Source organism: Vigna angularis, chromosome 2 (assembly GCF_016808095.1).
Source record: "Vigna angularis cultivar LongXiaoDou No.4 chromosome 2, ASM1680809v1, whole genome shotgun sequence".
Taxonomy (NCBI): Eukaryota; Viridiplantae; Streptophyta; class Magnoliopsida; order Fabales; family Fabaceae; genus Vigna; species Vigna angularis.
Window position 1 is genome coordinate 14,945,424 of NC_068971.1, and position 72,089 is coordinate 15,017,512.

The 72,089-nt window shown below is 32.0% G+C and overlaps 6 protein-coding genes across 12 annotated transcripts; 2 read left to right on the top strand and 4 right to left on the bottom strand.

Annotated features, from left to right (window-relative positions):
* Positions 1–9,324: 9,324 nt before the first annotated feature.
* Positions 9,325–10,301, bottom strand: LOC108328750 (uncharacterized). Its single transcript, XM_017562641.2, has 2 exons — positions 9,705–10,301; positions 9,325–9,561 (listed from the first exon to the last, which is right to left on the bottom strand). The coding sequence occupies exons 1-2, from the start codon at positions 10,132–10,134 to the stop codon at positions 9,500–9,502; spliced, it is 492 nt and encodes a 163-aa protein (XP_017418130.1). The 5' UTR covers positions 10,135–10,301; the 3' UTR covers positions 9,325–9,499.
* Positions 10,302–18,103: 7,802 nt separating this feature from the next.
* Positions 18,104–20,968, bottom strand: LOC108327971 (uncharacterized). 5 transcript variants are annotated; one of them, XR_001832075.2, is made up of 4 exons: positions 20,042–20,968; positions 19,555–19,664; positions 19,282–19,450; positions 18,104–18,617 (listed from the first exon to the last, which is right to left on the bottom strand). XR_001832075.2 is itself a non-coding variant. In XM_017561725.2 (3 exons), exons 1-3 carry the CDS (start codon positions 20,192–20,194, stop codon positions 18,503–18,505), a joined length of 378 nt encoding a protein of 125 aa, XP_017417214.1. In that variant the 5' UTR covers positions 20,195–20,967; the 3' UTR covers positions 18,104–18,502. The 5 variants fall into 5 exon arrangements, 1 of the variants encoding a protein (XP_017417214.1); XR_001832074.2 differs by having other exon boundaries at positions 19,306–19,460; positions 20,042–20,967; XR_001832073.2 differs by having other exon boundaries at positions 19,282–19,460; positions 20,042–20,967.
* Positions 20,969–35,574: 14,606 nt separating this feature from the next.
* LOC108328217 (protein DETOXIFICATION 51-like) lies at positions 35,575–38,047 on the bottom strand. Its single transcript, XM_017562045.2, has 2 exons — positions 37,476–38,047; positions 35,575–35,655 (listed from the first exon to the last, which is right to left on the bottom strand). The coding sequence occupies exons 1-2, from the start codon at positions 38,045–38,047 to the stop codon at positions 35,628–35,630; spliced, it is 600 nt and encodes a 199-aa protein (XP_017417534.1). The 3' UTR covers positions 35,575–35,627.
* A 106-nt stretch (positions 38,048–38,153) lies between these two features.
* Positions 38,154–41,311, top strand: LOC108328218 (uncharacterized). Of its 3 annotated transcripts, none has more exons than XM_017562047.2 (4): positions 38,154–38,982; positions 39,334–39,415; positions 40,006–40,049; positions 40,899–41,311. In XM_017562047.2, exons 1-3 carry the CDS (start codon positions 38,576–38,578, stop codon positions 40,012–40,014), a joined length of 498 nt encoding a protein of 165 aa, XP_017417536.1. In that variant the 5' UTR covers positions 38,154–38,575; the 3' UTR covers positions 40,015–40,049; positions 40,899–41,311. The 3 variants fall into 3 exon arrangements, with proteins under 3 accessions (XP_017417536.1, XP_052729952.1, XP_052729951.1); XM_052873992.1 differs by having other exon boundaries at positions 40,006–40,044; XM_052873991.1 differs by lacking the exons at positions 40,006–40,049; positions 40,899–41,311 and having other exon boundaries at positions 39,334–39,573.
* A 13,471-nt stretch (positions 41,312–54,782) lies between these two features.
* On the top strand, positions 54,783–56,938 carry LOC108328805 (gamma-interferon-responsive lysosomal thiol protein). The gene is made up of 5 exons (XM_017562694.2): positions 54,783–55,139; positions 55,725–55,790; positions 55,905–56,045; positions 56,490–56,570; positions 56,721–56,938. The coding sequence occupies exons 1-5, from the start codon at positions 54,825–54,827 to the stop codon at positions 56,808–56,810; spliced, it is 693 nt and encodes a 230-aa protein (XP_017418183.1). The 5' UTR covers positions 54,783–54,824; the 3' UTR covers positions 56,811–56,938.
* An 888-nt stretch (positions 56,939–57,826) lies between these two features.
* LOC108328495 (protein NODULATION SIGNALING PATHWAY 2) lies at positions 57,827–59,723 on the bottom strand. Its single transcript, XM_017562368.2, has one exon. It carries the CDS (start codon positions 59,649–59,651, stop codon positions 57,960–57,962), a length of 1,692 nt encoding a protein of 563 aa, XP_017417857.1. The 5' UTR covers positions 59,652–59,723; the 3' UTR covers positions 57,827–57,959.
* Positions 59,724–72,089: the final 12,366 nt, after the last annotated feature.

The window sequence follows — 72,089 nt, forward strand, 5'->3', positions numbered from 1 at the left end:
GAAATGTCATTTATTCAATGAAACCCAATTTTGACGAGGGTGGAGAGTGAAATTAGGGTTAAGGTTTTTTCCCAATCTTGGTGGTTGATGAGCCATGTCTCGTTCTCAATCTTCTTCTTCTTGTTGCAATAGTTTCGGCCACCGAAGTTGTAATTCCTCACATGGTAGTGGTTCAATGGGGGTAGGGATGATCCCTATTTGCAATTGTGGTGAGTTGACAGTAGTAAAAATGGCTAGAACATCAAAGAATCCTGGAAGAAATTTTTGGGGTTGTCGTAACTACAAGGTGATGTGAATAAAAGCATTTCTAATTAAAGCCTATTTTCTTTGTGTTTGTATTTAACAATGTGTTTGATGAATAATAGAGTGCAGCTGGTAATGTGATGTCTTGTAACTATTTCAAGTGGTGCAATGACGAAAAGGTTGATGAAAGGGATGTTATCATTGGTAGTCAAAGGAGGAAGATTTGTGATATGGAGAAGACAGTGATAGCTTTGAAGAGAAGGATCCAATTCTTAGTAGCAGTGGTGTGTGTTGTTAGTGTACTGATCATAGTTTTGTTGTGTGTGTTTTTACGTTGATGTGTTGAAAGTGTGTTTTTAGGTTGATGTGTTCTGTGTGTTTTTAAGTGGTCCCAATCTGGTTTACTTTTGTGTTTTGAAGGTTGAGGTTATTAGGTGGTCCCATTGTGAAGGTTGAACGACTGTGTTTTGTATTAAATGAATGAATGTATTGTTTTTTAGTACATAATTTGTTCAAATTAGTCCTCATTTCAGTTAAATATGTACGTATGTGGTCCTCATGATGATGAGTGATGTGTGCATAAAATGGAAGTGGTAAAAATGAATACGAAAACAGGGGTACATGAAAACATTAAGTTCATGGGTACATCAATATATTTTCACAATCAAAAGTCAGTTCATGATTACACCATCAAGCTACATAAGAACACATCATAACAGATCCAGTGCCAAATATATGAAAACATTATAAAGTATTTCAAAACATTACAAAGGACATAAGCTTTTATAATTATCAAAGTCTTTCAAAACAGATACTATGCCAAGTGCACCAAATTTTGAACATTATAAAAGAGATGGTCTCCTAATTGGTAACTTGTCCCTTCTAATTGGTTGAGTTGGTTGCTCCGTGGATTCCTGTGTTGGTTGGGGTGGTGCTACTTCAGATGGTTGTGGTAGGTCTGGTTGATCTTGAGGAAGTAAAGGGCACTGATTTCTATTATGCCCAACAAGACGGAAAATGCTACACTTCTTGCGGTGGCCACCTTTGGTCATCTGGGTTTCATCCTTCCTTAGCTCATGTAAAATTTGTGCTCTGTCCCATTCAGACAAAGCTGGCAGCAAACCCTGTGTGTAGGGACCAAATTGAACATTTTTAATATCAAATGGGTACATAAAATCACATAACTAATATAATAAGCAATCCTTCTAAATTGCCATGTTCTACATCCTTCTAAATATCCACAATAAGCCATCCATGGACATTTTTTTTTGTGCACCCAAGCATCTCACTCGTACCCTTCTATTGTCATTCTTAACAAACTTCAAATTCCTCCCCGCATGGACGACATAACTTCTAACAGCCTCCATAAACTCATTTTTATCACTAAACTTTGTTCCCACTTCCCACTTGTATTCTGACATATTTTTTTGCTTAACATATGTCCCAAATGGACCACAACTTTGTCTTTCATCAACTCCATCCTCACTTCCACTTTCTTCTGGACTGTCCAATAATTCTAAGTCCCACTCATCATCAGACAACCCCTTGTCATTTGGGTTTCTCTGCCTATGTGCACTGTCATGTGTGTCTAAATCACAGTTCATTTCATTTTCACTAACTTCTACTAAGACAGAGCCTTCTATGTTGTTATGTACTAGTCCTTCATCAATATTAACATCAACATCAACTAGTCCTTCATCCACTTGTCCTTCATCCACTTCTTCTTCATCAACTACTTCATGAGGAACTTCACCATGCACCACTCCTGCATCATCATCCTCACTTGAACTAAATTCTTCAATCACAACTTCTTCCTCCCCCTGACCGTGTTGTTCAATAACAACTTCCTCCTCCTCCACCCCAACGTTATGTTCAACAATATTCTCCCCCTGCATGTTCACTTCATCATCCCCCTACACGTTAACTTCATCTTCCACCTACACAACCACTTCATCCTCCTGCACAACCACTTGTTCATCCTCCACCTCCACATTCACTTCATCCTCCACCTGCAAAACCACTTCATCCTCCACCTGCACAGCCACTTCATCATCCTGCACAACCACTTCTTCATCCTGCCCCTCCACTTTATCATCCTCATTCCCACCTACATGGCTACATTCACTCTCTAAACTTGCAACACACAACAAATGAACTTCTTCATTTAATTGACTTTGAACAATAATCTATGGCTCGTCATCCACACCATGGACCACAAACAAGTGAACTTCCCCTAAATACTTGGCAAGGTGAACCATTTTCATTGCATCTCTGTCATCATTCAACTTATGCAGAATATCTTGAATGCAATAAAATAACTCAGACACTTTAATATATACCCCAACTCCTTAATGGAATCTACCACTTCGAAATAACTCCATTTGTCAAGGTCCACACTCCAATAAGTGACTTCTCCACCAACATATCCAAAAGGTATATCATTTATCAGGGTCCCACCATGGTGGACCACAACATTAAATCTCTCCTCAGACATTCCAAACGCAAGCCTACAAAATCAACTTTATGGGCATGGGACCACTATGGAAACGGAAAAAGTCACTGCTATTTATGCTAAAATAACTGCTATTTGCGCTAAAATAACTGCTAAACCGTATGGGAACAATAAACAATAAACCAACAATCAACTATCAACCACACACAACCAATTATAATATGTTACACAACAATGCCCTAAACAGTTCGCACAATTATTAAAAAAAAATTAACTTTGGAAAAAATGTAACACTCACATTTTGATGTGTGCTTAAAATGTTACAGAGGAATGTCACAACACATAGCTTAGTTACGAGATTACGAACACATACCTGACTTCCAAAGATCAATGCTTCCAATTTCAAGTGGACGTCACTGATGTTCTTCCTAATCTTCCTGATTTCGCTACCAAACCACGCAAGAACTTTCACTCTCACCACCCTTAATTTAATTTTGAAAACAAAAACCCTAATATCTGCAATTGCAATTTCAAAATGATTAAATCCACCTCACTGCCTGAAGGGAATCCATGTGGGCAGCTAAATGTCATCTTAACACTGTTTTGAACACCATGACTGTCTATCGTTAATGATTTAAAAGACGTTTCCAAAAAGGACCAAATTGAACGGATTTTACATTATTTAGGACCACATTAAACAAAAAAAATAAACAGGGACCAAAACGAACGCACTTGACCAAAATAGGGACCAAAAGAGGTATTAAGCCAAAAAATAATACATGTAATTCATTTTATTCTCCCTTTATTACCACCATTATAGAAGATAGAACAACACTTAATTCCTTTTTTGTACTGATACTTGTCATATCTCATTTGATTCTTTAAAATAAGTTTTTCTAACGTAATAATTACATCACTAATATAATGCTTCAGAATATTGGATAGGATATTGAATCATGTTGTTTTCATATTCATAATTCGCTTTTGTTTTATTCCTTAAAGAAAATCTATTCTTACTTGAAAAATATTGGATCTTTCAAGATGACGTAAAAATATCATATTATTAAGGGTTAAATATGTTTTTCATCCCTTAAGTATCACACGATTTTGGTTTTAGTCCCTACTCGAAACTTTGATGGTTTTTAGTCTTCATAGTATTGAAACTATTAGTATTAGTCCTTAAAATTGGACGGCGTTAACTTTTGCACAAACGTGGCAAACGGCGAGCCAGCTTCCCTTTTTACTCTCTGCCACGTTGCTTTTCTTTTTAAAAATTGATTGCCATGTTACCACTGACCATTCCAAGCTCGTGAACGTCCAACCCTTTGTCGCCGGTTACCGCTTCGACTTCGTCGTCGTCGCACACAATGGAAGTCCAGATAAAGAGCCAATTGCCCTGGGATGAAGTAGCTGATTGAGAAAATAGCAGAGCACCTTGCAGAGATGACATGGGAGGAAACTACAACCAAGGAACACCAATCTTACAGCATCAACCCAAACAAGCAATTATTGTATGGATGGCATAGATGTGTAGATAAAGGAAAGAAATCATAATTATTGATTTGATTTAAAGAAATCAATCAAAATCATATAAATTCGATTTGGTGTAATTAGGATCTTATTTAATTTCATTCTGCTTTTAGATTAGATACCACCCCAGAATCGGGAATCTCAATCACAACGGCAGAGGAGGACTTCCTCGACCTCTCTCACGCCTTTAGCGATTTCTCCGCATGTAGCAGCGACATCTCCGGCGAGCTGTACCGCCTTGCGACACTCCCATCACCGGAATGCGTGCAGAAGAACAATATATCTAGAGAAGTGGAGCCGGAGCCCTGCACAACTTTCCTACAGACGGAGAGCTTCTCTATGGAGATTATCGAGAGCATTTCGCCAGAGGATCTCCAGCCGATGGTGAAGATTTGCATCGACGGCCTCCAGTCGCAGTTGGTGGCAGTAAAGCACTCCACGACGGCGAAGCTCCGGCTGCTAGCGAAGAACTGCGCCGACAACTGGATTTTGATTGCGAAGTCCGGTGCGGTGCCTGTTCTTGTTCCTCTTCACCGTTGTAGTGATCCTTGGTGAGTTTTTTAGTACGCTTTACTTTTTCTGTTTTCATTGATTCATTATTTAAGGAGCTATTTTGAACCACACAGATTCATCCCCTCAACTATCACCATACATTCGTTCATCTTCCCCACGCTGAGTTTCGAACAAAGAACGGAGCGGCGACGTGGCTAGAGGAGAAACCAACTGGGGAACAAACCCTCACATAGGGATGAAGGCGGCGATGACATGGCCAGCTGACGGTGCTTCCGGTCTCATCGCGGAAGCGAGATGCAGCGTTGGAGGAGATGAGATCCGTGAAGACGGTCGCAGTGTGGAAGTAGAGGCAAAATGGGCCTTAGCGGCGGTGCCAGAGGGACTTTCGTAGCGGCCAATGTTGCCGAAGATGGACTTTCTAATCGGATTTCCGGGGCACGAAACTTGTCAATTTTGTTAATTTCAGGAAATAATTTTTCTGGGTCGATTCCTGAGGGGATCTGTGAATTGGTTAATCTGAGATGACGAAAAAGAAGAACTCAGCTTTGCCCCCAACTGAGATGACGAAGAAGCAACGTGGCAGATACTTAAGAAGAAGACGTGGGCTCGCCCTTTGCCAGATCAACTAAAAGTTGACGCCGTCCATTTTTAAGGACTAATACTAATAGTTTCAATACTATGAAGACTAAAAAGCATCAAAGTTTCGAGTAGGGACTAAAACCAAAATCGTGTGATACTTAAGGGACGAAAAACATATTTAACCCTATTATTAATATGTGAATAAATTCGAAGAAAGATTCACAAGTAGATAATTCTCTAATATTCAATTAATTAAGAGCATAAGAAAATATAAATATAAAAAAGTAGGTTAAACCACTTCCACAATCTCTATTTCTGTTAAGTTTGTTTCCTTAATTTTTTTTTTCAATTAGGTCTCTAAAAGTAAAAATTTTAATCAATTGGCTTCCTGCCATTAAATAGAGATTATGTGGCATTGGGAGAGCATGTTACGTGAAATATATAACTAAAAAATATATTCCATGATTTGTTGCCGCAGGACCATTGTTTCTCGCGTAGCACAACAATGTCACCAACACCGCAACCGCCGCGATGTGCAACCAAACTCTAGCCACCACCATTACAACAATTATTGCTTCCATCAAGACCTCTATGGAGTACACTACATCCTACAGAAAGGCTTGGTTGGCTAAACAACATGTAATTGAACATGTATTTGGGAATTGGAAAGAATCGTTCAACAAATTGTCATGCTTACTGCAAGCCATGCAAACTTTTCTTTCTGGCTTTGTGTACAAATTGAAAACAAAATAAATTATTGATGGCCAGGAGGCCTGCCAAAACCAACAATATTTCAAAAGACTTTTCTGGACCTTCAAACCTTATGTTAATGGATTCCCATATTGCAAATCGTTGGTGCAAGTGGACGGAACATTCCAGTACGGAAGATATAGGGGGATTCTTCTGGTGGTTGTGGCACAAGATGGGAGAAACAACATACTTCCTATATAGGGTGAAACAGCAGACGCTTTGTTATATTTTCTAAACGACCTTAGTAGACATGTCACGCCTCAACAAAACTTGTGCCTAATTTCAGATCGCCACAACTCCATTAGTGCAACATTCAATAGAACGACGAGTGGTGGACAGAAGGATAATGTGTGCATGTGTATTGCATTCGACACATTGCACAAAATTTCACCCGAAGATTCAGGGATACAAGTTTGAAGAAGGACCTTGTCAACATGGGTAATTACTTCATTTTTACAAATTTTAACCAATTAAATGTCGTCTTTATTATTCTTCGTTATTCGTAATCATTAATATTTTTTTTAATATTGTTGCAGCATACGCAATGATTAAGCCGCAATGTAACTATTACTACAATATCATCAGGGAGATCAATCCCGAAGCAACAACTTGAATTGACCAAATTCCAGGGCAATAATCCACACTTGATGAAGGAAAAATATGGGGTCGCTTAACAACAAATCTAGCTCAAGCAATTAACTCAATCTTGAAGAAGACAAGAAATTTACTAATTTCCTCTATAATATTGGTCACATACACCAGATGCAACGCCTATTTCACAGCAAGAGAGAAACAAATAACTACAATGATAAGTGTTGGTCATGTCTATTCTGAAAATGCCACGAAGGTCTTACAAGATACTGATTCAAAATCAAACACCCACAGGGTGGTTGAATTTGATAGAAATACAACAAGATTCAAAGTCAAGGAGATGGTAAACCCAAGATAAATACGACTTGCAGGAAAATTTAGTGTTAGATTGAATGATCGATGGTGTGCTTGTGGTAAGTTTCAAAAGACTCATGCACCGTGTTCACATGTCTTAGCAGCTTGCAAACATGCTCATCACAACTTTAACATTTACATCAGTCCCTACTATAGGTTGGATGTCATCATAAAAGTGTATAACAATATGTTTAGGGAGCTACAACATGAAGAATATTGGCCACCATACCAAGGCACATAAATTTTGCCTCATCTAGCCACAAAAAGGAATGCAAAGGGTCGGCCAAAATAATCCAGAATCAAGACTGAAATGGACTTCACGGAATGAGCATACCTACAAAATTGCTCATACTGTCAAACTCCAGGTCACACAAGAAATCATTGTCCTGACAATCTTGGCATTAGAGAGTCCACATGCTATCACTAAATTCATTGACCTTTTATTTCAACTATAATTCAATAAATAAAACTTATATTTGTCTTACAAAGAAAAATCCTTCTCCTTCTTCATTTCAATAAAATAAAAATTAAACAATAAATTAACTCCGAAATCAATTATGTATATCACTACTAATAAAAGTCAAAATTCGATTTCGTGATAACCAAATTCAAACTTACATCTTCACAAAATTCACTCAACAAATTTACCAAAAAAACGAATTACAATATACATTTTCACAAAAATATAACAAAAGTAAAGTTAAAATTCGATTTCCCGAAAACAGAATTCTAAAATACTTTTCAAATAATTCTTAGAAAATAGTTAGATTTTAGTTTTTCGAAAACCAAATTCAAACCTATGTTCATAAAAGACATTCCAAATATAAGTGAAAATTCGATTAACTGAAAACCAAATTTTCAATTTATTTTTTGTAAAAATCTTTAAAAAATAAAAGTCCGAAATCGGTTTTCATAAATCGAGTTCTATTCTAGTTTATAAAAAAAATTAATATAAGTCAGAATTTAATTTTTCAAAAATCAAATTTTAATTTAAACTTTTGTGAAAAATAATGTATAAGAAAGTTAGAATTCAATTTTTCGAAAAATGATAAACAAAGCCCTTTATGTAAATTCAAGGCACGATGAAACCTAATTAGGTTTCCATTCTTAAAAACTTTTTATTCTTTTTAATTATATATTCCATGTAATCCGAATATTATACACTGATACGCTGAAAGTTAACGTGTTAATCCAATTTAATGATAGAAAATCAATTATTTTAATTTCTCAAAACCCAACTGAAAAAAGAAAGAAAATTACTTGAGAATGTCTAACTGCAAAAATAGTTTAACCAAAAAAGTATATAAAATTGAAAGAAAATACTTTTAGTAAGAATACATCATATAAGAGTGAATGCTCTATATGGAAATAGATTATATTTATAGATCATTAAGATAATTAATTAATAATATCATTGAATAACATTATTTAATATATTATTTATATATATCTATATCAATTATTAGATTTAATCAAATTTTTAACATATTCATAGTTATATTTACTAGTGTAATATTTTGTAACATACTATAATTGTATTTATTACGAATAATTCTATTAATTTAATATAATTTTCTAGTTCGGATGAAAAAATATGCATATTGGACGGAAGGAAAGTACAATATACATTCTTTTATTGTTGATGAATATACCTATTTTTAAATATAAAATAAAAGAAATGAAATAAAATTAAAACTAAACAATAAATTATAAAAATATAACCAAGTGTTGAAAGACGTAACTAAAAAATATATATTTATAATAAATAGTTATAATCAATTAATAAATTTTCATTAATAAATTAAAATCTAAACTAATCACTACCATTATCCATTATGAATCAAATGATGTACTTCAATATTCAAACATATAGATGATAAAATAAAAAATCTAAAAAAATACAGAAAAAAAAGCTAAAAAGAAAATTAGAGAGATAATAATTCTTATATAATAAAACTCGACTAATAAAAAAAATTATTTATAGTTCCACTTTTTAAATAATAAAACCATTGAGTGTGAACCACAAGTAGTGATTTTTTGTTATTACTCTTTACAATGATTTATTCCAACCTTATTCTAATAAAATGTTCTGAACCATGGAAGATGCACCTTGTTGTACTAGGAAGAACTTTACTTTTTTTTTTTAAGCGATAACAAATGTCTAAACATGTCTATAACAAGTTTTTAATAAGGTTATGCTACTCCATGGTCATGTCTTTCTTTTGTTGTAATGCTAAGTTTTAATTTAACAATAGAAACTAAAATAGAATTACGTGTCCACTAAAATTATTTTTTAAGATTAAAAAGCGAAATTTATCCAAAGGTGAGTGATAAAAAAATACTGGTAAATAAAAGGACCAAATAGTGATTATTAATCATCCACATCTGCAATTTCGAATCATTCACACTAACAAGAACTACAAGTGGCACCATAAACCAACCAAAATAAAAATCCCAGAAAAAAAAAACACCGAAGAACTTCTCTGGTTAGTCACGAACAAGAGAGTTAATTAAGAAAGTGGCCTCATCTGCCGTGGGAACTGCATCATCTGCTTAAAACAAGGTGGTGTAAATAAAAAATATTCAGTTTTCGTTGCTTTTGCTTAATATATCTTGAAGATATTCATGGGAGGAAGAAAAAACATAAAAACTATTGAACACAAAACCTAGTACATAGTTTTTGTTTGTTTACCTGGTACTGGAGCAGGTAGACGAGAAGCAATGTTATGAATGATGCCTCCATTTTCTGTCTTGAAGCGTTTGACTTTTTCATCAGCCATGGTTTCTTCTTCGTCCTTCTCCTCTTCTCTTACCACCACCCCTTCTTCTCCTTCACTATGATGGAAGAAACTCGAAACCATTTTTCTGATAACCCCTCCCTTTTCTCCATCGTCATCAGCAGCAGCAGCAGGAGCAACACTTTCATCATTGTGAGAGGGTTTTGGACTCAATGGTGTGATGAAAGCAATGAAGTTGTTGATAATACCACCACTATCCTTCTCTTCTTTTCCAACATCATCTTCTTTCGCCTTCTCAACTTCTTCTTCTTCTCTTTCAGATCCATCTTCTGAGTTCAGACTTGGAGGAACCAAGCTCTCGACGTTTGTTCCACCTTCTTCCATTTGATACTTTGGTCAGTGAATTTTTCTCTTTATCTTCCTTCAAGTGTAAGGAAATAGAAATGAGGACCTTAAAAGCAGTGCCACATAAATGACACGTACTTTGCAGTTCTTAACTCTGCAAATGAAGTCGGTTGCATAAATGAGTCCTTGGATTTTGTAGCCACCCTCATCGTGTTCCTAGACACCTTTTATTTAACTCTGCAATATAAGAATAAATATGGGTGTGTTTATCAGAAAATAATAACTTAGTTCTTTTCGTTTATTTTATGTTTTAATTAATTAAATTCTTTTACTTATAATATGAAAACTTATAGATTCAATTAAAATTGTGGATTTTCTAATCCACGATAGATTAAAAAAAATAAGAAAATGAAAATCGTAGAAAATGAATTGGTTAAATAGTAAAAGTATAATTTAGCTTTGATTATGCGTTGTTTGTTGTAATCAAAATCAGATTTTGTTTAAAATAGCTTTCAGATAATTAATTTTATTCGGATGAAAAAATATTTTTTTACAAACTTAACGTTTTGAAATCCAGGTGGAAGACAGAGACGGTTTTACCCTGTGGGGGACTTTGGATTTGGAGACTCATTTTTTAATTTAAATTTTTTTCGATACGTTTCGCATTTTTAATTACTCGGTGGGGTTAGGGACTGTTATTATTTTTTAGGTTTTTAATAAAATAATATATAACTTTTACACCACATATATATATATATATATATTATGGTATATAATCAAGAATCGAACAGTTACATCTAAGACTATTCGGCTTATTTATTATAACAACATTCATCAATCAGGTTAAATCAGGTTAAAAGGTAGGTGTTGGACTACAATTGGGTCAGCACTTGAAGTTATTGGACTAATAATCTAGCAGAGGATAAAATAATCAAAAATATGTGATGGAATATATTCATAAAACTGTTTATGAGCAACTGACCGGATTTTAAGGTAAATATGTTTAAGGTAAGTTTGTTTATATTTTATTAGGCTTGTGATAACCTATAAATACAAGGTTAAGGCTAAAACCAGGTACGTTATACTGACACTCAAAAATACTCTATAGTGATAACAAAATCAATTTCTTGAGAGCAAAGACTTCATAACTTACTCCTAACTTAAGCGTCGGAGTACCTTTTGTAGGTACCTCCCCTCTGTCAAGAAGGAGACCGAGCGGTTCACGCCATTACCGAACGGCCAACAGCAGAAGACCGAGTGGTCATAAAGAAGTAAGCGGCCCAGACTGAAGGAAGATAGGCGATTCAGGTGTTCCAGGCACCCAAAGACAAGGAAGACACGTCAGAAAAGGTTAATCTCTTGGTCCTACAAATCCCTACCGAAACACACACACACACACATATATATATATATATATATATATATATATATATATATATATATATATATATATATATATATATATATATATATATATATATATATATATATATATAACTTGTGTATGCTCTTTTCTTCAATGTGTATTGGGTTTTAGTAGACAAAAATATCCTCATATTGTTTTAAGGTCAAGGGTATTTGAATAATTTTCATTCTCAAAACTAAAAAAAAAAACAAAAAACTCCCAAACCCTTACTCACCTCTCTCATTCCTTTCAACCCTTTCTCTTGATCTGCTTTGGAAACGTCTGATCTTTCTGCACTCAAAGGTGTTTTGTATGTGATCAGGAAAGCATTGGCAAACGCTTAGAATTGTTGGAGTTCCCTATGGTGTATACAGGAAGAAATATTCTTGACTTTGAGAGTGTCTCAAAAGGTTTGACAGCAAAAGAAGATGTTCTTGCTCCATGTCTTGTTGTTGTACTACCTATATTTAAATCAATGGGTTAGAGAGGTGTTTTACATTTTGACGTGAGGTCGTTGTAAAAACCTTGTTGTAAAAACCTAGATCTTTATAATGCATTGGCTTCCAACTCAGGTTGATTGGAAGAACATTGGATGTAGGCTTGGCCGAACCAGTATAAAAAGCAACGTTTGATTTCTGTGATCCCTATCTCTGCATATAATCGATTAATCTGTCATTGCATTCAATTAAGCTTACTGTTGCATTACTTACAAACTTGCTCGCATTTCAAGAAAAGTTCAAAGACATCCTTCTTTGTGAAAAAGATTTTGAAAGCAAACATTTTCACGCATCACCAATTCACCCTCCCTCTTAGTGTGAGAAGCTAAGCACTCCTTTTTTAATAATTGGCACCAGAGCTGGTTTTCAGAAGATATTTGAAAAACAAATTGATTTAGATTTTTGTCTAATCGATTCAATCCTAAAAAATGACTTTTGTTTCTCAAACCTTTGGTGAAGCTGCATCAACAAATAGACCACCTCTATTTGCTGGTGTGATAACGGTTGAAAAACCGTTATTTTTATACTTAATTTTGATATTAAAAACAACCTTTATGACTTAGAAACTAGCTTGAAATCATGCTTTTGCTTAAGTTTTGGAAATAAGAGAGTTGGATGGGTTTTATGCTTGGTTTTCCTTATTTTGGCAGGAATTAAGATGAATTAGATGAAAGAAGTTGAAGTACTAAGGAGCTGGACTCAGGAAAGGAAGTAAAAGTGCACAAAAGAATAGCCCCAGTCACCGCTGAGCGGAACTTTTATCGCTGAGCGGCATTCTGAAGCACCATAGTCATCGCTGAGGGCTAAAACTGTAGCTGAACGCCATTTAGAAGAACCACACTTACCGCTGAGCGCCAAAAGTGCTGTTAAGTGCCATTTAATTGGGCTTGGGCCTATTTTCTGTAATTTTTAATAAACTATATAAGGGTTTAGTCGACCTAGGGTTGGGATCTTTGGACATAAAGAGGCGAAATCACACTTTCTTCACCCTTGGAGGAGGATTTTGGATGCGGAAGCTCTTTTCTTCAACTTTTAGGGTTCTATCTTTCATTCTTTCATTGTTTTTCATCTAGTTTCACCATGTCCATGGTGAACTAAACCACCATTGTTGTTGGGAAACCGATGTAATCCTTTGAAACTCTCATGTATTGAATTGATTCTTGATTTTATATGCTTTACTTCATTAATTGTTAGGGTTTTTCCTTTTTACTCTATGCATGCTTTGTTTAACTCATTCAATTGCATGATCATTGATGTTATCTATATGGACACATATAGGTAAATCTAGAACTGGGAAAATTCTCCCGGAAGCAATATTACCTAGACATAGGAATAAGAGGATCGGTTGCCTTTAAGCTTCTGTACGAATGTAATGCATGAATAATTGTTAGGGAGACAAGACATTGTAAACTAGTGATTAGGAGTAGGCTTTCTTCACCGAGACATCGGGTTTAAGGTAAATTAGAAAGTGACATTAACATTAATGAAGAAAGATGAATTCTTGAATACATGAGAATGGATAGGATGAGTCGGAAACCCCAACAACATAATCATTCATATTTTACATCAATCTCTTTTGTTTCTTTTGATCCAATTGATCAAAACTTGCATTCATGTTTATTTTCCGCAATTCAAACACAATGATTTTGTTTACAAGCCTAATTCAATCAAGAAATCACATAATTGTTTAGGCCGTGAGCCTTTGGGAAACGATACTTGGTCTTACCATTTTATTATTACTTGATACGATTCAGTACACTTTCCGAGTGTTAATAGTCAAAATTATGCATTTTGGAAAATTAGGATGCAAATTTTTCTTGAATCCGTGGAAAAAGGTGTATGGGATGCTACACTCAATGGTCCATTTGAACCCACTCATGTTGTAAATGGAAAAACTGTTTTGAAATTTTTTTCTGAGTGGACTCAAAATGAGAACCGAAGAGCACAATATGATGTGAAAGCTAGAAATGTAATTGCCTTTGCTTTAACAATGGATGAATTTTTCAAGGTCTCTCAATTCAAAACAACAAAAGAAATGTGGGAGGTCCCTGAAGTTACACATGAAGGAACAGACGAGGTAAAGCGTGCCAGAAAGAATTCCTTGATGCTCCTCCATTTTTGCCCACATCCAAGCTCCAAAACCTCCCTTTTGGTCCTATTTTCACTTCTAATCACCACATTTTCATTCCTCTTCCATATCTCCACCACTTCCACCGATTGAAATTTCTTCAAAATGGCTAAATCTTCAAAGAGGCAAAGGGTTAGGGAGTCCTTTTCTTCTACTGTGGGACGTTAATGACGTGAACCCTCACCGATTGAAAGTTCACCCTCACTACCACCCTCACCAAATCAATCATACCCCAATCTTCTCTTTTCCACCCATGCACAATTAGATAGGTATTTTTCACACTTTTGTGACCGTGAAGTCATTGAGCCGAAACACCTAGACGAAGAATATTTTTGATGAGGAAAATTTTGAGTTTTACCATATGTTGACAAAAATGAATTTAGGTGATTTTGTTTGTCATTATTCATACTAGTACCCTGACTTAGTCGGAGTATTTTATAGTAACCTCTGTATTTCTGATAATGGCACAATTCATAGTGAGGTCAAAAATGTCAAAATGGTCATTAGACCAAACCTATTTTCTTCCATTACTAACCTCTCATCTGTAGGCTTGGATTTTGATGGTCATATACTTGAAGAATGGACAGATGAGTATAATATCCTAGAAGCTAGATAGATGATATCAAACCCTACTGCATCTCCTTCGGGTAGAATACTAACCGGGTCTATGCAAGTCGAGACTCGAATACTACATTATGTCATTTATTGTATTTTTCTTCCTCGTGTATCTAATGTTGCATAGGCTATCGAGAAAGGTCTCCTTCTAATGTGGATCATCTTGACAACAAAGTAGATCAACTGCGATCATCTCATCCGACATAGGATGAAGAATGCTTTGAGGGGCGACACTCCTCTACCATATCTATTTTTGGTCACCCTTTTCATGGAACATTTTGAAATTCCATTGGATGATGGGAAACTTGCCTTAGAGAAGAAGAAGTTCACAATTGAGGCTGACATAATCTTTTCCTTTGGATTTCATAAAAATAGAGATGGTCAGTGGGTTCACAAAGATGCTCCTACTCATCGCCAATGTCCTCTACCTCCTCAACACCAACCACCTACCCTTCAACAAGATACATACTCACTTGATGACATAATGAACGGGATATGTGATCTACGAGCATTTATTGATGGGCGAGATGGCTAGCTCGAGCTAAACATGGGTCACAGATTTGATACCATTGATGCTCGAGTTAGACATCTTGAGCAAGACATGGAGTATCTTCTTGTCATTTTGGCCCACTATAAGGATAATCTTAGATTTTTATTTTATTGTATTATCTTTTATTTTTATTTTTAAGTTCTTGTACTGAATTTATGACTTTGTTTTATGCTTTTAATTTATGGAGTTTCTATTTTCTTTATGTCCTTGTTTTATTCTTTTAATTTCTATGAACCCTGAAACAATGATTCATAGTCAACAAAACACATGTCAATGTCATCATTAATGTCTATATAATAAATTCAGAAAATATACATATGAATGTCATTAACAACCACAAACAACATACATGTCAACAATCACATTAAAATAATTAAAGAATGACAACATAGACATGGTCAATAAGTATGTCAAACATCATCAAGAACCATAAGTTACACAGATGATCAAGAAGCTAAAATGATCTTTCTTTTAACATTAAAAACCTCTGGTAATTGATTACCACATGCGTTTTGCTATTACTAAAGGCTTGTAAGCAATTACCAGAGAGTTTATCTTGATTTATACTTTTGGTAATCGATTACAACCCTACTATAATCAATTACCAGATAGTTTTTCCCCATTTACACTTCCTACAATCGATTACCGCAAGGGTGTAATTGATTACAAGTGAACTCGTGCTCCCCTACACAACTTTGGCACGTGTAATCCATTACAAGGTCTGATAATCGATTACAAGAGCCTAAAAACGTTTTGCGGATGCACGACTTCACCTTTGACTCGTGTGTCAAGGTGAAGTTGTACAAGGAAACACGACTTTTTCATATAAAGTCTAAGCCCTCCACGACTTGTCTATACGTAATAAAAAAAAATTTCCTATTTACGAAAATAACTAATCGTTTTTGCCTATATACTTAAGGAAAACCTAGAACTTCATACAAATTACTCAAACTCACCGCCCTTAAATCGACTTTAGAGGTACTTTTTGACACTGTTTTTCAATTAAAAGTAGTGTTTTAGCTCTTTAACACTAACAATTTATGTTAATACTTACTGCCCAGATGAAACTATAATTTTGATTTAAAAAGAACATCAGATGTATATAAAATATTTCATGTAAACAGAAAAATTGGGTGTAAATGGTTTTGAATGATATATATATTAATGCTTCATGTGAGAAAAAAAAAAGGTTTAGAACTCACTATCTGTGAGACTGTTCTGCAAATTTTGCCATCATTCTCCACGTACTCAGTGAGTGATGACTTGCTACCAATGGATTGTGGTGATGGTCCACCAGTAGTTGAATGCCTAATGGATGTTGATGGAGAGGAAAAGTTCAATGTTTCCTTTGTGTCAATGTTTTGTTTGGGAAGATGAGAAGAAGGGGTTAAATCGGTGGTAGTAGTTTTCAAGAAAGGAGCTTGAGAATTTGGTTTGAATCTCTTGTGGCCATGGTCATGGTGATCACCAAATTTAGCTTCGTGTGATTCAGGGTCGTCTTCCAATGGTGGAGAAAAAGGAAGAAACTTGGCGAAAGCATTGCTGTCACTGCTTCTTTTTCTTTCGTTGTGATGGCCACCACTTATGGAATCCTCTATCATTTCTCCCAAACTTCAGCCAAAAGAACAAATGGATTTTGAAAGTTCTTTGCTTGTTTATGAGGCAATAGAGTCCAATTACAATAAATAAATAAATAAAATATATATATATATATATATATATATATATATATATATATATATATATATATATATATATATATATATATATATATATATATATATATATATATATATATATATATATATATATTCTTTTAAGAAATGTGTAATAACTGTATCATCTCCTTCAGTAGTTTATAAACATGATATTTCTTTTATTAAAATTATATATTATTTCTTACTCTTATAAGTCTTATTATATATATATCATTATCTAATATTTTTTTATACAAAAGTTTTACGTTTTTTATATTGTTGTTTAGCATATGATTAAATCATAATTCATAATTGTAATTCTAATGATTATCATAAATTTAGTGAGACGAATCCAGTGAGAATATTTATAAACTTAATCACAATAATAATTAATAAATAAGATGTTTAATTGTTAGCTTAATAAATAATTAAAAAATATTAAAATCATGACGACAATTAAACGTGAAGACATTCGGCTTCAGATGGAATTTGTCGGTCATCTACATCTCCAAAGATCCATTGCCTCAAACTTTCGCAGCTCCACACAGCCTTTCATCAATGTATTATAAGTTACGACATTATGTTTCATCGCTATCATTTCCACGACACTAAAAGCATCATCCACCCGATCCTCCTTCTTCCTCAACATATGATCAAACAGTTCCCTCCCCCTCTAGACATCATCATTGCCACAAAAGAAACTTATTAGAGAACTATACAGAAACACATCAGATTTCAAACCCTCCTTCTCCATCTCCTTCAACAAAATCAACCCCTCACAAACTTCACCATTCTTACAGAATAAATCTTTTACTAAAATGATTCTTGAGATTATTATTTTCAAAAATAATACTTGTATTATATATAATAACTTATTATTGCATCATAATATTTTAATTTATTAATACATATATTATTTAGTTTAGTTAATTTTATAAATTCTGGTAACAAAAAGCACATATATCACGTATTGAAGGAATAAGAAGTTTTTTAAAAAACAAGTATGCATTAATGTGCCTTGGTTGTTATTGGAAATTGAAGTATTTCAGGTTGAGTTTATTTAATGAGATAGAATTTCCAACTTTTCAGCATAATCCTTCAACTAGGTGCACAAAATGTCAAGTTTGGCCGGCTTCATAATTAATTTCAAATGATTTGTCCATTGTATAAAATCAAAATAACTATCTTGGACGTATATATGCATCACATATATCTTTGGTACATATGCATCACGTTTGTCCATTATATATGCATCCTTGTAGATAGATGAAGATACACATTGGTTTATCAACGGAGAAAAACAGATGGAAAAGATAGGGAGTATTATACTGTACCAAAAACCTCTGTATAAGTCATCAGCATCATCTTCTTTGTCATCTTTAATAGCATCCTCATCATCCTTCTCCTCACTCTATAAATCACGCAGTTTGTTGGGGTTGATGAAAGAAGGAAGCACATCCATGAGGGGATTATTTGACATGGAGCATACACCAGTTTGGCAACCCATTTTGACTTCTACAGTGGGTCGCCAATAACCAAGCCAATATCTTTGTGGGATAGTGATTCTGAGCGTGATTTCCAAGATCCTTGGACCCTGATCAAGAGGTTGAATCCACTTGTTGTTCTGGAACTGACAGAGAAAGTGAGTTAGCTTCAAAGGGTAGTAATGCGGATTGGCTCCCACAATAGAAATCTCAACACTGGCAACAGAAAATTGACCAGGAAAAAGTCTTTTAGGAGGTTGCCAAGATTTGGTTTGTGGAGATGTGGAAGATATAGATTCCCTTAGAGATTTAGACGGCTTAAAGTTAGAATATGGGGTACACTATTCAGATAGAGCTATTAAATTTGCATTGAACTTTAAGGATCACTGAAAATTTGGAATGATCAAGTGGATTAACTGTTGTCTTCAAATAGCGATCCTTTAAAACTTGCGAAGCTATGGGATTTACATCGAGTGCTCCTATTCAATGAGAAGAGTAATGCAAAAGATTGGTTATCTATAGAAACTTAAAACTGTGTGGGTGCAACCTTCACAAGATCATAACTGCCATCTCAGGAGTTTCAACATGATGGTTGCAAGAAGGAATACTATTTTTCAGTAGGCAAAATCAATCATTAAAGCATATACAATTTAAGATTAACTTGACAGGTTAATTTACTAAAATGTTAAAAATGTGGTTACAAAGCTTATTTCAATTCTTTCCTTAACAAATTTGAAATGAAAATCCAGTTGAATATTTGCCCACAGGTAAAGTTGTCGATACTATTAGCAAATGGAGAAAGGATTAAACCTTTAAAATCATAAGGAGAAACACCTTTCAGAAAATCTGAAACTTTGCATATGCTCTATGATACTACATAGTTATCACAAAATATAGTTTAGCCGTCTTCCCCATTGCTCCCCCTGACTCAGTTGCCCTTAGTTCTTCAGCCAGCATCCTCTTTTCTGTGCTTAGCTTTCTATACAGGTCTAGACAATTTGTAGTTATGAAAAGAAGATTGTAATTGAACAAAGTTTCAATGAAAAAAGAAATAGCAGAAACCCAAGGGTTCAAAATACTTACTGACAGCACTTCCAATAGCACAAGCTCAAAGAATTGTTGTGATGGACCACTTGTCTCCAATTACTCCTCTGGTTCCCATGGTATATGTAGAATAGGCTAGAAACTTTGCTCTGCAAAAAGGATACAAGCTTAGCAAAACAAAAGAATCTAACAATTTGTTGAATTGGCAATTAAGTATCTATTTCATCTCCCCAAAAGTCCAACATTTAATACAACAGATCGTACACTCCACCAAACACAAAAGCTAGATTAGTATATGTCGTGGGACACAGACAAAGGACCAATGCAAAAGCCCCCTCGAGATGGGAGTTTCTAAAAAAAAACGAATGAATGAATGAAATGTACAAATCATATAGCAGCAACAGAAATGAATGAGAAGATACAACACAATAAAGAACGAAACAAACCTAATAGTAAGTAAATACACTGTGAAAGAACGAAACAAACCTAATAGTAAGTAAATACACTGTGAAAGAACGAAACAAACCTTATAACAGCAACCCTGGGTGGGAGTTGAATATTCAACAGTGGGAATGAGGGAGACACAACAACCAGTACAGCAGGGGCACCACCTGCGCAAACAAAATCGAACAGAAAAAGGAACGGAAGGAGAATGGAAAAACATATAACATAGGTTCATATTAGCAATTAGATTTATATAAAGAAAGGGAAGAGGATTTAGGGTTGCAAAAATGGTGGCGGTCTAGGTAAACTGGGCTCCCTGGGCATACTGGACTATGATTGCAGCGGCCTGTTATCCCTCCACTGTCAGGAGAGGGAGGTTTTCGCTGCTCTGTGAAACCAGCCTCACGCTGTGTCCTCCACTTTAGGACTCTAGAGACCCAAGCCTTAGCTCAGGACCCATGAGTCAGCTCTCAACTTGGAATGGGCAGGCCAGCATTTTGCCATGCACAGCCCAACCCAGAGAAGCCACCGTATTATCCCACCACCGTAATGCCCTCACTTGAGTCACAAGTTGACGCTACCCAACTCGGCGAGCTGTCATCCTTGTCCGAACTTTTATAAAGACTTGGTTGGTTTGTGATTTGGCCAATGTGGGACTTGTGAAGATCGAGTCCGAACACCTTCTGAGGTTACATCCTTTTATCTGGCAAGCTACTAAAGTAATTGAAATGATTAAAAGAAAAGGATTGTAAGTAATTCGTACTTGGTGTTGTGGCATAAGAATCTCTCATTGAGAACACCTAGTTTCTGAAGTCTTGGATTTTCACAATTAGTTGAGCATGGTAAGCAGGTAGGACATGTTACGTATATACCCGTCACTAAATGTAGCACTATACACATAATGACTAAGATAGATTGAGGAACATGAACCTCAAATAGCACCTCAAACAAGCATGATCTTCAGCATTTGGAGGTTATCGAATCTTACTTGAAGCTTTATATAAAGACAATTAAATATCAAGAAATGATATTAAACATAGAAAAAAAAAGCATAAAAAAAATAGAGATGAACTAGTTGAGAAAAATTAAAAGCTTATTAGTATAAAGTTTGACCAGATTCATTACTAAAATAACTTTTAATCACAAGTACATTGATATAATATTATTAAAATTAATCCTCTATATGATATATTATCATAATTATATACATGTGAAAAGGATAAATATATTTAAATAATCCTTCGTCCTAACTTTTAGCAATATAAAACTATTAAATATATCACAAACTGAGGTTCAGAGGACACAAGATTTCAATTCTAAAACCATTTTTATAACATGAGAGTTTCCTCATATGTATATGTACACTTATGTTACGTAAAATAATCATGAAACTTTACTTGTTTAAATTAAAACTAGAGTGGAGAATAAAATTGTTTCGGTAGGGATATGTGTAGGACTGAGAGATGTACCTTTCTAACGTAAGCTTCCTGTCTTTCGATGTCTGGGTCATCTGTACCGCTCGGTTACACTCTTGACACCGCTCGGTTATACTCTTGACCAGGGGAGGTACCTGCAAAAGGCACTCCGACGCTCAAGTTAGGCGTGGTTTAGTGAATTGTTTATCACAATTGAGTATTTGAGTTCTGATCGAACGTACCCATTTAGTGCCTATAACCTGTAACTTTTCGGTTCTTAGAACCAGCTCCCACACATTGTTCCTCTTAAACTAATTTAGTTCCTCTTGCATGGCCATAATCCAATTTTCATCCGCAATAGCAGTTTCAACATTTTTGGGCTCAATTTTAGAAACATATGCTACATTCATGCATAATTGATTAAGTTGATGCCTAGTGGATACTCCTTTTGTGATATCACCAATGACGTTGCTTGTCGAGACATTTCTTGGTGGTTTCCACTCCTTAAGTGATTCATCTCTGAGGGGATCGATTTCATTCTCGGAATTCTCCTCACTTGGAATTTCTTCATTTTCTTTTTCCTCTCCAGCAGAATCATTTGCATCTATTGACTTTCTAGAATGAACAGGATTAGTGGTATATACTCATCAAAGGCTACATGAACAAATTCTTCAACACATATTGTTCTTTTGTTACAAACATGATAAGCTTTACTTGTAAGAGAATAGCCAATAAAAACAGCCTCATTGGCTTTGGAATCAAACTTACCAAGATTTTCCTTACCATTGTTTAGAACGAAACATTTGCATCCAAAGATCCACGTATGTGAGATGTTAGGCTTTCTTCCCTTGAACAATTCATAGGGAGTCAATTTCAGTATTGATCTTATCACTGCTCTATTCAGTACATAACATGTTGTGCTCACTACATCTTCCCATAAGTACTTCGGCAAGTCCCTCTCATTTAGCATGGTTCTTGCAAGTTCTTCTGGTATTCTATTCTTCCTTTCTATTACTCCATTTTGCTGAGGTGTCCTTGGAGCAGAGAAGTTGTAAGTGATTCCCATCTCTACACAATATTCATCAAATGCTTCATTCTGGAACTCTTTCCCATGGTCACTTCTTATGCACTTTATTCTAAGATCTTTTTCATTTTGAATGGCTGCAACAAATTTCTTGAACACCCTGAAAGTTTCACTCTTGATAGAAATGAAGAAAGTCTAAGTAAAGCGAGAATAGTCATCAACAATAACTAAGCCATACAAATTACCTCCAAGACTCCTAACCCTTGAGGGACCAAATAAGTTCATATGTAAGAGTTGTAGAGGTCTGGTGGTTGACATTTCTCTTTTATTCTTAAAAGATTGTCTTGTTTGTTTTCCTTTTTGACATGGATCACACAATCTTTCATAATCATAGCGTATATTTGGAAGACCAATGACAAGATCCTTATACACTAGCTTGTTCAATTGACTCATGTTAATATGAGCTAGTCTCTTGTGCCATAACCATGCATCATCTTCTTTAGACATCAGGCAAACAACGGATTTGAAAGAGGTTTTTATAAAATCGATTATGTAAATATTGTTGTATCTTTTCCCTATTAATAATAACTCATCAGTTGAACCATTGTTAATCAAACAGTATTTCAGTTCAAAAGTTATTTTTAGCCCTCTGTCACACAACTGACTAATAGTAAGCAGATTGTGTTTTAATCCTTCAACAAGCAGCACATTTTCAATTTCATATGCAGAGGGAGTTTGGATTTTACCAATACCGATGATTTTTCCTTTGTTGTTATCACCGTGTGTGACATGGTCAGTAGTCTTGTAAGAGATGCTTAAGAATTTTGTTGGATCTCCTGTCATATGTCTTGAGCATTCGTTGTCCAGATACCACATGGAGCCTTTTGCTTCTTGTTTCAAACACTCTTTTGCCGTTTCAGATTTGGCCAAAATGATAAGATCACTTTCAGACACATTCTCCTATTGTCATTCTGATGCCCATGATTTTTCTTCTTTTTGAGGAATTTCATAAACTTTTCAGCCTGCAAATTTATTCTTTCAACTTTAATTCCCAATCCATCAACACAAGTTTTCTTGTTTCGCGAGATGCCTGCTTCAAAGAATTCATAAAAGCCATTAGTAATAGTATATTACTTAGCATTAAAAGTAACATGCATAAGTTCAAATGCAGATTCACTAGTCCTTCTTGTTTGAGATACATAATCCATTTTCCAGGATCAATCGATTAATCGGAAATAGTAATCTATAAGTTTCTCAAATATTTTATGAAAACCAGCTCTCGTGCCAATTGTTAAAATAGAATGACTCAATTTCTCACACCAAGAGGGGGGTGAATTGGTGAAGTGTAAAAAACAAAGGCTTTTAAAATCTTTTTCACAAAAATGATGCCTTATACTTTTCTTGAATTGCAAGGTAAAAAATTTTCAAAGCAGCGAAAACTTAATCGTATAAGTACAGAAAGTAATCGATTGAATAAAAGAGAGTATGGATCAAAAAATCAAACACCGCGTTTTTATACTGGTTCGGCCAACCTGCCTACATCAAGTGTCCTTCCAACCACGGGAAGCAAATGCACTGTAATGATCAAGGTTTTTACAACAAGGTTTCTACAGAATACTTCACGTCAAAAATGTAAAACACCTCTCTAACCCTCTAATCAAAATATAGAGAATACACAACAAGACCAACAGTAAGAATCCCCTCTCCTGCCGTCTAACAACTTTGAGACACCCTTAAAGTCAAGAACACACACGTTCTTCTTCCTGTAGTCACAACAGAGAACTCAAACCAATCTTCAAGAGATTGCAGAATCTGATCACGCAGTAACACCCAAATGTGCAGATTTGATCACTCTTTGAAACACAACAGTCTTACTCTTCAAGAAATCACAAGTTGTTGAATACCACGGTCAATCTTGTTTCTTGGAGCTTTTCCTCTCTTTCTGTAAGATCACAACTTTCTGTAAATGATATGAAATTGTTAGAATCATCAAAAGTTCTTACATAATTCAAATATGCGTCAATTTATAGTATAACAAATATCAGACGCATTTTAATCGATTGAGTTACTAACGTAATCGAATATAATAATCAGTTATAACAGAATTAGCAGAAGTGAAACAAATAATTGAATGTACAATTAATGCAATCGACTATCATTTAATGCTTGGTCAACATATTTAAAAATATGACTGTTATGTTAGTTGTTACTAGCATTTAACAGATTTTCAAAACATCAACTAACTTATTCGAATACAGAGTGCATGCATTTGATTAAGTAAAATCTTTTTGCACAGTTTTGAAAACCTTTCTCTTTGAAAAAAACTCACAACACACTTCAAAAGAGTTTGGGGAAACACACGAGTTTTAATCGATTCACCCCATAATGTAATCGACTTAAAACTATTGTTTTGCCACACATTTAAAGTTCAACCATAATGCTTGTGATTTTTCTTTTCCCAAAAACATATGTCAAACATACACATATAAAATCACATATTTCACACAGTGATATGTAATGAAGAACACAAACATAACTCAAACATTTTCTCAGATATGCTTTAACAAATTTAAGACATTAAGGAAAAACATATAACATGTAAACATATAACATGTAACATGTAACACAGAATACACATGTGTTATTAATTATGTGTTGTCATCATCAAAAACTCAGATATCACTGAGATTGTGGGTTAAGCTAAACCTGTGCTCCCCTATCAACAATCTCAACAATGATGATTGCAGTGTTGAAGAGGAGTCAAATTTATGTTTCATGGCAGGCTCTGCACACTCTGATGATGACAGTGATAGTGATTTCGAGAATGAACCGATCGAATTCAAGAATGACTTGCTACTGGATGGATTTCAAGAAATACATACAAAGGCCATCCGACTCCAATACAAGGTGAATCGATTATCTTCAAAGAGGAAAGATTATGAATATAGATTTGATAACCTTGTAAAGGGTAATGAAAAGCTAGAAAATGAATTAGAAGCTGCATTACAATATGCTAAAACAAATGTTAAAACTAAAATACAGATTGTGGAAAAGAAATGTGATAATTTTCCAATACACTTAGAAAAGATAGATTACTTGACAAACACTCTAGCTAAATTTACTCAAGGAATAGAAAATCTAGATGCTGTGTTAAGATCATCTATTAGAGCAATTAATAGGCAAGACATTGGCTATAAAGCAAAGAGTAATAGGATTAATTCTAAGAAGTTTTTTTATCTGAGTAAACCTATCTCAAATGCTTGTTTCTACTGTAATACTATTGGCGATAATATCAAAAATTGCTACTACAGAAAGGTTGGGGTTCCTAAAGGAAAATATAAGTGGATTCCTAAGGAACAACCCCCTTCAGCTAACCAAAAAGAACCCAAGTTTATCTGGGTACCTGCTATAAAACCATTAAATTATTTTGCAGGTAAATAAGTTGTTGTTGAAGCAACAACAGTGCTAAAGGATGAAGTACATTTGAACAAATCACAAGTTCTTAAGTATCTAAATGTGGTAACTGGAACAAATTATTTCTCATACACTCATGCATCATAAGTGTTGATATGAATGATTGTTATATGCATAATTGATGAGTGTATATATGACTGATTTGTTTGTATGAAAATATGATTGCACGACTTTTAATCAATTGTGTGATGTATAGAGTCGATTATGTTATGTGTTTCTTGGTAATACTGTCATACACATAAGTCAACTATGATTTTAATAAAATCGATTATTTCTCTATAATCGGCTTTCATGTTTTGAAAAGTTGAATGGGTTGATACTATTGTGTTACTGCGCGCCCTTATAAGTGTGTGTTTGAATACTAGAAGACATTAAGTGTGTCTTGTCTATGTAAACTTCATAACCCTAGTACTGAGAAAGATTGTCCAAGAGTTAAAAAAAATTAAATGGCTTCTTCATCACACCCCTCAAGAAATAGAGGAGCCTATAGTTGCTGTAAGAAATGTCGATCCCTCGGGATGGATCAGTGATGATGAAACGCGTGAAAGATTTTTGAGAGGGAAAATAAGCAAGACCGTTGTACCACATAAGCACTTGAAGCTAGATTTATTCAAAAATATTAAGTTCATGTGAATATCATTGATAGGGGGAGCATCAAATTAATTATGTTATCTTAATTGATGCATCTCTATTTGGTTGATTATCTGTGTTTCAATTACAATATACTCTGTACGCCCTTTTTTATAATGCCCAAAGGGGGAGAATTTGATGTAATTGAAGAATTGTAATTGTGGATAATCTGTGATTGTTATTGTACAACATGGTTTTATTAATCATGGTTGTACATCATCAAAAAAGGGGGAGATTGTTGAGATTGTTGATAGGGGGAGCACTAGTTTAGCTGAAAGCACAATCTCAGTGATAACTGTGTTTTTGATGATGACAACACATAATTAATAATAACACACGTGTGTACTATGTTATACATGTCATATGCTTATGCTGACTTTAGGACTGGGCAAATCAAACTAAACTTACTAAACTATGACTAACTATATTATACTAAACTAAAAGAAACTGAACTATTTAAAATAATAATTGAACTGAAGTGTTCTACAGTTCAATTTTTAAAAACTTTTATATAGTTAACTAATAACTGTACTAAATCATATAATTGCTATTTATATACACTGAGAACGTGCTCAAACACAAAACTGTGGTTTCATTACAATTATTTCATGGGTTGTATTATTTTGAAATCTAACAAATTTTTACATACATATACCGGTCTTGCTTATATATTAATAATATTGAATATTTGTAATATAGAAAAAATACTAGTAATTTTTGCACCTAACACACAAAATAGAAGAATATATATATAATTGTATTATATTTTATAATTATTTTCTCATACACACATTTTTATTTTTTTTATTTTTACAAATATATTTAGTTTTATTAATTTACAAAATAATTACCAATTCAAAATTACAATTTAATAAAATTTAGTTCTTTTAAAATATATAATGAATTTTAGTATGAATTTAATAATATTATTTTATTTTAATAATTATTATATTAACTTTTTAAAGAACTTTAAAAACAGTTATTTATTTATTTATACATATTATATATATATATATTTAGTTTTATTAATTTACAAAATAATTATCGATTCATAATTACAATATAATAAAATTTAGTTCTTTTAAAATATTTAATGAATTTTAGTATAAATTTAATAATATTATTTTATTATAATTATTATTATAGTTAACTTTTTAAAGAACTTTTAAAACAGTTATTTATTTATTTGTCCATATTATATATATATATATATATATTATAATCTAAAAGATAATTCAGACATGTATTTTTGTTTCTTTGTTTCTTATTTTTTTATGTTGTTGAAAAAAAAAACGAAGCAAGTAAAAGTTTCAAATCAAACCTAAAATACAGTTCAGAGTTTAAAACAATTAACTATACTCTTAATAGAAAAAGTTTAGTTTTTCTAAACTGCACTACAAAACAGTACAATTCAGTTTTTATAAAGATAGTTTAGTTTTTATAATACAAAATAGTATAGATTATCTATAGTTTACTGTAACTAAGTTATTTATGCCCAACCTTAACTGATTTTATTATATCTATAAAAGCATACATGTGAACTTTATTGTGTTGATTATAGCATACCCCTGTGATTGATATGTGATTTTATTTGTGTATGCATAACATATGTTTTCAGAAATGAAAAAACCATAAGCACTATTGTTGAACTTTAAAGTGTGTGGCAAAACAACAGTTTTAACGCGATTACATTATTGTTCAAATCGATTAAAACTCGTGGGTTTGCACAAATTTTTCTCAAGTGTGATGTGATGAATTTTGTGAAGAAAAGTTTTCAAAAATGAGTTAAGTATTTCTACTTAATCGATTGCATGTAACTTGTATTCGACTAAGTTTGTTGTTGATTTGAAAATTGTTTAAATGCTTGACATAACTGTCACAACGATCATATTTTTAAATATGTTGACCAATCATTTATGACAAATTGATTATATTAATTGCACATTCAATTAATGCATTTGACTGCTATTATTTTGTTACAACTGTCAAATGTATTCGACTACATTAATGGCCTAATCAATTTTTGTGACATACTATATATTGATGCATGATTTGATTTTCTATAAGAAGAAACTAGAAGAAGAAAATTGATTTTTTACATTAGTAGGTTAGAGAGGTGTTTTACATTTTGACGTGAGGTCGCTCTAAAAACCTAGATCTTCATAGTGCATTGGCTTCCAACTCAGGTTGATTGGAAGGACACGGGATGTAGGCTTGGCCGAACCAGTATAAAAAGCAGTGTTTGATTTCTCTGATCCCTATCTCTACATATAATCGATTAATCTGTCATTGCATTCGATTAAGCTTACTATTGCATTACATACAAACTTACTTGTGTTTCAAGAAAAGTTCAAAGACATCATTCTTTGCGAAAAAGATTTTTGAAAGAAAACGTTTTTACGCATCACCAATTCACCCCATCTTGGTGTGAGAAGCTAAACGCTCCTTTTTTAACAAAACTAATAATAGAAAGTAGAATTTAAAACCTTTCCTATTTGAATAAAAAGTGAAATTGTTTGAAAAAATAGAAAGATAGAAATAAATAAAAACTTTATAATAGATTAATTGATATAATAGAAAAAATTTATTTAGTAATACGATAAATTAAAAATATAGTTAATTTTGTAAGAGTCGAATCATATCTTAAAAGTGATCGTCTATTTTAAATAATGAGATTTTGTTATTTTAATATTAAAAGTTTAAAGTATAAATAGAATTTATATAAACGAGTTTTAATATTTAAACTCATATCCTAAACTTTTGTTCTTTATAGCTCTTTACACTCTCTAAATATTCTAATTCTCTCTTCATTTATTTGAAAATCATAAATTGTTTATGTAATTCTTTAGGTGAGGTCTTCAACAATAATTGATCAATTTCTATAAAATAGTAAATTGGTTTCTACCTTTTTCTTTGGTTTATAGGTTTTATGTGTGAGCGATTATAGCTTGCATGTGAGATCTGAGTCTTTTATAAGACTCTATGCTGATCAATGATCATAACGATGTGCCTTGATAATGCTTTTTGTCATTCGTACGAGTAGATGAAGTTTTCTGTGCTTGTGAAGTTGTCTTAGGACTCCTAGATCTTTTTGGTCATCTATCAAGTAAAGGAAGCTAGATGCTTTAATATACGTGAATTGGATATTGTTGGTTGAATTTGGTATGTTAAACATGATTGTTATTTTTGTGCTAAATTGTATGGTATGTTTAATTGCTTGAATTGAGTGTTGGTTATGTTTGGACTGTGGTGATTGAGAAAATCGAGGATTTGAACATTTGAACAGGTTAGTGTTCATTCTAACATTAAGAAATGTCTTTGAACAAAGCACTAAGTCAATAATATCAATTTGATCATCTGAACAAGTCCTTGGTTCCCCAAATCACATATTTTATGTTGTTGTTTTATAATATGGCACTGAACAGGACTGATGTGGCATTGAGTGCTAGTTTGGTACTGCAAGTTTGGAAGTAATTTTGCTCCAAATCGCTAAACGCCCACTTTTTCCATTAAGCAACTCAAAGGGTTTGGTGTTGAATGATGAAATGGCACCATTGAGAACTACTTTCCACTATAGGTTTGGAACCATTTTAAGTCAAAGTCATTGAACAAGCCATTTAGAAAGAAAAATGACGTTGAACACCAATTTATATTCCATGTTTTGGTTTATTCCTTTCGTTGTTTAGTATTGAACTGTATCATTCTTAATGTTGTTGGTGAGTATAATGACTATGAGAATATATAAGACAACTTTTGATATGTTGATTTGTGGTTTAGTTATTGAAAGAATTTCAAGGAGAAATTATGTGTTGGTGATGTTTAGTGTATGCTTGACATATGAAAGTTTAGAAAGGAGGTATCTTGATATACTATCAGTCATCCAACTCATATAGAATTGAATGAGGTGGGATAGAGAATGACATGAGGCCTTTACCCTAAACTTTTAGTCTTATGCGTGAAAGATTAATCTCGTGAGTTGTAGGGTGATAACCCTTATGTTATGACTTTACATAACATAAATATTACTACGAGTGAAAACCTACAGGTGAAGCTCTATATTAAAGTATCTATTCGGATAATTGAATTTGGAGTCATCAGTATATATATTCATATTATTTATGATATATTATAAATGTTGAACTAATATGTTTATGGTTAAATTATTTTATGAAGTTTTCTTTTAAACACTATAGTTTACCCTATCTTCTTTTCTTTATGTGATGTTTCTCTTTACAATAATCATCTATTGATGTGAGTAGAGAATGAATTAGGTATCAACATGTCTTTAGTGAAGGTTGATGATATTGTTGAGTTATCTTTTACTTTTAGTTAGATATTTCTATAGTAATTCCTTATCTTTTGAAAAACTTCTATAATATTTCTTTGATCTTGTACATATTCTATGTTAGTGTGATATTGCACCGAATAATTATATTAATATTTGGTATGTTTAATGTTGCTGTGAATTATTAAAATTTATGATGTTTTATTCATTAATTTTTATATTATTAAATGGAATGTAACAAATTTATTTTTAATATGAATAAATATAAATTAAAATTTAAATATAATTAATTATAAAGTAATTAATTTATAAAATTGAAAATAATATTAACAAAATTATTTAATTTTGAATAGATTTAAATGATTTTTGATTAACATGTTGACGGATACAAGAAAGTGATTCATTTAAATAGTTAAAATCACTAAATAAATAAATAAGCACAACCTACTCCTGAAAAAAAACATAATCTGACAAATTAATTTTTTTTTCTTTTTACTAACGGCAAAGCTAAATTTATACTGCTAATATGTAGATCCTAAATTATGACTATTAATTTTTTATATAATCAAATATTTGTAACGAGATTATTAATGTAAAATTTACTTTTGTCGATTATTTTATATTACAAAAATCAAATAAATATATTTAAAAAAATTATATTTTATGTATTAAATTTTGTTTTAAAAAATCGAAACCAATTTTAGTAAAATCAATCACTTATCAAACTAATTTCAGATCTAGGATATGATGAAAGAAATGATTGAAATCGATAATTTATTTAATACATAAAAAATTTCTATGTCGTGTTCACTTAATAAAAAGTACTTGTTTACAAGTTTTTTTGTGAGTGAGGAATTGTGATGTTTTGTCTGTTCATTTGATATAAAATACAAAGAAGGATTTGATACAATTTGTTTTTGCCATCGGTGAAAGTGAAGAGATTTGGATAGATTGTTAGTATAATATCTTATTTACCCTTTAGCTATTATATAATTGTAGTTCGAATTATGAAGTTTACATACATAATCGATTCTACCTATCAAAGAACTGATTCCTTCGTTAATAAAGACGAGTTTTAAGCTGAAGAAGATGAAGAACAATGATTGAAATAAAATATTTTGGAGTTGTATTTGGTTTTTTTTCCACCCGTATTCGGTTCTAGGGGTGGGAAGAATTTACATGGAACCTATATTTGGTTCCCACTTGTTGTTATTCGGTTTCCATTATTCACAACCATGGTGTATTCGGTTCCCAAGCACAGTATTCGGTTCCATGTGCGTTTGACCTGGCGTTTGAGTGTGTATTCGGTTTCAACGTGATGGTATTCCGTTCCCTTGGAGTATTTCGTTCCAAGTTTCGTGGTGGAGGTGCATGCCCCATGTTTAACCAAGCTGGAGGTTGATATTGTTTGGTTACAGATACTGAGTGGTGGACTATACAAAAGTGTGATATGAAATATTTAAAGCAGATAAAAAACATAGCATTTCAATGGATTTCCTCTATTCTCATCAAAACAAGAAGAATTTTGGAAGCGATGGGAGTATAAGTGTTTCACTTTCCCAACAAGCCATGACTTTAATTCTGCCTTTGTGTACCATGTCATGATTTTTGTCTACAAAAAACTTAATTCATGAAAACCAAAATACAAATTCACAGCTTCAATTATATTACAAAAAATATTATATTTAAAAATAAATTCATTTTACTAAATTATAATTTTTTTACATTTAAAAAATTAATTTTAATAATTAATGTTGATTTTTAACTCTTTATAAACATTTTTAAAATTAAATATAACATTAAAAATTATAATTTTATATTACTTTAATAATTATGGACATTTTGGTAATCTTCAATTTTTACCAATTAAACAAATTTATTTTATCTATCACATCAATTAAATTTTACAGTCACAAACTTTACTTCCAAATTCACTGCCACTTACATTCAAATTCACTCAAACAACAATTAATTCATCTTCAAGTCTTCTCAAATCTATCCACTCATTCTTCCCCAAATCCTTCTTCCAAAGTAAACTCACTCTTAGAGTTTGGTTCCAAGATTCGATGTAATATCAATCAATAAGTATATAATTTATTGTCTTTCATGATATAATCTATCATACATTAACGTTTAATTTTATATATAGGTATGTTTAACTTAATTTTGAGTTTTAATTAATACAAAATTTACAAAAGTAAAGGTAAAGTAGTAATATCAATTACGTCTCCTAGCTTTTCATGGCTCCTCTTTCAAAATGTAGAGATTTTTTAAACATTAGTTTTAGTGACAATGCATCTAAAAGTTCTCTATAAAATCAAATATTGCTAAAATTATATTTTTCTTTTAAGTATTTTTTTAAACATTTCATTAACGGTTACATTTAAAAAAAAATCAAGAAAACACAAACTTAATATATATAAGTTAGAAACAAACATTTTACTATACTGCCGAAATATGTATGTGTTGAAATAAACTGACATGCGCACATGTTATATTATTCTCACTAAATTGTTATTATAACAAAATTTACTACTAGAAAAATCGCGTACAACGTCAAATATTTTGGATTTTTAACAGCGAATTCGTGAACGATGTTATATCAAGAGACGTTAAATTTACGTCGAATTTTGTCAATATTCGACGTTAATAATTTTTTTTTTGTTTTTTTAATTAATTCCGATCCTTTTTTACAACTCTACGAGACCTGGAAAGCAAAAAACAACAACAAATTTCAGTGTTTGGTATTTTATATAGCATGAACTATGAACGTGTAGTGTAGTATCAACAACAAACAATAATAACCAACAACAAACAAGTTCAATCAAACAATAACAGTAAACAAGTTCAACTAAACAACAACAACAACAAACAAGTTCAACAAAAAAAAACAATAAAAAAGTTCAACAAATAAGTTCTTCAAAATGAAAACAAAAACTAACCTTCAAAAGGTGGGTTCGTCAGAATAAAGTTTCGCCACAGTGAGAGAGAAAGCAGAATGCGCCTATGGAGAACAAGAGCACGAAAATAATGAGTTCAAAACAAACAAAAATCATATATAAAGTAATTAATTAACATGCATTTGTATCAAATGAAAGAAAGATTACATGTGATGCTCATCAAACTTCGTTCGAGAAAATTTTGATAAGAGAAGAGGGTATTGCGCGCTAAGATAAAGTAAATGAATTTTCAATCTCCCACTTAAATTTTTATTGAATTCACTAACCTTTTGATGTCGAATTTAAAAGTTATTCGACATTTTATATCTTTTTACGTCGAATTACAATTCTAAATGACGTTTAATAATTGTATTTATTTACAAAAATGTCACCGCTCATTTTAAACGTTGGTTATTGTTACCAATGAGGAGCATTAGTACTTTGAAGATAAAAGATTTTGATGATGCTGCAAATGTGATAAAACTCGAAGAATCAAGTTATAATTGTTTTAAAAGTACTTTCGTAGTTTGCAAATGTATTAGGAAAGATTTTAACTTGTAAACACTTAGAAATCTCGTATCTTTAAGTTAGTTACGTATATAATCGATTATATGGTAGACTAATCGATTATCATGAGCCTTCTTGAAAAACCATTTTGCTCTAGAATAATCGATTGTTCCTCAGAATAATCGATTATCACTTTTTGAAAAACCCTGTAACGGACTTAAATAATCGATTATCACAAACAATAATCGATTATCACTGGCAGTTGTAATCTGTCTTTTCACTTCAGACCAGTTGTCTATACATAGTTGTTCTGAAAACCCTTAGAGGGTTAACTGTGAGCTTTTTAAGAATACAGTGTAATTGAGGAAGTTCTAAAAAGTTGGTTCATTGCATTGCCTGGTCTCGTGAATAAGAGAAGTTCGCGCTTTGTGTGTCAAAGGTTGGAGCGGTTCTCTTCGAGTTGGCAACGCTGCTGTTCTTCCAGTTCGGTGGTCGAAGGAAGATTCTGACTGCAATGTTTCGGTTCGTTGGTCAAAGGAAAGTGTGGTTGCTTGCTTCCGGTTCGTTGGTCGAAGGATGCACCCTTCCGGTTCGTTCGTCGAAGGAAGGTTTTATCTTTCTGTTTTATTCACTCTATTGTAAATCTGTGAAATTGATTTTTAGTGAAAACATTAATAACATTTTATAGTTATTAACAACTGGACGTAGAATCTTTTGATTCGAACCAAGATAAAAATTCCGTGTTGAATTTTTCTACTCCTTACACTCTTTACATTTTCCGCACATCAACTGTTCGATAAATTTTCTCTAAGAAAACTAATTTTATAAAAATGGAACATCTTAACTTTAGTTGTGACAGAACACGCTTTCCACTTATTTTAGTCCGCTGCGCGACTCTAAGATATCGGTTGTCCTGATACCGACAGTTATTCAGTGGTTGGATGTTAAACGCGTGACGTTATACGTTGTTTTTGTACTGGTGATTACATAATAAGAACACAATATACTCATATGATAGGATAAATCTTTATAATTTATCAAATACAATGATTTTTTTATACTGCAAACTAAGTCATAATAACCTGTTTTGACTCTCATTATTTAATATTTTTTCCTATATAAGTTAAATATTAGTAAAATCATCTTATCTCATACAAAATCTTAAATTCAATTCACAACTTGTAACATTTCAATTTTTCACATTATTTAACTACTATAGGATCCATCACAATTTTGATATTGCACAGTAGTTAACTCGAGGAAAACATACAAATTCCTATTACAATAATTTATAATAGAAAACTTCCCTTTTATACTAGAAGGATACATACTACACTGAACCAAAAGAGTAAGGTAAACATTACAAACAAAAGAAAAAATCAAAACTTCCTATTTTAAGCTTCAGCTCCTCCAAGACACCACCTAAGCTTACACCATTAAGGTGATCATTGCAAAAGAGAAACATACCCAAAGACAAACAACACAAAAACAAGGGTAAGCTAGAGTATCAAAATATTATACATACAATTTAAAACAACGACAATATACATGCATATTATATATGAATCAATCAACACAAAAATTAGTCTCTTCCACTTGAAACCCTTTACTATCCGGATAGATGCATTGGTGTCGGCCTCATGGGGGAACCTACACCCGTGTATGGTGGAGCAACCTTGATCAGAAATATTAATAACAACATCTTCAACCACCACCAATAATGTCATACACCAAGGTTAATTCGTCAAACATATATGGCAAAAACTAGTGACCATAGACTAGGACCTCCTGCTACTCTCCATGACATAATCATCCATCTTTACATGAAATAGGGTTATTGAGAGTGTCAGGATCATTCCCCAATCCAGGAGCCCATACGTCAATACATAACGCAACATAACCAACTAGGATCTTCCTCCTTGGAATTCCTTTCTCACATGATACTTAAAAGTCATACCTCATATTACTTGAACATCATCATCAATCACATATATAATCATATTCATATACATATACTTCACAAAAACATTGCATATTATCACATGAAACCTCTCATTATACATTAAGCAACCAGAAACACCTTTATAAGTCATCAAAAGTCACATAATAACACAATTTTCTTTATAGCATCTTGATACCCACATTAGGTTAGGAAAAAAACTTGGAAACCATCACTAATAGCTCTAGAAGGGTCCAAAACCCCCAAAATGACCTAAAGAACGTCTAAAACTGATATCCATAATCCTGAAAACTTCCAAAAACTGGTGCAGTGATGCCTAGTGGCGCCCAGGTGCCCAGGGGCTAGCGCATAATGCCCTGGCCACTAGAAACGTGCACTCAGGTGCAATCAGCAAAGCCCAACCCTTTTTATACCACTTTGTACACTTCTCCCACAACTTTGAAAGGTTCATATGACCTTCTAAACACTATGAAACTTTAAAAAACACATCTTTAATTCAATTTGACCACTCCAAACCCAAACTACCTCTCTAAACCACCCAAACTCATTTATATTACTTTGAACACCCATTTTCTACAACTAACAGTTGGAACAAGTTCTAATAGACTCAATAACACACCCTAAACCATCAAATTCAACACAGACCCACACTCCTTTAGAAATTCACTACTCAAAACCCCTTTAATTATACTTAAAATCATGCAACACCATCTCACTAACTCTCTCTTGCATTATACACTAGATTTTGCTGGTTTGACAGCTCTCACAAGTCCTAAATGACTTCAAAATAGTCCACAAACTTCTGTTTTATACAACCAAATCTTTAGTTAAAAACTTACGTATCAAAACCCCTAACTTTTCAATAAAGATACTTCAAACTTCCACAATAAACTACCTCTATGTTCCATATCAGTAGAGCTGTCATTTTTTTAATCCCAAGGCCAACCCTGACCTTTTATATAATCAGTCCATTCTTTTTTGACCTACGTCTGATGCACCCTCAAAACCCCCTGAAATGGGCTGGGATTGAATTGGGGCCGGGTTGGCCCCCTAACCCCCATTGTTTGGGAGCTACTCCCTCCACCACCCCAATTATTTCCTCCATCTCTCCAAAAAAATTTTAATTACAAAATTATCCTTTTTACTTTAACTCTCTCAGTAGCCCCAACTCTCATTTTCACTCTCTCTCTCTCTAAATGCGTTTGTTTCGAACGAGTGAAAACTGCACAACACAGCGAAGAGGGAAAAACGTAAATAAAGAAAGTTGTTTGAATGAGTATACCGTTGAAGTGCCAAAAGCCCACACAAAACTATCATGATCTCGTACCACCACCACTCCAGGCAAACGGAGACACAGCTCGGCGCGGCGAGCCGGAGCAGCGGCTTCAACCCGGAGAGACAGTCTCGGGTCGGCGCGGCGCAGCGAAGGCCTGTGAGGCACACGTGCGTGGCGAGGAAGAGGAGGATGGAGAGGCTGGAGGCAGCGGAAGCTGCCGCGACGCCGGCGAGGCCGCGGCGGAGTCGCCTGACGAGAAGGTAGTTGAAGGGGAAGTGGAGGAGGGTTCCAGCCAGGGACGCTAAGGTGATCGGGTGGGTGACGCCCTGTGCGCGAAGGTAAATGCGGATTGGATGGAGAAAGGAGTGGGTGGGGAGGTTGGGGAGGGAAAAGATGAGGTAGGTGTGTGCCATGCGGGTGATGTTAGGGTCCTGGTGCAAAGGTAGAAGGATGTTTGAGATGTTGAGCAAGAGGAAGGATATTGGGATGGAGCAGAGTAGCAGAAACATTACACAGCAGTTTGCGCCGAAGGACTCGATAGCACCGATCGAATAACATGTGATATTGGCAAAGGCCATTCCTAAGGATCCTACCACCAGTTTAAGGTCTCTTAATATCCATCAGCGCCCAGACCAGGCTTCAACGGATGTGCACATCCGTTTGGCCTTGAATGAATCGAAAGTTAACATCCATTTATATTCACGACAAGGGAAAAAAAGAACGAGGAGGTGCAGCGCACAGTAGGTGCAGCGCACAGTATGTGGTGGTGGAGGGAGTAACTCCCCCATTGTTTTGTGGCACGATGAAGCATTTCCATCCTTTACGAAACAAACGCTTTGTCTACGAGCTCAGGTCGCCTGCGGCATCCCTTTGCTAAGCACTTGACGGCCTCCCTTTACTCTCGCCGCCCCTCCCGTTGTCTCCCCCCACCATGCTGGACCCCGGAGGAAACCTCCGCCCTCATCGACGCCTACCGCGACAAGTAGTACTCCCTCGGCCGCACCAACCTCAAAGCCACCCACTGGCAAGAGGTCGCTGATGCCGTCACTGCCTTGTGCCCCAACACTTCCCCCACTGCCAAAACCGCCATCTAGTGCCACCACAAAATGGAAAGACTCCGCAAACGCTACCGCACCGAAATCCAACGCCTCCGCTCCCTCCCTCTCCCTCGCCTCATCAACAACTCCACCACCGCTTCTCCCTCCTCCTGGGTTCACTTCAAATCCATGTTTTCCGTGGAAAAAGGCCCCAACAAACCCCACACTATCACCGCCACCAACCCCAACATCCCCACCAACAACCTCAATTTCCCCGACGACGACAACGACGACGACGATCTGTTCGAGGAATTCAAGAACACCCCCGGATCCAACACGCGCAGCCTCAATAAACTCTACAAGAACGGTTTCGGATCCAGATTCGCCTCTGGGTTCCGGATCCGAATCCCGGCTGAAGAAGCTGACTTCTTTGGAGATATTGTTCCTCCAAAATTGAAAATTCCTTCCATAATTAGGTATGATAATTTGTCCATTCAAAAGTTCACTAATTTTCTTGAATTCTAAAGAATGCTACATATCTATCATATATTCTTTATGACTACAATCTTTGAAGAAATATGGGTGAATCATAATAAAGCATTTTTATGTTTGAATTGTTTATTTACTTGCATTGTTGTCCAAAAGTCCAGTGAAAAAATTTGTCAAGTGTGGAAGGCATATAGTGACATGTTTACATCGTACAACTTGTGTTTCCCTAATTGGAGTTGTAAACATCCCCATTTGCATGGCACTATTTTCATTCTTACTCTTTTGACTTGTATTAGAGCTTTCTGAATTTGTTCATCTTTTTTTATGGGATGTAACAGGACACCTGACATGTCTGCAATGCATCATGATGCTTCTTCAGATCTGAATGTGATTGGAACCAAATTGAAGGATCTATTAAAGGTAAGGATGCTTCACAGACAATGTGGAATACAAAAATGCTTCTTTGTTCACCCGTTTATACCATGTTAACTGTTCTCCATCAGTTAGACATAGAAGATAGGAAATTTTGGTGATCTGTTACTTGTTCAGGATACTTAACAACTACAACTTTGTTGGCATTGCTCCTTTCTGAAAGAAAGTCATTAGGATTTCTCACTGTTTTCCTTTCTGTCAGATCAATAACACATCCCCTCAAATGAGGAAGCTTGTTGTTGAACTCTGTGAAGTTTGCATGTGTAAAAATTAAAAATTGGAGAGTAAAGCAATTCACATGACTTCATCTCTAGGTTACTGAAGTGAGACATAAGTTATGTTATTTAATGCATTTTTTTTATCATATTTCGTCAAGTTTCTTTTCATAAGATAAAATAATTTATTTATCTGTGACTATCTTTTATCTTGTATAATTTAGTTGTTGTATTGAAGAGAATGACTACTTTATATTTTTCTCATTCCAAATTTAACTTCTACGGAATTATGATATGAATTGAATCTTGTATTAAAACTTATACTATATAGACCAATTACCTTGCCATAACTAATCTGTGTAGGAGCTTTGATGCTGCTGACTGTTTGAAACAACATCCAACGTAAGGTAAGTTACATATCTCTAGTGTCTTTTCAATTAAATCTATTTGCCAGTATAGGTACTCCAAATTATGATTTTAAGATAAGCAAACAATTTACAGGTTTTCATAAGATTAATTAGATTTTTAAAAGAAAAGACAATACAATATCATGGTCATTACATTATTTCTATTTCATGGTCATTACATTGCAACATTCCTTTGAGGTTTCAAGGAAGACTTTCATCCGTATCAACTGTAAGGTTCCAAGAAATGCCAACACACAGTATTCATGGACACATTTTTTAGGCCATTCTAGTGTCCATTGATTTTTAAGAACTCTTTAAGATAAGCTTGCTGTTTTCCTTTCTCACTAGTATGCATGATTTCATTTTTTACTGATATATACTTTGTTCTCTCACAATTTGAATTGCAGATAATCTCCTTTATAAAAATCACCATTTTTTAAGTCTATATCAAGCTTATACGTAATATGTTGGACTCTAGTGTACCTGTTTTGCTTGACTATAAAATCATGATGCAGTTTAATTGGTATTAAATTGGTTGAGGCGTCTTTTTCCTTCCATTGTAGTGGTTTTATGATTGGTATTCTTATGTGTGAAGTTAATTGCATGCTTAATAGTAGGCACTTAAACTGCAGTGTTGAATGTTGAACCATCATTAGAGCTGTCAATTTTTTTTTTCTCCCCAAGGCCAACCTTGACCTTTTTTACAGTTGACCTTTTTTACAGTTAGCCCACTTTTTTACGTCTTATTCTTCAGCACAACTTGTATCCTTTTTCTTCTCTATTTATATAAAAACTGCATTATGGTTTTTTAGTGTGTGCTTCTGAAGTTATCCTTTGATACTTTTGCAGGTCGAGTTGCAGAGTTTGACATGCCTACAAGACTATTAGAGGACAAGTCTTCCATGTTTCTGAAGTTGGTGACTGAGTATTCATCATGTTCGAGTGGTATACCAGAATGTTAGATCAAATGGAATGTGTTAATGGTTTCTTAATGTGGTGTCTTAAAGATAGTTCAAAAGTTGAAGCAGGAAGTTTAACTTAGTTTTCGGTATATCAACATTTTAGTGGTTGTATTCAAATGAGTTTATATATTTTTCATGCTAAAAAGGAAAGTCCATGGACTGGCCCTAACCCATAGGGCTTTGGGGGTATTTGGTCCTGTGGACTTTTTTAATAAAAGATTTTTTTGGTCCTGTGAACTTTTTTGGTCCCAACCCATGTGGGCTAGGACCTATGATGGAGGCTTATTTGACGGGTCTACATATCATATTTCTCATACAACCTGTACTTCAAATTTTCACCTATTAATACTCCATTTTATAACTAGAATGACTTATAAATTAGCACAATCATTTCTCCTCAATACTACAACAAATTGACATCATTTAACATCTCAACAACAACATTCCAAACCAAATTCATTTCCAAATTAAATTAACAAATCATACAAACATCATCCAATCAAGAATCAACATTAAAAAACACTACAAACTCCAAAACAATCATTTTAACACAATAACCAACATGCATTAGTTTTATAAGCAACCAAATATTATTTCACATTCAATAACTAAATTATACAACGCTTTAGCTTCCCTTACCACACAAAATTTCCTATCAAGCTATAGAATTGCACTCTTGTTGCTTTTGACTCAAGGAACTATAAATACACCTATGGAACACCAGAAAGAGAAACAAAGAGAGTCCTTAGGACCTCTAATTAGAAAGGATCAAAGAAGACAAATTGATTATACATGCAAGGGAAAACTTTATGCATGAACTCGAGTAAAAGACAAAGAGTAAAAAGAAGTTGAAACTTACTTGCTCTATTGCATAAACCAATCGGACAAATGTGGAGATTACTCGCCGTGATCTCCTAGTACCTCCTGATTGTCAATTGAGGATTGAGGAGTTAGAAAAGTTAGAGAGAAGGTAGAGAGAATTGAGAGAAAAAGTTTTAGAGAGATGAACAATGTTTTAAGTAATGAGACAAATTTAAGAATTTCTATTTATATATTGAGTTATTTTAAAATATAATATTCGGTCTCATTATTTTAAAACATATATTAACTCTAATACTCTATTTTCTAGTTTCTTACACAACTTAAATATCTCACCAAATTCAACACCTAGTATTTCTACCCTAAACATAGTATTCTTCCAATAAATAACTAAATTTATAATTCATCACATGAAATTAATCACCTAAATGTATATAATCAATATTCTTTATATTTAACATTTCATATTCACTAAATTTAAGAAATAAATTTTTTCCTTGAGCAAAATCTTTAGTTTAAACAAAAATCTAGCCTAGAGTTCGTGCTATACTTTCACTTGAGCCAAAATAAAACTGAAAGTAAGATTCATTTCTTGCTCCATTTTCATTTGAGTGAAAAAAAATTAAGCTTGGACGAAAAATGAACCGAAAGTAAATGTTGATTTATGGCTATTTTTGCTTGAACAAAAACTTGTCGCTTGAATAAAAATATTAGAACATCAATATCATTCAACATATAGCATAACTATTAGAAAATAATTGACGACTTAGCTAAACTAAGAGAGGATGAATTTGCTTCAAAACTTTTTCTAAAAGATTTAACTTCAAAACTTTCTTTAAGTTCTGTTTGAAACACTAAATGCAATTAGATTATGAATTAAAATGGATACAATGTTGGGTTGTAACATAAAGAAAAAATAGAAAGGTTGCACAGGAATATTTATATTAATTCTCAAAAACTAATTTACATCAAGTCTCAACTATTAATAATTGGTTTCACCATCTCTAAAATGCTTGTACAAATACAGTAACTTAACAATTAAAAGCTTAAGATAGTAAGCAACAACTAATCAATTGTTGAACACATTCAAAAGAATCAAGTATTGATTAACAAGAGGACGTCAACACAAATCAATCCTTGATTACCAAGAGGATATGCATCACACAGACATATTTCAAGGAAAGAGTTTATCGAAATATTATAGTAGAAGCAACACAAGGTTCTTTCAGAACACACATTTAAATATTAAATCTTGTAAGCTTACTTTGAAAGTATGAAAAATTGTTCCAAATATCTCAAATCATTCACTTTTGTGGTTGAATTCCTTCTATAAAAAGATTTGAGATAAAATCACAATTTATAGTTTATAAACACTAAGTTAAAGAAAGTTTAGATGCATTTAAATGATTATTCTCGTTGAAATTTGAAAAAGCGTTATTTTTCTGTTTTAATCAAGACACATGTTAATTGATTAAATATGTTTTGCATTTATTACTATTTCGGTTGAATTGGTCCGATGCTCGGTCGTCCTTCCTTGCTCTGTTTTCTTTTGATCTTTAATCCTCTCCGAGAATGCAATCCACTTTGATGAGTTGTTGACCTGCAGAAGACACTCTGACGCTCAAGTCAGATATGTTTCATAAAGATGTCTATATTTTATTAGGATAGAAAAGGATCTCTTTACACGGACATTAACCCTATATTTATAGGGCTTATGGCAATCAAGCTCATTAATTCATATTGGATATGGCAATAATGTCGTATATTCATATTTGATACGACAATCAAACCATTAATATTTAATAATATACTTGCTAACTGCCCATAAATATCGTATATTTCTTACTGATATGGTCAACAAGTGTATTAATTGGTCATTAACGACATCCATCTTACCTGGCTCACAATCATTGAATTACCGGTCGGTGTAGATGGTCCTCTCCTAGGATGGTCAACTACCCATATGTATAGTACATTAAGCCCCCCAAGCCCCGAGCACTTGTGTGCAGGTGCGAAGGGGTTTAACTTTTTGTAGTTGAGTCGTGGTAGGAGCGGTTTGAGCTAGTCACTAGAAGTCCATAGTTGAATGTCTTCGTATGGCCGCCCGGGATTGCTAGTGAGTAAATTACTAGAAGACACAAGTGAGTTGATCACTTAGCCGCCCATAATTGCTAGTGAGCTAGTCACTAGAAGACCATAGTTGAATGTCTTCGTATGGCCGCCCGGGATTGCTAGTGAGTAGATCACTAGAAGACACAAATGAGTTGATCACTTGGTCGCCCAGGATTGCTAGTAAGCTGGTCACTAGAAGACCATAGTTGAATGTCTTCGTATGGCTGCCCAGGATTGCTAGTGAGTAGACCACTAGAAGACACAAGTGAGCTGATCACTTGGCCGCCTAAAATTGCTAGTGAGCTGGTCACCAGAAGACCATGATTGAACATAAGTCTAGACCTTCCTGCATATGATATTTTTACTCAGAAAAATATGTGTTAAGTAAACACTTCAATCTATTATCAATCATAATAAAAAGTCACTAGAACCTCATAAGATTGAACGTATGACTAAATATTCCTGTGCAGGATATTTTTACTCACAAAAATATGAATTAAACAAATATATTATAATTTATAAATTATAATGAAAAGTGAAACCTGTCAAAGTTGAACGTAGGACTCAACCTTCATGTGCAGAATATTTTTACTCACAAAAATATGAGTTAAACAAATATATTATAATTTATAAATTATAATGAAAAGTGGAAAAAACTTGTCAAGGTTTGAACGTAGGACTGAACCTTCCTGTGCATGATATTTTTACTCACAAAAATATGAGTTAAACAAATATATTATAACTTATAAATTAGGTTTAATAGCTTATTTTGTTCCTAGTTTTGATGAATTTTCACAATTAGGTCACTCCTTTTAAAAGTGTGTCAAATTGATTCTCACTTGATAAATTTTGTATCAACGTCGTTTCTTCCACTAAATATGCATTTGTTAATTTTTTATTCTCTTTCCTCAACTTCTGAGCACATTAGTTTTTTTGTCTTTACCCTCTTCAATATTTTAACCATTCGTGTATGTGTCAGCCACCCAAATTTCCTCTATGATATTCATAAGATACACTACTTCATCATCCAATGTATATGCTCTTACTCCAATATCAATAGTTTTACTGTTGTTAGTCAAATCAATATGAACAAACTTCACATGACAGACATCAGGGCTAGATTTCCAATATTTCACGGGCATGTAAGAACAAACAAATATAAAAAGAAAGAAAAACTAAAATCTCTAACAGAGCATGAAGGAAAAATCAAAGCTTTATCACTGTAGTAATGCGTCTGTGTTGTATATAATATATAATTATCATTATGCATATAATGAGCATGACTGTTATGTTTGTGCTGGAATAAGAATAAAAAGTAATTAATTATTGATTATACTTGATAAACGATGAAGAAAAAGTGGTTATACTGACAAGACTACACATATATAGTGTATTTTTAATTATGTTTTTAAAATTTAAATATAATTTTATTTTAATTTCTTTAAGTTACTTAAATTTGATTATAGTAATTATAATTTTTTTGATAAATAATCGATTTAGTACCATCAACATTAATATATTTTATTTTTAATGTAATAAATAATTATAATTAAAGTTTTAGTAGAAAATTTTATTTTTATTAATTTTGTTTGAATTCTATTGATCTAATTGAGTTGTTACATATATTATTAAAGCAAAAAAAAATATTTATTAAAGGTAAAATTAGTATTAATATATAATTAATTTTTAAAATATATTTTTTATTTTATAAATTTAAAATAATTAGTGATTGTTTCAAAATTAACTAATTATTAATATGTTAATACTGATTATTTTTTAATAAACTCACTTACTAAATGCATGCTTAATTATATTGATCATAAAATTTAAACAAAAACAATAAAATTATTAAAAAAATAAATTTTTAATTTTTAATTTTAGAGTAATTAAGAAATAAATACCTTTTAAAAAAAATTATAAACTCACTTATTTAGATTTATTTTTAATCAATTTTTCAGAAATTTTCTTTTAATTAGCAAGACTTTAAATTTCTTTTAATTATAATGTAAAATAATTAAAAAAAATAAGACTGTAAATATAAAAAAAATGCACTATAAAAATAATAACTAAATAAAATTATTTTCTTAAAGAGAGTGACAAGTGTGCATAATCTTTATTTATAACTCTAATTTTTTTGACTTCAATGTAATTCATTGTTTTTTATCATCCTTCTTACGTATAATTAATATATTTTTTTATTGGAGAGAAAACTTGAATTAAATTGAATTTAATAAATCGTTTTTGGATGGGGAAGTGAGTAGTTATGGTGTTAAAGCATTAATTAAATAAATAGAAATATGATATATATGTATTAAATTGAGTTAGGTGTAAGTTGCATCACTAATCATCAAATGTTGCAAACACTGATAAAAAACTGATGTGTTCAGAAAAGCTGCAAACATTGATAAAAAACTTATATGTTCATAGAAGTAGAGGAAAGAGAATAAAAAGTTAACGTTGTTTGTGCATATTTAACGCAAGGGACGACGTTGACTCAAAATTTACCACATGAGAACCAATTTGACACATTTTTAAAAAGGGAGACCCAATTGAGAAAATTCATCAAAACTAGGGACAAAATAAGCTATTGAACCTATAAATTATAATCAGAAGTGGAACCTCTGAAGGTTGAACGTAGAACTCAACCTTCCTGTGGAGAATATTTTTACTCACAAAAATATGAGTTAAAAATATATATTATAATTTATAAATTATAATGAAAATGGAACCAGTTAAGGTTGAACGTAGGACGTAGGACTGAACCTTCCTGTGGTTAAACAAATATATTATAATTTATAAATTATAATAAAAAGTGGAACCTGTCAAGATTAAAAGTTCCTGTGTGCAGAATATTTTTACTCACAAAAATATGAGTTAAACAAATATATTATAATTTATAAATTATAATCAAAAGTGGTTAACCTGTCAAGGTTGAACGTAGGACTGAACCTTTATGTGCAGGATCTTTTTACAATATATTATAATTTATAAATTATAATCAAGAGTCACTAGAACCTGATAAGGTTGAACGTATAACTCCCAAAAATATGAGTTAAACAAAATAAAAATTATAATTTATAAATTATAATAAAAAGTATTGGAACCTGACAAGGTTGGATGTATGGCTGAAAGTTCCTGAAAATTCTAAAAAGAAAAGACATGCCTTTAGAAATTATTACGGAATATTTTACTCTTGTTGCAAAACCTGGTATGGATTCGAAGTAGCGATGTCGAGACCGAGCGCACGTCTGGTTCCTCGTGGAATCATGGGGATGCCGCTCAGACCCACGGTGAGCGCCAAAATGTTTCGGTTGAATTAGTCTGAGGGTCCCCTTCCTTGCTCTACTCTTGCTAGTCATATATGTTTCATAAAGAGGTCTATATTTTATTAGGATAGAAAATGATGTCTTTACCTGGACATTAACCCTATATTTATAGGCCTTATGGCAATCAAGCTCATTAAATCATATTGGATATGGCAATAATGTTGTATATTCATATTTGATACGGCAATCAAACCATTAATATTTAATAATATACCTGCTAACTGCCCATAAATACCGTATATTTCTCACTGATATGGTCAACAAGTATATTAATTGGTCATTAACGACATCCATCTTACCTGGCTCACAATCATTGAATTACTGGTCGGTGTAGATGGTCCTCTCCTAGGATGGTCGCCTACCCATGTATAGTACATTATGGCGCTCAGCCCCACGGTGGGTGCCAAAATGTTTCGGTTGAATTGGTCCGAGGGTCGGTCGTCCTTCCTTGCTCTGCTCTCTTTTGATCTTCAATCCTCTCCGAGAATGCAATCCACTTTGATGAGTTGTTGACCTGCAGAAGACACTCCGACGCTCAAGTCAGATATGTTTCATAAAAAGGTCTATATTTTATTAGGATAGAAAAGGATCTCTTTACCTGGACATTAACCCTATATTTATAGGGCTTATGTCAATCAAGCTCATTAATTCATATTGGATATGGCAATAATGTCGTATATTCATATTTGATACGACAATCAAACCATTAATATTTAATAATATACCTGCTAACTGCCCATAAATATCGTATATTTCCCACTGATATGGTCAACAAGTGTATTAATTGGTCATTAACGACATCCATCTTACCTGAATCACAATCATTGAATTATCGGTCAGTGTAGATGATCCTCTCCTAGGATGGTCGGCTACCCATGTATAGTACAATTACCAAGAAAAAAAATCAATTATACATTACTTTAATTGGTTATTCTATAAGAACTTTAAAAATTCTTAACATTCTTTCTCTGGTTTAATTGGTTGACCAAACTTTATTTTGTGAAACCTATCATGAACTTTTTAATCAATTACATAAAAACTTAATTATCAAAGTCATAAAACCTATTTTCTCTACTTTAACCTTGTGAAAGAAACTTTTTTTCAATTGGTTTTAGTATAGATTGTGTGTTGAAATAAAACCTTGTGAATAGCTAATGCAAACCAACTTACAATGGAATCTAAAAACTATTCAAAACATCTTCATGTTCAAACTTCATCATCAAAACGTCTTGACATGATACTTAAGTCTTATCTTTAGTCCAACACAAATTGGTTTACAAATTTTTACCCAAAATCAATATAATAATTTGCAAATTTTATACAAACTTAAAATGAGAAGCAAGTCTATAAATTGCTCAAATATATCTCATACTGTAATTGAACTCGTAAAGCAATTTATAATAACTACAATAAATTAATTATTGTCACAAGAAATCATATTTAAAATCCAGTTTAAGAATCTTCATGATTTAACTTACAAAACTCTATTCACCACATCAATATCTCAACAATAATAATATCGATTCTGTAAGAACCTAAAAAATAGAAGTATTAGAGTTGATAAATGTTTTAAAATAATGAGACCGAATATTATATTTTAAAATAATTCGATAATATAAATAGAATTTCTTAAACTTGTCTCATTACTTAAAACACAACTCATATCTCAAAAAATTTTCCTCTCATTTCTCTCTACCTTCTCTCTAAGTTTTCTCACTCCTCGATCATCTAGTTGACGATCTAGAAGTTCCTAGGAGATCACAATTAAGTTGTTTCCAATATTTACCGATCAATTTCGGCAATAGAACAAGTAACTTTCGACTCCTTTTCCCCTTTTCGTTCTTAGTTGAGATCATGCGTAATGATCTCTTGTCGCATGTGTATTGTGATGTTCTGTCATAGTTTCTTGTTGATTAGAGGTCCTAAGGATTCTCTTTGATATCTTTTCGGTGTTTTGTAGGCATTTTTAGAGTTCTTTAAGTCAAAAGCAATGTTTGTGCAATCTAAAGCTTGATAGGCAAATTCGTAAGGTAAGGGAAGCTAGAATTTTATTAGATTATGTTTATTTTGTAAACTTTAGTATTTTTATGAATGATAATATGATTTATTTGTAATGGTGAAAATTGGTTTAATACTCTTTGTGTTTGGAAAATGAATGTTGATATTATGACGATTGAATGTTTGTATAATGTGATTTTGATGTTATGATTGTAAAGATTGTGTGGAATGAAGTTGTAATGATGATTGAAGTTGGTTGAAAAGGTATGGAATAGAGAGTTGTCATATGCATTAGATTCATGGGTCTAAATTGTAGGGTTGAGAGGTGAATTATTGAAGTTTTCATCTAAAGTGAGAAATTATGGTATATTATAGTCAATTGAGTCTTTAGTAACTTGTTTAGGATGTAAGTTAGCTGCTATGTACTGTAAAGTAGAATGGTAGTCTTTATAGTGTACTTACAATGGTGTTTCAAGGGTATTTTATAGGTTTTGATAGGTAAAAAGCTAAGGGAAATGAATCTGATATGAAACTAAATGTTTAGGTCTATCTTAGGGTGGTTTCAAACTGTTTTGGACTGTGAGAAAGGTATAAATCTAATGCAATAGTGTTTGGTGGTTGATAGGTGGAGTTTATCTTGGTTTAGACCTAGTTTTTAGAGGGTTTTTAAGTTCATTTTGAGGGTTTGGATTAGTGAAATTTTAAATTTTAGGTTTTGTGTCAAAACGAACATTTTGGATAATGTTGGTTAGTCATTTCTGACTTGTTAGAGTTCCTAAGTTGAGCAAAAATGAGCTAGAATTTTTAGAATCTAATTTTGGTCTCTAAAGTGAGATTTTATTTGTTTTTAAGTTAAAATCTTGTTGTAAACTAGTTAAGAACTAGTTTAAGTTCGATGATACACATTTGTTTATATATATATATATATATATATATATATATATATATATATATATATATATATATATTTCATACTAACATTTTTGAAAGCACTAAATACTAAATACTATTTATAAGGTTAAATAACTAAAAGTAAAATAAAATAGCTCGCAAAATATAACCATCACTAGTACAAAAGCATCGTATAACGTCGGTGTTTTTCGGCCTTTCACGTCGAATTCGAGGCCGACGTAGTATCAGAAAACTTTAAATTGACGTCGAATTTAAAAAATTCGACGTAAAGCAAATTAACGTCGAATTTTGTTAATATACGACATTAATCAATTATTTTTTATTTTTTATAATTAATTGTGATCCTTATTTTACAACTCTACGAGACCTGAAAAGTAAAAAAACAACAAATTTCAGGTTTTGGTATTTTATAAAAGCATGACGTGTAGTGTAGTATCAACAACAAACAACAATAACAAAGAACAAACAAGTTCAATCAAACAACAACAATAAACAAGTTCAACCAAACAACAACAACAAATAAGTTCAACCAAACAACAACAAACAAGTTCAACAAAAAACAACAACAAACAAGTTCAACAAATAAGTTCTTGAAAACGAAAACGAAAACTAACCTTCAAAATGTGGGTTTGTCGAAATAAATTGTTGTCACCAGTGAGAGAAAACAGAATGCACCTATGAAGGACAAGAACACGAAAATAATCGATCAAAACAAACGAAAATCATACCTAAAGTAGTTAATTGACATGCATTTGTATTAAATGAAAAAAAGATTACATGTGATGGTCGTCAAACTTCGTTCCAGAAAAGTTTGAGGAGAGAAGATGGTCTCACGCACTAAGATAAAGTGAATGAATTTTCAATCTCCCGTTCAAATTTTTATTGAATTCACTAACCTTTTGACGTCTAACGCTGAGGCATTCGACGTTTTATATCCTTTTGACGTCTAATTCTAAGGCATTCGACATTATACGTAAATACATTTTCACCTTTGCGCAAAGTATTTTCGCACAATTTATCAAATAGGACGGGACTTCTCAATATTCGACGATTTATAACAAATTGACATCGAATTTCAATTCTAAATGACGTCTAATAATTGCATTTATTTACAAAAATGTCACAAATCTTTTTTAACGTTGATATTCAATGGTTGGACGTTGATATTCAATGGTTGGACGTTGAAGTTAGTACATAATATAATATAATGTGTATCTATTGGAATTTGCATTATGGTTTTGTTATGACTTGATTCACATCCTTCTTTGATAAAATACGTATTTCAAATTTCGAACTCTTATTTGCATTTGATGATACTATTTCTACTACAAAGAGACGCGACTTCTTCCTCCCGTTCATAATTTCTTCTTTGCCTCTTCTCGTACATTTACAAATTTTAATTTTTTTTCTTTTTATTTTAACTTTAAGAATATACAATTTTAAACTATTTTTACAGTAACGCAAATTTGTATTTTGAAATACAAAAATTATATTTCACATTAAAATACAAATTTTGTATTTTAAATTGAACGTTCTATAATATAAAATAAAAAATACGTTCTAAATTATATATTTTAAAATAAAAAATAAAAAATACATTTTAAATTGTATAATTTTAAATACAAAATTTATATTTTGAATTATTCAATTTATAAGGTAGAGATGGACGTTAAGGAAAGTGAGTCAATGAAGGTGGAGGAAGAAGACGAGATGAATGATAATAGTAAAGAAAGAAAAAAGAAGAAAGAGATCGTGAACTAGAAAGAAGATGAAAAAAATAAGGTTTAATACATCATTTGATTCCTAGTTTGGAGCGTTGTGTTCAAAGTTGTCCTACCTTTTTCTAAAGTTCATTATTGTCCCATATTTTGTTAATAATGGTTCAAGTTGGTCTTTTTGGCTTACGGCGTTAAAAACATAATGGTGTAATTGCCTCCGTGGCCAAATGTGAATGACTTGTGCACTTATTGATTGTGTGGCAATGTGAAGTGAATTAACTTGACAATTTATGTCGAAATGTTAAAAGTTGAAATTATTGGGTAAAAATAAAAAATTAGAGTTTATGCAAAATCATATGTAAAATCAGAAACCCCAATTGCAATTTCCAAAATCAGAATCCCGATCCGCAATTCACAAAATCATGTGCAAAATCAGAAACCCTAATTGTCAATTTGCAATTCACAACAAATCAGAAACTTCATTCTCTCTCTCAACATTTCACCCATCGTTGTCTTATTCTTCACCTCAAACACCCATAACTAGAAAAAAACTCATTTAGAGAGGAGGAAGAAGGTTGAATAATAATTGAGAAAAAGGGTCGGTGGTAATGTTGGTGGATCTCCTGGCCAACGACGTGCCTTGGAAAAGATGCAGCAAAGACGAGGCGAGGCGAGGGAAGTGCAGTCGTGGGGGAAGGTGATGTTGTCGTGGCCTCACACAAAGAACATGGAGGTGGGTGCGGTAGGTTTCCTTCTCTCTTTTCTTGTGGTTGAATTGGAAATCGAATGAAGAAAGAGAGATTATGAATTTTGAAACGCGTTGTGGTTTTGGTGGGCGGGATTCTTCAAATTGCACCTTCGACGAACCATGAACCCAAATTGAAAACTAGTTTCACCACATTCTTCAACTCCAAATCGCGAATGGATTCTAACCTAATTGTTATTTCATTTAACCCTCACTTAAACCTTTTTCACGACATTCAATTTTATTTTAAAATTTACGCCTTAAAATATATGCTAAGTATTGTAAAAATTGTACACATCATTCACATTTGACCACGAAGGCAATTGCACCGTTATGTTTTTAACGCCATAAGTCAAAAGGATTAACTTGAACCGTTTTTAGCAAAATATGAGACAATAGTAAACTTTTGAAAAAAAATAGGACGACTTTGAACACAACCCCTCAAACTAAGGAGAGACCAAATGATATATTAAGCCAAAAAAATAAATAAAGAGAAAAATAATTTTATACGATGTATTTAAATGCAAAGATAAATGTATAAACGTGAAGGAAAGAAGTTGTCTCATGGAGAAATAAACACAAAATTATTTGAACCAAATAATATATTATTCATGTGTAATAATGCGATGAACGCCGTCTATCATTTTCCATTTATTTAATTTAATGGTTACTTAATATATCACATATAAAATTCATTTGGTACACATTTTTTTCTCTCTTTTATCTTTATTTTTTTTTTAATTTCCACTGCTTTCGCTTGTATAAACTATATAAAAAAATGTTAAGAATTAAAAAATAAAAATAAAAAGGAAATTATTTCAAAGATAATTTGTCCTTCTTTCTAAAACATGATATTAAGATTTATTTTAATATATAATAATCTTACATTTCTTAAAAGTTAAAAATAAAGATAATTTAAATATGTTATACTTAATCTTTCATAATATTTTTTCAAAATGAAATCACAACAAAAACTCTAAATTTTAAAATTGACAATATCTGATATATCAATATAATTGAGTTGGAATATTAATTATTTTTCTTTTAAATAAAGTGAAAAGCAAAACATAAGAGTTGGTAAGATAAGATGAAGAAGAGTTAGGACAGAGCGTTGGAAGTAGGCAAAGGAATCATTCACAGCAACTATGCCAACTTTAAAATAGCTGTACACTTGTTTTCCTATTTTTGTAAAATTAATCGTTTAATTATTTATAGTGAATCATTTAATTAAAAACTAACACGTCATAGTACAAATCATTGTTTTTTTTTTCCTTTAACATTTGAATTTATCTTGTACTTGCACAAATAGTTAGGGAAATAAACAAATAAGAGGATTATTAGCCTGCACACAAAAATTTAAAATTCACTGATCAATATATGGCAACAAAAAACCTCTAATGTTTAGGTTTAGGGATAAGATAATAAAAATAAACATAGTATATAGTAAATTGAAAACAAACCAAAATAAATCAAATCAGACACACACAAAAGTTACCAAAATTAAATTCAACCACTTTTCACCAGTCTTTATCTTATTTCCTAAATCAAGTTAAACTAATTAAATCATAAATTCATGAACATATCTATTTTATAAAATAATAATTACATTCTAAGAAAATAAAAGTAATATTTTTTTTAATATATATGTTTTGTAATTTATATATCAAATTATTATATATATATATATATATATATATATATATATATATATATATATATATATAATTGAAATTAGTTTTATTTAATCAACTTAAAATTAGTTTCAAAGCCATACACAAACAAAGAAACTCAATGTACTACTAAACAACCATTAATGCTACCCTAAGTCAATAACTAGCTACCTTTTCTATAAATACTCTCTCTCAATCGTTTTAAAAACATTATTTTGAAAGTAAATTTTTTTAATTTTAGTTGTTTAACCCAATAGATTATATTTTATTCATCATAAAAATTTTGTATGTTATTTTATTACTACTATTAACCGAAATATTCATATTGTGAGAAAACTAAACACCAGCATTGTTTTAGTGATTAAGATATGTCTGATACTTTTGTTTAACACGAATGAATGAACAAATATATTTAGCTTTTATGATACATGAATGACATTTATTAGAGTGAATGAGAAGCATCAGCAGAAACAGAAACACTGCACTGAGGTTTGCAGAGCCTGAACCAAAAAAATGGTTTCTCCAAAACTAGGCATCATCTCTGTACTGAGATTAGTCCCTTTCCTTTTCATCAATAATAATAAATCTGATGCTGCTTCATATTACGCTTCTGGTTTACATGGTGGTAGTGCTGAAGTTGCACCCTTTGCTTCTCAGAAAGTTAATCTTTCAGTTTACTATGCAAGCCTAAGCCAACCTTGTGCAACTTTCATTGTGAAGAATCTGGAGGAGATTTTCCACAGCGATCTCATCAACATTATCAACCTCCAGCTAGTACCTTGGGCCAATGCTTATGTTAATAAGACCAACCAATCTATAATATGTCAGGTTTTATTCTATTCATATGTTATCTTTGTTGTGCTTGAAAGAATTAGAATTTGACTGTGTAAGATTGTTCTTGTGATAAAAGTTTGCTGATTTGATGTCATGCATTGTATTACAAAAATTTCTGCAATTATGGTGGTTAGCAAGCTAAAGGGTCTGAGAAAATTCAGGGAGTTAGCCAATTGCTTCCGAGTTTTGGTGATTGAAAATGTAAAGTCATGCATTTCTGATAAATAAATAAATAATAAAACATTAAAATTGTACAGTATTTATTCCTCCCAGTTGCTAGGACTTTGGTTTATCTTTTATTTTTTCAGTACAATGGCTCAATTGGGGAAAAGAGGGTTTAATGTGATTGAGTTCGTATCAACATTTTAGCTGAATTTCCCCATCTAAAGAGTTGTGTGATACATGCACAAACCATATCAGTGGAGAATATTTGAAAAAGAGAATTCATATTTCTAACAAAAGGGTGTGTAGTTTTGGTTTACAATCATGAGAATGATAAGAGGAGAAAAGGGAGAAATGCTTGTGAATGAGATGACTAATGTGGTATATTTGATGATTATCTTCCATTATAAACTGCAGAATGGACCAGATGAATGTGAGCTAAATTCAGTGGAGACTTGTGCCCTCAATGTTTGGAATGATGTGGTAAGTGATGTGTCTTTCCCAGTTCTTTATAGAACTAAGCAACCTGACCTCAGAGGTTGTTAACATAAATTTTTCATACAAAAACTCTGATATCTGCCTTCATTTTATGTGCAGAGCAAACATTATGCTCTTATCTACTGCTTTGAGTTTCTGGCAATTGAGGGAAGGCACAAGAATTGGAAAGACTGTTTCAGCCAATTGGACTTGCCTAAGGAACCTGTTCTGAACTGTTATACCAGAGGAAATGGCACAGAGGTTATTTTACTCTACATTCATATAACTATAAGTAACAAGGACCTTTTTGTTTTTGCTATGGTAGTGAATTTATTAATATAGTTAGTTTAAAGTCTACTTCTTAACATAATATAGAGTCAGCTTGTTTGTTGAGCATGTTCTTCCATACGTGGACTATCCATTAATATCTAATCTCACGCTTGATATATATATATATATATATATATGTGTGTGTGTGAGGAGTGTGTTCGAAGTCCCACGTTGACTAGAAATAAGACCAATTTATAGTATATAACTGAGTGCAAACCTCATCAATTTAGTGAGATTAAGTTAGAATTAAAATTCACTTCTTAACAAACTATACATAGTATCATAGTTATATGAAAAATTATTAACCTCATTAATTGAATTTCTACATTATGGACTATGTTTTATATTTAACATAGAACTTTAACTGTTATACAGATTGGAAAAAAATATATTAACGAAACTGCACCCCTCAAATCTCTACCATTAGTGATGGTAAACGATGAATCAATCGGAAAGGTTTGTTCTTTTTTTCACTTCTCTCCTCTACTTGAAAATATTGTCGATATCTATTCATACTGACACACATATCAGTAGTAAGTTTTCCATATTTTTTTGAAGATACTCATAAATAAAGAGTGAAGACTGTTATCATTTGTGTTACTTCAGGTATATGAAAATTTTACACGATATGTTTGTGAGGCTTACAGAGGCACTCCTGTTCCAGCTGCATGCAATGCAACCTTCATTTGGAAATAAGTTTTATAAGCGCTAGAAGAACAACATTTTGCTGAGAGCTCTTCAGAAAAAGCACGCAACCTTGTGTAATCAATGCTGCATATGCTTGATACCAGTTAACATTGATAATCATAATACAGAACACACTCATTTTCATCATCATGTTCAATTTAAAGAAGACAATATTAGACCGTTTTTGAAAAATAAAAAACCTTAATTTCAACTCCTTTATGACAATACTTATTTTACATACTTTAACTGTAAATATTTATTTTTATCGCGTAAAATAAATTAATCATCTTAAAATATGGTAAACATAACAAAATTTAACTTCCATATTATAACTAATTATAACAATAAATACTTATACATATAATTAATAGCTAAAATGATATAATTTCACCTATACGAGTTATAGATTATTGGTTTAATTTCACCCCCTGTGCCCCTTGTTTTCTTAAAAAAAAACTTCAGAGATGGAAGGCTAAATAGTATTTTGTTAGTATAAAACAGGAATCTAGTTATAATATATTTACATTGTGAATTGTGATATATATATATATATATATATATATATATATATATATATATAATCTAGTAAAATTATTATTTTAATAATTAATTTAAACATTATATTTGAAAGAGCTGTCGCTGTCAATTATTTACGTTAGCTAAGCATGCAAATTATTAATTAAACTTGTATAAAATAATAAGAAGTTGGTTCCAGATGATACTTATAAACTTTAAGGCATCCTTGCAGTTAAAGATAAAATCATTTGTCACAAGTTTAGGTCTTCTCTTTCTCCGGCAATATTTCAGAAAATCTGAAGTATAAACATTTAAAAATGAAACTTTAGAACATATCCATTGCATTTTATTAAAAACAGGGGCATTTACGTTTTTAATTTATCAAACCAGAATATACATACATATAATATTATTAACCCAATTCCTTTAGAAAAATATCAAAATATCAAATATAATCCAGAAGCAAAATCTCTCATCCTGTTACTGTTTTTATCCCCTCTGTTTAATCAAAGTGCAAGTATATATATTGTGTAAAAAAGAATAAACATCTGTATATAATTCTTGGAGATACAACATATAAACAGGAATCTGTACAAATCAAATTATAATGACTACTAAAATCTGATATGAGACACTATGGCTTTAGTTTTTCCAAGTTGAAAATCTTAACAGTTGAGTTCCTTTGTACTCCAAAACCAGTTCATTGTGATTTTGTCCTTCGATTCTTGCTTGATATGAGCCTTCACTTCCTCCCAACACTTCTCTGATTTCCATCAAAATATTTTTGCTCAATTGGCAACCCTTAAAGCTAATCTCAGCCTCAAGAGGGTCACCACTGTGCATCTCCTCCCATGTTTGTAACCAATCAAGAGAGGAAATACAAGGTTGCAAAAACAGTTGCTCCATGGCAATTCTTGCTTCTGAGAAACGAGTTGGGAAATGTGATTCAATTGCTTCTAACAAGGCTTGGTAATGCTCCAAATGTGCTTTAAAGAATGACCTGAAATTCAAGTTGTTTTTCACTTTCTCATAAGCACTTCCATCCCCAAAAGTTATAATCCCCCTATTGCCAGAGGTGTTGATCAAATCTTCAGCTACCCTTACAAACTCTAAGGCTTGTTTTCTGCTACTTTCTCTTCCCATATGTGGAAGATCAATCATCGAATTGAAGGCCAAAAACTCACCCCTCCCACCCCTTTTGTTCATTTTCTTAATCTCAGCAACAAGTTCCTTCACTCCTTTCTCCTCTACCTTCAGCTTCAAACCACAGGATTTGGCATACTCACAGAGCTGCCTTTTAGTTTCCTCAAAATTTGATGGAGTTGAAAAACATTCAAGACCCTCACCATCATCATCCCATTTAATCGATGTCAGTTTCACTGTTTTGTTCATGTGTGCAATAGCCTCAATCATTGGAACCCATTGAAACCCATGTCCAACACAAGAGTCCACTATGTGTACACTATTACAGTCTTGTGGCATGGCTTCAAGAATTGCAGAAACAGCTGCAAAGTGAGCGACTTTCCCAACTGGGAGACCTTGATAGAGTGCCCTCAAAGCAGCCTCATAGTTCTTGAAGGCCTCACCTTTGAGATAGTCTCCATGATTGGTCATGCTCTGAGACAAGTAGAATACAAGGCGTTCTAGAGACTCACCTAGTGGACTAGCTTTCTGGCTCATGCACCTCAAAATCACTTCTGCCAGTGATTTTTGTCCTTGCTCCAAGGCCTCTCCGTGTGCCTCTAGCAAGTGTGGAAGACTCACTTGGTTTTCAATTTCCATGTTTTGGTGAGGTAAAGTCAATGGTGATGCTTGATTTGTGGACAACTCTGACCTCACAGATGGGGTAGGACTCCAAGCATTTTCCACCTCACTTGACAAATTCTGTGGAGGGAAGAAGCTCCCTTCGCTCTCCCATATGTATCCATGACCTTGAATACTAGCAATTTCAGTATCCATAATGGAATCAAAATCATCAAATTCCATGAGTGATGGAAGTTGCAGGGTTTCTTCATTGATTGGGTATTGGGTGTGAACATGATCATTGGAGAAAAATAAAGAGGATGAAGAAAAGGGTATGGAGGAAATTTCAGAAGTGGAATCCTCTAGAGTGCTCAACAGTGTATTGAGTCCACAGTCATCAACATGGTCATCATCCACAGCAAAACCATAGGCTCCATAATCAGCAACATGGTCATCCACAGTGAAGCCATAGGATCCACAATCAGCAACATGGTCATACACAGTGAAACCCAAGGACTCAACACCTGATTCAAAAGTTGAGTTCATGCCTTCAAAGAATGACCATGGTGACTGCATATCCTCTTGCTGCATTATCTTTTCTATTCAAGTTTCCCACACTGTAAAAGGAAAAGTCTTGTTTTGGAGTAGGTAGGGTTTGATGAGTGTGAATGTTTGACTATTTATAGAAACAAATATTAGAAAAAGGTTGTTTTCCCTCAGTTTCAGCCAAATTTCCATGATTAAAATAACATGAATTATATTTTAATGAGGCATTAAAATAGTCTCTTAAATTATACATCATCAATGAATATATTATTTCAAATTTTGCATTCCTGTCAAACTTACCCACCACCAAGCCTTGGATATGCTTTTAAAGAAAACAGTATTATTGATTAGGAATTGAAAATGACGAAAAATTTTGAAGCAGTTTTTTGCAGAGTTTTATTCCTTCAAGGTTGCCATGAAAAGTGTATTTCCTGCTTTGGCAGCATCGAAGGAAGCTTGAACTAAATGGGTACCACAATTACCGGTGTTATCACTATTCTATATTACAATTAAATAATTGATTAGTTAATAGTTCATGTCTTTTCAACCTAATTACGCATCAGTTCATCATCAAATTCAACTTCAATGACAAGGAAATTTCACTTCCGAAATTTCATGTACACGCGTCATGTGGGAAGGATCCTTCATTCACTCACACGTGTTATCCTAATTACTCATTACAAAGGTGCTTTCCAAACCAATACAAACAAAATTAGAGTTTAATTACTCCATGGAAGGTGGCTCCGCTCAAAGTATAACAGGCACTTGTTTTAGGCTTTAAAAGAATGTCTTAATTTTTTTTAGTATTAATATTTAAATTGATTATAGAATAATATTTAAGAAAAAAATTAAATATTAATATAACTCTATTGAATTAATTATAAAATTATGTTTAGGAAAAAGAAAAGAAAATAAAAACAAATACTAATATACCTTTACTAAGTTAATTGTAATTTTATGTTTGAAAATAAAATTTAATTAAATTGTCATAAGTATTTGTTAATTTTTATTAGTATTAAAAATTATATTTAATGAGTTAATTTTTTTTAATAAATCATAATTTTGTTTAGAAAAAAAAAGAATAATTAGTTATTTTTATTTTCATATTTTTCATCTACTAATTTCATTTCTTATCTCTCATTATTTTCTTTTATTCTAAAATTTTTCTTTTGACAAGAATTTGGATATATTTCCTTTTTTAAATTTCATATTGTTTGTGTATATCAACTTTTTGTCAGAATCCATTTAAAATCCACTAAAAACCTCATTTGAGTGGAAGCCAAATGTCAAGGAAGAGAGCTGGAAATCAGAGAGTGGAAAACAGGTGGCAGCAGGAGGTTGGTCGTTCGCTAATGACGATAGGAGTAAAATTCTGGGTTTTCAAAAGTTCACGCCACTTCTGCATGCACCCTTCTTCCCCAAAGTTCTGAACTTTCCTTTTCTCCTCCTTCTCTCTAAGATTTCTTCATCCTCCTTCTACAAAATCTTACTCTTTTCTTCCTCTGATCATCAAACAAACCACACCTGAGTACTCTCGGCGTCGAGGGCGTTCGTTTAAACCGATCAGTTTTTTATTCCGAGCTGGTAAGTTCATCTCTCCCTCAGCCGTGTGTTTTCTGTTGCATGCAAACCCAGATTTTTGGTTGCATGAGTTGATCCTCTCATTCTGAGTATTTCTGGTCTTGTGTTTGATTTAGTTTCTTAAGGCGTGACTGTAGAATGCTAAGGTCTCTGGTAGAGGCGAACCATATGTTGCATTTGTGAACGTTCGGTTACGCTTAGAGGTAAGGGAAACTTATATAATTTGATTTAGATTCTTGCTTTGTATGGATGCATGTTCGTTGATATGAAATATGGTTGTTACTGCATTGTTGGCTGTATGAGTATATGAATCTAAGAGATGAGAAACTGGAATGATATTGTGTTGATGATTTGGTTGATGATGAAATATTGTATGTTGTTTAAAAGTATTGATGATTAATGAAAGCCATGAAATGGGTAGGGATGCTGTCGAGAGTCAGTATTGACCATTCAGTTATACTTGAGTATTCGGTCTTGGACCAAGCGTTCGTTTCAGTAGCGTTCGTCCTTCATAAGTGTTTGGTATTAGACCAACCCTCGTTCGATATAGTGTTCGGTTTTCTTGTGGACTCGGTTGGAACTGTATTCTTTCATTTGGAGATAATTCTAGTTGAGGACGAGCGTCTTCGTTTTGTAATATTCGTACATGAGAGTTCGGCCAAGGGTAGTCATTCCTTGGTATTTGGTTATAAACTTTAGTATATCTATATGCATTTGTATATTTCGTTCGATCTTGAACACTAGTTAAATGATATCTTATATGTATTAAGCCTTTATTTTATAAGTTTAGTAGTGCTCGGTCTTACACCAAGTGCTCGTACTAAGTAGTGCTCGGTCTTACACCAAGTGCTCGTACTAAGTAGTGTTCGGTCTTACACCAAGCGCTCGTACTAAGTAGTGCTCGGTCTTACACCAAGTGCTCGTACTAAGTAGTGCTCGGTCTTACACCAAGCGCTCGTACTAAGTAGTGCTCGGTCTTACACCAAGTACTCGTACTAAGTGGTGCTCGGTCTTAAACCAAGCGCTCGACCTTGATTCAGTAATATGAGTTTTTAAAATAAGAGCATTCGGCCAAACTCAATAGCGTTCGGTCTCTACAGTGCTCGGTCTTCGACTAGCACTCGTTCTCCTTGATGTTAAACTCATTAATAAAGCTAAGTATTTATATCGTTCGGTTTCTTCATATAATTACGTCCGTTATTATTATTTGATGTCCTACAGTATCAGTTTCTAATGGTGTTCGGCCTAGAGTGTTAGTACTCGGCCTTGGCTTTACGGTGCTCAGTTTGAACTATCAAGAGTCAGTTCATTAAATTGGCTCACTTGGTAAATAACGTTCGATTCTATTAGCCTCTGAGAACTATTATTGTATTCGGTCCCTTTCACAATAAGTGAGTAACTCTCTCGATTTGATCTGTTTTGAGTTGGAGACATCTCGGTCTCACTTCAAGTGTTTGGTCTTGTTCTGGATTAAAAACTAACGTTCGATATTTGGTATCCTATGGGATCTTTATTCAAATTGGTTCAGTTGAGGTTTTAATAATGAAAGATGATGGAATATGATATGGATGAAATGGCTTTGAAAGAGTGTTCTAGGGAGGAATATCTCATGATTTGATATTGGAATGGTAAAGTATGAATGTGGTCAGACTAAGATGTCATTCATCCTGACATTCTAACGGTCACCGAGTCTCAAGTAGAGAATGGTGGCGCATGTGGTGAGAATAGTAGGAGGCCTGGTTGCGTATATCTTGGGGTTCCAGCTATCAGACTAAACTCATGTGTAGACTTGGGTTTCCAGCTACAGTGAGGGATGAAGGGCTAACCTTGTGTGGCGGCTTGGGTTTCCAGCTATGGTAATTCTGATGGTTTTCCAGATTACCTTTCCACGAGTGCACGAACGTAGTAGCTACACAGAATTCATACAGTCCGGACAGTCAGAGTAAAAAGAATAGTCTTTGCATGCATTGTTATATGATTATGGTTGGGAAAAGTATGATTTTTGTACATGATGGTTTTTATTAGACTTGTGTGAAATATATGTTGATGTTTGAATTAAATTACATAAGCTTACCCTATTTCCTGTCATGTCATGTATTCTCGTTCGTTCGTCCTTGTCATTGCGATGATCACCCTGTGGGTAGGAGTAGAAGGAGAAGAGTTGCTGGAAGAAGCATTGGAAGAGACGGACGTGAAGGTCGAACCTTAGGACGCTCGGTCAGTTGTTGGCCTACTCTTTTGTAGGAGTGTTCGGTCATGCGTTTACTTTATCTTTTGATTTGACCGTTCAGCATAGGAAGGCTTATAAGCCGTTCATCCTATATTTGTAGCCATTTGTGCAGTTTTTACTCCCTGCTATTTTTGTAAGGTCGTTCGGCCATAACCGTACGTCCTATCTTTTGTAAAAACTTAGCTGTAATATTATTATATGTGATCTTTCTATTATATGGTTTTACACTGTATTTTTGGGATGTTACACTTTTCTATCCTATTTTTTATTTATATGTTGTTATTGTTTTATTTTATTTGTTGAATTTCTATTAGAATTAAAAATGTTTTTTTTGTCTGATTTTAATTTTTAGTATTTTTTTATTTATGATTTTTGAAAGTTTTTTTTGTACATAATAAGAAACTGATTTTTTTTAATATTGAATTACAGAACTATTAACTAGGTTATCTTTTGATGAATAATGAAGACGAAATCTTTAATAAAATAAGTAATGAATACCAATTTAAATTAGATAATAATGTAAAAATTAAATAAAATTAATCATGATAATTTAATATATAATTTTAAATAAAAAAACTCAAAAAATATATTTTAAATAAAAATCTCGTTCTTATTTAAGCCTATAAAAAACCTTTGGGCAGTCTTACATGCAATTGTTTTTTAAATATTTTGATAAATTTATATTTTAATGTTGGTTCCTATTAAAAACAAAAGAGTTTTGATGATGAATTCGACATAATCCTTGTTATGTCCTCAAAATTAAAACTTAATTGAATGAATGACTTCGTATAAACTTTCTTACACATGTTTTAATTCTTACTAACAAAAATAAACACTTCTGAAATGTCGTCAATCAAAATCATCATGCTTGTTCTTATGAAAAACAATCCTTAATAATGATTAAATTTAGTATTTGTACTAGTAGGGACCGGACGTCCGCATAACCATAATGGTCCAATCACGCTACATTGTCGCTCGTCATCGGGAGGGGTCGCTTGTCGGACGTTCGTATGTCCATGATCACGCAACCTTGCCGCTTGCCATCCGGATGAACAACAACTCATACGAAGCCGGCCGGTCATACCGCCAACTAACCAGATTACCTATATGGGCCGGCCGGTCGTAAGACCAAACTTCGGGAGACCGGCCGACCACATTGCTAATTAACCAGGTTTAAGGTAAGTAATTGTTAAAAGTTATTGGGCTGAATTTGGACCGTGATTAACTTTTCACTAATCTCAAGCCCATAGCAAAAACTATGAATACAGATCCATAGTGAGTGGTAATTAGGTTGCATTTACTGCACATTTATTACTGTTCTATCGGAAAAACCATTGCTCTCAAAATGACTTTGGTATCGGAGAATCTTTCGCAGGTCTCCCACCCGCACGCAGAGAAGGAAATTGAGGAGTAAGGAGTGATAACCGGACGTTCGAGAGACGAGAAGAGGAGGACGTGGAAACATTGGACGACTCAGCCCCTACAACCGAAACAGTATTCATTAATAAAAAAATAATAAGAACGAATGCAAATTATGAAATAATTTTCAATCAAATTCATCCTCGCTCATTTTAATAGTGAATATTGTAAATAATCCTAATGTTGACTCAACATAGTGTTAATTAATAAAAAAAGTAATGCTGGGCTTTGAAAAACCAAAACTAAATAATTGTTCTAATGAAAACCATTTTCTTGACTTGCTGTCCGAAAAATAAAATATTATATTTAACCGTTATTTTATATATAATTTTAAAATTTGACGTGTGTATATAAATATTTAATTGTTGTTTGTAAAAAGTTGCTTATTTAGTGAAAACAAAAGTGAAAGAAAAAGTATAAAAATTATTAAATAGTTTGATTTTAGTTTTTTTTTATAATTGAATTTTTAATTATCTCTCTAGTTGAGTTTGAATTTTATCTTCGGATATATTCTTGTTTTGTTTTCTAATTATGAATTGATATTAGAGAGATTCAATTCTTGTTTTTTTTAAGTATGAATTGATATTGGAAAGATTCAATTCAAAATGAACAATTACATAAGACAAAACGACATCATTTTGAACTGCAAATTATAAAGTTGTGATTTTGTAGATTTTTTTGTTATCACTTAACTTTTTTATTTTTATTTAATATGAGATTTTCTACTCACACTTAAATTCCTAAAAATTTATATATTTATTATTATAAAAGTTGTCATAAATTTATTTGCACCACTCAAATGTGTTTCACATATATGGATAATGATTTAGCAATCACTTAAGATAACAAAATAGAAAAATTAAATAAAAATTTATTAATGATATTTTCTTTTTCATCTTAACCACCTCATTCCAAACCATAATCATGCTAACAACAAAGAAATTATCATCTACAAATAGAAAACCTATCATCTACACCAAAAAGAAGGAAAAGGAGAAAACAATATTCACCGCATAGCTAAATCATCATTGTCCATTTTATCGATCTTATAACACTAATAAAAATAATTGAAAATACACACATTTACAAGTTACTTGATCAAGCATATAATGTGTAAATAATTATTCTTAAAATATATTTAAAAATATTTTTAAAATGTATTGCTTTTATAAATAAATTAGGTTGAATTTTTATTAAATAAACTCAATTTTATTTTTACTTAATTTTAAGCAATTCAATAAAAAAATATAATTATTATAATCTAGGATAAAATCTATCAAATCCATCCACTAATTTCATTCTTACTAAAACCAAATAAACCAACCAACAAATACGTGGTAAATTTGTATTTATTGTTATCTTAAATGTTACACCTCTTTTTAGAAGAAAACATTCTATGGTATTAAAGTACATTTCTTCTAGTTAATCAGAACCTGACAAAAGATAATTTTAGTTAAAGCTCTGTAATATCCTAGTGTGTCATCACACAGGAAAAACATAAACAAGACAAATATTATAACTTTTGAATTTGAGCAAAATAATTTGATAATTCATGAAATTACTGAGTATGGATTTTTCTGTAGTGCTCTCCACTAAATAGGATCTTATCTGCTAACTTTCTTTTAATGTCTGATTAACTATGTAATTATCCTTTTGAAAGTTTGAAACCCATAACAAATAAAACAATTTAACTTCTAAATTATCCTTTCGTACAACTTTAATCTGCAATGAATTTCTCAGAATCAATACACTATTGTCCTTTCTATTTTCCAACATTCAAAGACAAATGTTCTGTCCAAATACTCTTGATTTCTCTATTATAATATGTCAGTATAAGAAAAGTTGCGTTTACCACTCTCTCATACCTTTTCCTTTTGTTCTATTTTATAACTATTACCACCAATAAACCTCATATATACCAAATTACATGTGGATTAGATAATATAATTTTCCAAATCATGATTTAGTGTTACTGTTAATGAAGATGAATCATGAGATTAAAATCATACAACCCTGATACTTTCACATAATTTAAATCTAAAAATTAGAATCACATACAAAAATTAATTGTTTTTTTTTAATTTAGTCCTTGTTTTTATATTTGCAAGGACCTGTTAGATAGTCTACATGAAAAGGGTTTAAGACTAGTAAAGAATAAATATTTTTATATTTTAAAATTATAAAAGTTATATATATTTATTATTTTCTAAACTAGATTCTCTCTTTAAATCTAAAAAATATCTTACTTCTTTTTAAGTGATTTTTCTTTGTTTCTTTATTAATGTCACACTAGATAAGGTGGAAGAGTTTAGAACAATTTGCACTAATTATAATTTTGTTTTATGTGAGTTGTTTCCCCCATATTATCAATTCCCTTTTTATGTTTTCTTTGGATGATTAATCTTTTTGCATGTGAGATATCAATTGAAAAATTAAATCTTTACCAGTCTAGGTTCATAATAATAATACTAGTCTTTTGTGCGTTTTCTTGAAGAGAACAAGATTAAGATAAAGTTTTTTTAATATAGTTAACTTATGGAAGTGTTGAATTTGTAAGACATTGATTGAGTTACAAATTTATTTTTAGTTGATTTAATTCTTAAAATCTTAAATGAAGTTAAGAAAATTACTTATAGACAAATTTGTTGCTATGTAATTAGTGAGATATGATATATTTAAGTGTTTGAAAAGTAATATCTTATGAAATCTATATATTTATTTTGTGAGTTAATTAAATTACATTTGATTATTTTATTTATTATTATATTATAATAATTATAAGTATGTTATGCTACAGGTTCTAGTGAACCCAATCCATATAAAATTGGATGATAGGAAGATTTTGAAATATGTATATATTATAATCAAAACATGATATCCACATATTCAAAAGATGATTCCCCTATATTATTGTTGCATAAACATACATGTCATGTTGTCATTCTCCAATTATTATTAAATAATTATATGTTTTAATAAGTAAAGCATAAATGCGACAAAATACATGAACATTATAGAATATTTGAAGAAGATATTTGCATGGATTGAAGAAGACTTTTACGTATTTCTTTAAAATATGCAGTTAATATACTTACAACTCTTTGGATCCAACATGAGAAGGGCAGATTCAAAGAAAAAAACATGGGAAGGGTTAATAAAGATAAGGTTAACATATTTTAATTAAACGTACCAAACAATCTATAACTTGTTTGTAAATTTTACGTTAATTTAAGCTAAAGAAGGCATAATGTCCTTATATTTGTTTCCTTTCGCTTTCTTTCATCATCTTTTATTAAATTTTCTCAAACTCTTATCCAATCTTATCTAATGAAAGAAAATTTATATATATTTTTAGTTTACTATCATATGGATTAAGTCACATATAATTATTTCAACTTAACCATTTTGAATTTGAATCATAAATATATATATATATATATATATATATATATATATATATATATATATATATATATATATATATATATATAACTGTATTAAATAATTGGATAAAACATTTTTCAATTTTATTCAACCCAGATAAAATTGTTTTTAATAAAGAAAATTTAATTGATAAAAAAGGTTTTATTGTATCATGTTTTCCTCATGAATAATATACGTAATATCTTGCTATACTGAAAGATATTTTTATACGTAAAGACATCCCAAACTTATGGGTAATGTCAAAGTTTTATTTAAATATGATGGATTTTGTTTGTCATTGAGGAACTTCATACTCCTCATATATTGCTTTATAATAATTAAGAATTTTATCTACTTTTGACCAAGTTTTATCATGTAAGGCTATACGTTCTAAAATAATTTAAAGGAAAATGTAATGAGATGAATATTTTTTTAATATTTTATGATATATTTTAAAGATTTTAATTTCTATACACACGGTTAACTAACACATGTAAGGCTATACGTTTCTTTCTCTGCACTGTGGTATACATTGCTTAAGTAGTGATGAATTTAGTTGCATACGAAGGAATTGAAATAAAATATATAGAAAAATGAGAGATGGAATGTATTTGATCTTATGGATTAAGATCATACTCAGTATTACAATACTTATTTCATCATCTCTAAATTTGTATCTTTAAATTAAAAATAATCTAATGTTAGGAGAACACACTAGTTTATAAGATATAAATAAACTTAATTAACGTCTAGTTGACACTCATTTAAATAAATATTAAAATATATATTATATTAATGTCAACACAATAAATATTAATTTAAGTAAATAAAATTAATATTATCGTAACCAACCATAACTTAATAAATCTAAATATTAAAAATAAATAACATAAGTATCAATTAGAATAACTCTAACCTTATTTTCAGTATCTACTACAAAGATGCTAACACTTTTATTTTTTTAAAAAACACAGTGTCTGTTACATTGACAATAACATTTTTTTTATATAGAAAGAAGTAATTTCTTTTAAAAGAATTTAATTTTAACTTTACAACACAAATATTTTTATTTATTAAAAATTAAAAAATAGATAACGTACGACAACTTAAGGTTCAATACATTAATGTTATAAAATTAATTGTCATACATTAATCTTATTCCGTAATACAACATTTAATAAGGATCACCAATAAACTTATTCTTATGCTTATTATTTAAACCCACATTGATTTTGACAGAAAATTCTTATATTGATGGAAGTGTGCCTATAAGCACAACTAATATTAACTTTTTAAATTGGATATAGAGACATAAATGAATATGTATGCTCATCCTATTTTAAATCACTAAATTTCTCATAATTTATTAGGTAATCTAAAAAAATTATATTCAATGTTCTTTTTATCGTTAAGTTTCATAACTTTTCTTTTTGTTTGTTACATAGTTTTTTTATTCTATTTTAACTATTTGACTTGTTCAAAATTTACAAAATTCATTCAGTTTTTCAAGATACTATTCCTCTGTCACAATCTTAATTACGTATTTTCTCTTTTTGATGGTTTCACTCAAATGATATTTTGTGTTTTAGGAAACACAAATCTCAATTTTATGGAGTCAAATGGTTTTTACAAGTTTACTCATATACTCAAGCTGTTTTTCCTTTTATCACAATCTTAATTTCACATTTATTTCCTTACATGATTTCATTCAAATGATATATTGAATTTTAAGAAATATAAATCTAAATTTCTTTAAGTCAAATGGTTTTAGGACACTTATTTGATTATTCATACTTCTTTTTAATATTTTTATTTTTTGTTTATCTTTTTAATGAGAATATTGGACTTACAATTTTAAGTGTTTAATCACATAAATTCTTTAATTATTGAATAACATAAGAAACTTATATTTTTGTTCTCTCTTATCTAGTGCCGTCAAGATGGGTTGAAACCCGTGAGCCAATCCGGCTCACCACGGGTTTGAGCCGGGTTGGATTGGAAAAAAATGTGAAAATTTTGATGCGAGTCAATTTTGACCCGGCTCGCTAAGAACCCGGCTCACCCGGATTGAACCCATGGTGAGCCTGGTTGACTCACCAACCCACCTATTTTTTTTTATCGAAATAAAATTAATTAAATTAATTATTCAAATCCTATTTTTTTTATTGAAATCAAATTAATTAAATTAATTATTCAAAACGCTCAACCTTTACTTTGCAATAGAGCTTTTCGTGCTGTGTTGTGTTGTTGTCTGCTATATAGTTTTGTTAACGGCTATATGTAGTTTCTTGATTAAACGGTTGTGTATGTCTCATTAAACTAAATTGGCAAAATTTTTGCTTGATAGCTTAGAATATATAACAATAGAGTTCCCAATTATTACTGTTTTAATTTGATCGATCAATGTAACATGTTATAAGAATCATAGAAGAAGAGGGTGAAAAAAAGTTAAGTAAACCAATGGGCCAACCCGTTTAATCCACCAACCCATGGTGGGTCGGGTCGGGTTCAAATTTTTTCGGCTTGCTAATAAATGAGTCGGGTTGGATTGACTCACTGAGTGGCCAACCCGTGGTGGATTGGGCCGAATTACCCATTTTGACAGCTCTACTCTTATCCTTGGTTTGATTTCTTTTAAATAACCTTTTGTTTCACTAAAATATATTTTCATTATCTCTTAATTGTTTAACTTCAATATTCATTATATTTACTAAGACACCCTTATCACAATCTTCATTATATATTTTTTTCTTTACATTATTCCATTTAAACAATATATTTTTATACTTATTTGACCTTTATTTAATTATTATTTGGTACTCTAATCAAATATATATACAAATTCTTTATATTTTACGCTAAAAGAAAATATATATTCTTTTATCATTAATAATTAATGTTTAATGGTTTTTAAAAAATATTTAATTAATATTTAAAATAATAAAAAACATATACTTAGATATAATAAGTATAGTTATGGATGACCATGAAAATGAAATAAAAAAATTTCACTAATTAAATATAGATACGAGAATAATAATAAATTTTACTTGAAAATAAAGATAAAATAGTAAAACCCCGCTCTAAGAGGTGATCAATCATTATAAATCATCTTAATGACTAGAAAAACTTAATAAATTATGGAACGACAAACATTTTTAATCAACTTCATTTTCAAATTCTTCTTTTTATTCCCAATAAATTTTACGTGCCTTAAGTATTTATACTTTTTGCAAAGCTACAAAATACACATTCCACAGACGAAATCACTCTTATTTAATACAAAGTATTTTCTTTTTATTATTATTTTTATTTAATCGTCTATCCAACTACATATATAAAATAAGGATTTGATTTAATTTCACGTAAGTTAATACCACAGAAAGGTCAATTCTTAAGTTGATATTTTCAGAAAAAAAAAGTCTGTAAACTTTAAAACAAAGACCCACTAAGAAGAAAACAGGAAAAAGGTAGAAAAACACGTTCCTGACTTTTTTCCTTCTTAAAATTCTTCTAAGCATTAATTCGTTCAGTCTTTTTCTCAATTACTTCTTTTTTCCTCTTCTCTGTTTCTGTCCACCACCTCTCCTTAAATAACATAGACTTTTCTACTGTATAAAACTGGTCTTCAAGTTTTTTTAACAGGAAAAAGTTCTATATAATATTTTAAAAATAATTAAGCTGTTAAATTAGTGAAAATAAGAGAGAAAATAAAGACATTGACGTAATTCAGAGTTTACGCTACGATGGCTTCTTTCTTAATTAACTAATCATCTAGAAAGAGTTAAGATTTATTAGCATTTAATAGGATAGTTAAGAGCCAAAAACTA

What these genes read in the sequence shown, in the direction of transcription:
- LOC108328750 (XM_017562641.2), bottom strand. Translation starts at nt 10,134, where the DNA reads ATGGAAGAAGGTGGAACAAACGTCGAGAGCTTGGTTCCTCCAAGTCTG. An exon ending in TCTACCTGCTCCAGTACCAG is followed by an intron (nt 9,562 to 9,704) that starts GTAAACAAACAA and finishes TGTTTTAAGCAG; the next exon opens with ATGATGCAGTTCCCACGGCA.
- LOC108327971 (XM_017561725.2), bottom strand. Translation starts at nt 20,194, where the DNA reads ATGAACCTATGTTATATGTTTTTCCATTCTCCTTCCGTTCCTTTTTCT. An exon ending in CCCAGGGTTGCTGTTATAAG is followed by an intron (nt 19,665 to 20,041) that starts GTTTGTTTCGTT and finishes TCCTTTTTGCAG; the next exon opens with AGCAAAGTTTCTAGCCTATT. An exon ending in TGCTATTGGAAGTGCTGTCA is followed by an intron (nt 18,618 to 19,554) that starts GTAAGTATTTTG and finishes TTTCTCTGTCAG; the next exon opens with TTCCAGAACAACAAGTGGAT.
- LOC108328217 (XM_017562045.2), bottom strand. Translation starts at nt 38,047, where the DNA reads ATGGCCTTTGCCAATATCACATGTTATTCGATCGGTGCTATCGAGTCC. An exon ending in GGGCTTTTGGCACTTCAACG is followed by an intron (nt 35,656 to 37,475) that starts GTATACTCATTC and finishes GTGTAAGCTTAG; the next exon opens with GTGGTGTCTTGGAGGAGCTG.
- LOC108328218 (XM_052873991.1), top strand. Translation starts at nt 38,576, where the DNA reads ATGGAAAGACTCCGCAAACGCTACCGCACCGAAATCCAACGCCTCCGC. An exon ending in AAAATTCCTTCCATAATTAG is followed by an intron (nt 38,983 to 39,333) that starts GTATGATAATTT and finishes GGGATGTAACAG; the next exon opens with GACACCTGACATGTCTGCAA.
- LOC108328805 (XM_017562694.2), top strand. Translation starts at nt 54,825, where the DNA reads ATGGTTTCTCCAAAACTAGGCATCATCTCTGTACTGAGATTAGTCCCT. An exon ending in TCAATGTTTGGAATGATGTG is followed by an intron (nt 55,791 to 55,904) that starts GTAAGTGATGTG and finishes TTTTATGTGCAG; the next exon opens with AGCAAACATTATGCTCTTAT. An exon ending in ACGATGAATCAATCGGAAAG is followed by an intron (nt 56,571 to 56,720) that starts GTTTGTTCTTTT and finishes GTGTTACTTCAG; the next exon opens with GTATATGAAAATTTTACACG.
- LOC108328495 (XM_017562368.2), bottom strand. Translation starts at nt 59,651, where the DNA reads ATGCAGCAAGAGGATATGCAGTCACCATGGTCATTCTTTGAAGGCATG.